General features: G+C 42.9%; 3 protein-coding genes and 1 long non-coding RNA gene across 12 annotated transcripts; 1 reads left to right on the top strand and 3 right to left on the bottom strand.

The window, feature by feature from the left end:
* Window positions 1–3,174: 3,174 nt before the first annotated feature.
* Window positions 3,175–6,932, bottom strand: LOC129848707 (uncharacterized). 4 transcript variants are annotated; one of them, XM_055915805.1, is made up of 14 exons: window positions 6,365–6,932; window positions 5,961–6,100; window positions 5,783–5,854; window positions 5,621–5,704; window positions 5,377–5,523; window positions 5,207–5,287; window positions 4,938–5,087; window positions 4,771–4,820; window positions 4,580–4,649; window positions 4,400–4,486; window positions 4,208–4,306; window positions 4,005–4,085; window positions 3,794–3,898; window positions 3,175–3,351 (listed from the first exon to the last, which is right to left on the bottom strand). In XM_055915805.1, exons 4-14 carry the CDS (start codon window positions 5,636–5,638, stop codon window positions 3,190–3,192), a joined length of 1,050 nt encoding a protein of 349 aa, XP_055771780.1. In that variant the 5' UTR covers window positions 5,639–5,704; window positions 5,783–5,854; window positions 5,961–6,100; window positions 6,365–6,932; the 3' UTR covers window positions 3,175–3,189. The 4 variants fall into 4 exon arrangements, with proteins under 4 accessions (XP_055771780.1, XP_055771783.1, XP_055771782.1 ...); XM_055915806.1 differs by having other exon boundaries at window positions 3,244–3,618; XM_055915808.1 differs by lacking the exon at window positions 4,400–4,486.
* Window positions 6,933–23,136: 16,204 nt separating this feature from the next.
* Window positions 23,137–41,579, top strand: LOC129848706 (uncharacterized). Of its 3 annotated transcripts, XM_055915804.1 has the most exons (27): window positions 23,137–23,223; window positions 23,711–23,819; window positions 24,377–24,458; window positions 24,637–24,706; window positions 26,385–27,694; window positions 28,446–28,663; window positions 28,767–28,823; window positions 28,928–29,027; window positions 29,125–29,296; window positions 30,976–31,056; window positions 31,385–31,528; window positions 31,789–31,887; window positions 31,985–32,146; window positions 32,298–32,397; window positions 32,594–32,814; window positions 33,457–33,613; window positions 33,785–34,008; window positions 34,323–34,443; window positions 34,711–34,907; window positions 35,022–35,136; window positions 35,563–35,732; window positions 35,829–35,926; window positions 36,077–36,207; window positions 36,536–36,725; window positions 41,059–41,200; window positions 41,296–41,392; window positions 41,464–41,579. In XM_055915804.1, exons 10-27 carry the CDS (start codon window positions 31,045–31,047, stop codon window positions 41,535–41,537), a joined length of 2,454 nt encoding a protein of 817 aa, XP_055771779.1. In that variant the 5' UTR covers window positions 23,137–23,223; window positions 23,711–23,819; window positions 24,377–24,458; window positions 24,637–24,706; window positions 26,385–27,694; window positions 28,446–28,663; window positions 28,767–28,823; window positions 28,928–29,027; window positions 29,125–29,296; window positions 30,976–31,044; the 3' UTR covers window positions 41,538–41,579. The 3 variants fall into 3 exon arrangements, with proteins under 3 accessions (XP_055771779.1, XP_055771777.1, XP_055771778.1); XM_055915802.1 differs by lacking the exons at window positions 23,137–23,223; window positions 23,711–23,819; window positions 24,377–24,458; ... (4 more) ...; window positions 28,928–29,027; window positions 29,125–29,296 and adding exons at window positions 29,952–30,728; window positions 30,831–30,889; window positions 31,145–31,269; XM_055915803.1 differs by lacking the exons at window positions 23,137–23,223; window positions 23,711–23,819; window positions 24,377–24,458; ... (4 more) ...; window positions 28,928–29,027; window positions 29,125–29,296 and adding an exon at window positions 30,831–30,889.
* A 5,792-nt stretch (window positions 41,580–47,371) lies between these two features.
* Window positions 47,372–48,165, bottom strand: LOC129848709 (uncharacterized). Of its 2 annotated transcripts, none has more exons than XR_008758534.1 (3): window positions 48,079–48,165; window positions 47,711–47,781; window positions 47,372–47,538 (listed from the first exon to the last, which is right to left on the bottom strand). It is a non-coding gene; the product is annotated as an uncharacterized LOC129848709 (long non-coding RNA). The 2 variants fall into 2 exon arrangements; XR_008758533.1 differs by lacking the exon at window positions 48,079–48,165 and adding an exon at window positions 47,892–48,035.
* A 6,608-nt stretch (window positions 48,166–54,773) lies between these two features.
* LOC129848708 (uncharacterized) lies at window positions 54,774–57,862 on the bottom strand. Of its 3 annotated transcripts, XM_055915810.1 has the most exons (13): window positions 57,574–57,862; window positions 57,398–57,469; window positions 57,235–57,318; window positions 56,971–57,117; window positions 56,801–56,881; window positions 56,530–56,679; window positions 56,363–56,412; window positions 56,172–56,241; window positions 55,993–56,079; window positions 55,821–55,919; window positions 55,618–55,698; window positions 55,403–55,507; window positions 54,774–54,950 (listed from the first exon to the last, which is right to left on the bottom strand). In XM_055915810.1, exons 1-13 carry the CDS (start codon window positions 57,727–57,729, stop codon window positions 54,789–54,791), a joined length of 1,344 nt encoding a protein of 447 aa, XP_055771785.1. In that variant the 5' UTR covers window positions 57,730–57,862; the 3' UTR covers window positions 54,774–54,788. The 3 variants fall into 3 exon arrangements, with proteins under 3 accessions (XP_055771785.1, XP_055771786.1, XP_055771787.1); XM_055915811.1 differs by lacking the exon at window positions 57,398–57,469; XM_055915812.1 differs by having other exon boundaries at window positions 54,843–55,507; window positions 57,574–57,861.
* Window positions 57,863–57,917: the final 55 nt, after the last annotated feature.

Raw genomic sequence — 57,917 nt, 5'->3', positions numbered from 1 at the left:
TTTTACATTGCAGATACCATCACAAATAGCACCAAAGCAGCCAGAATAATTACAGAGAGCAACGTGAAATACATAAATACTCATCATAAAACATTTATGAAAAATACATGGTGTACATCAAATGAAAGATAAACATCTTGTGAATCCAGCCAATATTTCCGATTTTTTAAGTGTTTTACAGCGAAAACACAATATAGAATTATATTAGCTTACCACAATAGCTAAACACACAAATGCATTTATTCACTGCAAAAGGTAGCTATCGCAAAAACCAGCAAAAGATATAAAATTAATCACTAACCTTGAACAACTTCATCAGATGACAGTCTTATGACAGCGAAAACACAATATAGAATTATATTAGCTTACCACAATAGCTAAACACACAAATGCATTTATTCACTGCAAAAGGTAGCTATCGCAAAAACCGTCAAAAGATATAAAATTAATCACTAACCTTGAACAACTTCATCAGATGACAGTCTTATAACATATAACAACATATACAATACACTTATATTTTGTTCGAAAATGTGCTTATTTAGAGCTGCAAACCGTGGTTATACATTGTGAATATGTAGCAACATTTCCCCAGAATGTCCGGAGCTATTTTGGACACTCACCTAATCTGACCAAAGAACTCATCATAAACTTTACATAAAAATACTTGTTGTATGGCAAATGAAAGATACACTGGTTCTTAATGCAACCGGCGTGTTAGATTTAAAAAAATAACTTTACCATAACAAACAGCTTGCGTTATCGCGAGACAGCGCTCGCCAAAACGGTGGAGAATAGGAATCTACATTTTCCACAGAAATACGAAATAACATCAGAAATTGTTCTTACTTTTGCTGAGCTTCCATCAGAATCTTGTACAAGGAGTCCTTGGTCCAGAATAAATCGTTGTTTGGTTTTAGAATGTCCTTTTCTTCTGTCGAATTCGCGCCACAATGCTAGCCAATGTTGATAACGTTCCCATTTTCTCTCGACGCAAAGAACGGAAAACTCCAAAAGTCCCAATAAACGTTGAATAATCTGATAAAACTCGGTTGAAAAAAACAACTTTACGATGTTATTATCACATGTATCAAAAAAAATCAGAGCCGGAGATATTCGCTGTGTAAACCGAACGCTTATCAGAAGACAATATCAAGGTACTTCGCGCGCCTTGGTAGACAAAGGAAATTCCTGATTTGCCACTCCAAAAGCTCTTGTTCGACCTCAGATCAAGCTAGACACCCCATTCCACCTTCCACTGCCTGTTGACATCTAGTGGAAGGCGTATGAAGTGCATGCATATCGATAAATATAAGGCAATTGAATAGGCAGGCCCTGAAACAGAGCCTCGTTTTCAGATTTTTCACTTCCTACATGGAAGTTTGCTGCAAAATGAGTTCTGTTTTACTCACAGACATAATTCAAACAGTTTTAGAAACTTCTGAGTGTTTTCTAACCAATAGTAAAAATAATATGCATATTGTATGATCTAGAAAAAAGTACGAGGCCGTTTCATTTGGGCACGATTTTTTCCAAACAGCGCCCCCCTATTGACAAGAAGTTTAAGGAAGTGCACTTCAAAATTTTACATAAGATATATCCATGTAATTCTATGATGTCCAAATTTGTGGCTATTGATGATATCTGCATTTTCTGTGAAAAAACTAGGTGAGAATCTGTCTCACTTGTTCTTTGAATGTAAATTTGTGTCAGAATTTTGGGAAAACCTTGCAAAGTACTTATTTAACATTATGAACACTGCATATAATTTTAACATAAATATATATATGTTACTATTGCAATGATAACAAAACCACTGAAATGATTGTTAATTTTTTCATTCTTGTTGCCAAATACTTTATACACAAACAAAAAATCCAAAAATCTATACCAAAATTACACATTTTTCTGATTGAATTTAATTATCTTATTAAAACACTAAACCTAGTGAATAACAACAAGAATAACATCTTCATGAATCATTATAATAAGATATTTTCAGAGTGAATATAATTGCACTTAAATTGTTTATTTTTTGTATTTTATTTGTATTTATATTTTTTGTATGTTTGAGCATTGTTAATACCTGTGTTTGGTTTGCTAGACATGTTTGATGTAGCAATGTAAGTTGATTTTTGTATTATGAATAAAATATATTTATTTATAAAATATAAAAAAGGAACAGCAATTTGTTGCAAGTTGGGCTAATAGCTGAACAAGACTATTCAACCTTTACTAAAGAAAAGTCTAATAGCCGAGCTAGGTGTCACCAACTAGTGGTCAGTATGCACTACTACACCCTCTCTCACATGAACGCTAACATTACTGGTTTCAGTGGGAAAGATGGTAAATGGTTCAGACATTAATGGCAAATATAAAAAACTAAGATACCCAAGTTACCGGAGTCTACAATGGCAGACTGTTAATGTAGAGTAGGGATAGGGAGAAGTAACATTCAAGACTGAAGCAATTACCCCCTCTAGTGGTAAACGTTATACTGTACCAGGTTACTACACACACTGATAATACAAAACATTGAGGACACATGCTCTTTCCATGACAGACTGACCAAGTGAAAGCTATGACCCCTTATTGATGTCACTTGTTGAATCCACTTCAATCAGTGTAGATGAAGGGGAGTTAAAGAAAGATTTTAAAACCTTGAGAGAATTGAGACATGGATTGTGTGTGTCATTCAGAGGGTGATTCGACAAGACAAAAGATTTAAGTGCCTTTGAACGGGGTATGGTAGTAGGTGCCAGGCGCACCGGGTTAAGTGTGTCAAGAACTGCAACACTGCTGTTTTTTTCATGCTCAACAGTTTCCCATGTGTATCAAAAATGGTCCACCACGCAAAGGACGTCCAGCCAACTTGACACAACATGGGCCAGCATCCTTGTGGAACGCTTAGTGCAGCTTGTAGAGTCCATGCCCCGATGAATTGAGGCTGTTCTGAGGGAAAAAGGGTGTGCAACTCAATGTTAGGAAGACGTTCCTAATGTTTTGTGCACTCAGTGTATGTAGTCCTACATGTTTTTAAATAGTACAGTATCACAAACCACAGTACAAAACCATATAAAGTGTGGGCCTGTAGTATCTGTAAATCAACTAAACATTGTTTTTTTATTTCCATATGCAGATAATAAAGCATCATTGTTCATGTAATAATCTAATATTAGCATTATACCTCTAGGAAGAGGAAATGGTCATAAAATCAAATAGATGAAAAGACGGAAACAAAAATGTTTTTGAACTACAACTTATTTTATTTAAAAATGTCAAATTCAGTGCAAAGTAATGTAGTGCATTGGTGTCTGGATCCCTCTTGGGTGGCAAAGTGTCACAAGAATCCTGTGGGGAGAGAAAACAAGAGAATACATTAAATTAATGGGTGTTAACTAATCAGGGATCAACAAAGCACTTCAAGTCCTTAATTCCTTCAAAAGAGAGAGAGAAGGAGAAAGGAGTATGGTCCCTGCAGTAGGACTACATGCTGGCCATGAGGTTCTCCAAGTGGTACTCCAGGAGGCTGGAGAGCTCCGTGACCAGAGACTCTGGGTTAAAGTACCAGGCCAGCTGCTGGCCAAACATGTCATCTAGCAGAGCCATCAGCCCGCCCTGAAGAGAACACCACACAACACATAGAAAATGGCTCTGAGTTACTAGCTTATCAAGAGGAGAGAAACAATTAGAAATACTCCCCCTAAAATGACATTGGAACCTGGTTAACCATGAAATAAGGAAGTACACTAAGAATATGGAAGTAAACAGGAAGTAACCTCTTGACTCTTACATTGAGCAGCAGCAGGTATCTGTCAGCCTCTGGCTCCATGTTGGCAGCAGTGGGCAGGAAGGAGTACAGGAGAGCGTACAGACGCTCCACAAACCCACCGGGGTGCTAAAGGAAACAAAGGAGGAGAAAAGAGGAGAGAATAGAAGAGAAGAGGAATTTAAGTGAAACTGCTAATAGATATCAAAACATGTACCAGTGAGATGCTACTTACCACCCTCAGGGACTTCTGAGCTGTCATCATCCCAAACAGCACCAGCTCAAAGACGACATCTATCATGTTCACATGATGGATCTAGGACAAGAAAACACGTTTGGAGAAAATAAGAATGATTTCATATAGATCAGCTACTGTGATGTATAAAAGACATGCATGTGGAAGAACTCAGTGAGACTTGAAAGAGTTAATGAACTCACCTTTGCCTCAGCCAGCTCCCTCTCAATGTCATTCCGCTTGGAGGGGTCACTCAGGTAGTCCACAAAGTCGTTATAAGTACGGATGAACTTGGCCCCGTCCTATGACAAAGAAAAGAGCATCTTAGTGAACAGAACACATTTCCCCTCAGGGACGCTCTCTTTCCCTTGAAAGAGAATGAATTAGTGAGTTACCATGTGGTTGGCCTGAACCAGTGCGCCCAGGAGGACCTTTCCCGCCACAAACAGATGGTTCCTGCTCAGGGTGGAACCAAGCAGGGTCTAGGGAAGAGGGAAGAGTTAGGGTGAGGCATCTTCCTCTAGGAGACAGAACAAGAATGTCACAGAGAGAAAAAGAAAAGTGGGTCCACTCACAGTGAAGGCCTGGCGCAGGGAGACGAGCCTCAGGGCGATGTCCTCCACTCTCTTGGTGGTAAGGTAGAGGCTGTGAAAGGGAGGGAATGGAGCATGTCAACCATTAGAGTCAATGGGGGATAACAGCATTATGACCACTATCCTTCAGCATCTGACAAGCCCAGACTACACAGACATTTAGAGGAACTCACTTTAGCAGAGGAACCTCCCTCTCCTCAGGCAGCAGGTCCTCCTCCCAGCCCTACGACAACAAAACAAGCATTCAAAATCAGTGACCAATGCAATGACATAACAAACAATCGGTCAATGGAAGGATCTTAATGCTCCTAGTCAATAGTATGTGTGTGTAACGTCTGACCTTATAGCAGTTGTGGCCCTCAGGCTCTGGGTCAGTGAACTGCTGAGTGGTGGGCGTAGAGAAGGAGGCAGCCTCCGACCACGCTGAAGAGGAGAGAAGCCCGTCCAGCCCCATGTGGAGAGTGGCGTACACCACTGAGACATCAGTCTGCTGCTCAAAACACACAACACACCTGTTTACCACACACACAATATTAGAAAACACACCAAATCTAATGCAAAAATGCCCAGTAATGTCTAGTCTATATACATAGGAAATCGTTTATTTACCTGGTAGCAGCCAAGCGTCACGTCCACAGACGTCTCGTGGCGGAGGTGAGACACATAGTGGGTCACCCTGCCAGCCACACGCTGACAGAGAGAGAATACATGTTAAGGCCAAATGGAATAAGTGAAGAAAAATCTAATTTAATACTATTTCAGTAGTATTTACGTCTTACCTGGATCCAAGTGATGGACTGCACTTTGGTGGCACAGTAGGGGATGCCCTTTGGACTAAGCCTGGCTGTCTCCTTGGAGATGGCCCACACCAGTTGAGTCTCCAGGCCTCTCACCCTACTAACGTGGTGCATCCTCACCACCACCTGCTGTTGAGATAAACAACAAGACAACATCAACAAAACCACTTCAGCAATCGCTGTGACACACTGACAATATAGATTAGGAAGTTACAAAGACACATACCTGGGATCCCCCACGCATGTAGGTGATGATGGGGCTGATGAACTGGAAAGTTCTCCAAGCTTTAACAACCGGACCGGCATTGTTCTGCACATTACAATACATTCATGTTGGAAACTGTAAACATAGTAACCGTGATGTGACTGCGTGTGGGGGGTCTCTTACCCTGATCACAACAGGCCCACAGTACAGGGGGCTGAACCTAATCGGAATCAACTGCCAATTGCCAGTGGCCTTCTAAAGCAGAAAGCAGACAAGAGATTTGTTTCATGTCAAAGAGACACAACTTGAATATCTGGGATATTTTTCAAACATAAAACCCCAAACTTTCAGAAAATTGTACCTCAAGGATAGTCTGCACATCTGGCACATCCTCAAGGATGATAGCAGCATTCTGGACATCAAGGAGGACTGGCAGCTGTGGAACATCTGGCACATCATCCAATGGCACATCCAACTGGACCTCATCCAGTACAGTTGTTTCTAAAATGAGGAACATTGCAATATAAAATAAACAATTGTTAGGACATAAAACGTAGCAAGATTGCTAATACTAGCTAGCTAGGAAGCAAAAGTCGATCGCTTAGCAACAGTTACTAAAGTTAATGTTAGCTAGCAAGCTAGCTAGATACAACATCTCTAGCACAAGCATTTTTGCCAAGTCTGAATTATAGAAATACACAACATTTCGCAAATTATAATGACATTGTTAAATGTAGTAAAATAAGAGTTTTAAACTCCACATACCCTCTTCGAAGTCGCTGTCCACCTGTCGACAATCACGAACCCTGCAAAACAGAAAAAGACAAGAAAAACAAGCCACAAATTAATTTGAACAACCTGTCGACGCATTAGGCCGCCGACGTCCACGCACTCTCTCCGCCAGTCTTGAAAAGCACCCAGGCATTTTCCAGTCGATTGTTCTATCTCAGGTGTCAAAAATCAAACAAGTTTGTTGTCAGCAGCAAACTGAAGTTGTTTTCGCACAGAAAACGTTCCATAGAACGTCGGTTTGATGTCTCTTGGCAACACACGTTCGAAAATGATTGTTTACAAAATTGACAACTGTGTTTCCATAGAAATGAGTTTGGAATTCTATGATTCCCTTTAGAATCCGTTAAAATTGCTTGTCATTATTCTAGTGACGTCGACGTGCTTCTTCGTAGCTCAGTTGATATTTTTTATTTTTTTATTTCACCTTTAGTTAACCAAGTAGGCAAGTTGAGAACAAGTTCTCATTTACAACTGCGACCTGGCCAAGATAAAGCAAAGCAGTTCGACACATACAACAACACAGAGTTACACATGGAGTAAACAAACAGTCAATAATACAGTAGAAAAACAAGTCTATATACAATGTGAGCAAATTAGGTGAGATAAGGGAGGTAGAAGGGCAATAAATAGGCCATGGTGGCGAAGTAAATACAATATAGCAATTAAAAACACTGGAATGGTAGGTTTGCAGTAGATGAATGTGCAGTAGATGAATGTGCAAAGTAGAAATACTGGGGTGCAAAGGAGCAACATAAATAAAATAAATACAGTAGGGGATGGGGTAGTTGTTTGGGCTATTTATAGACGGGCTATGTACAGGTGCAGTGATCTGTGAGCTGCTCTGACAGCTGGTGCTTAAAGCTAGTGAGGGAGATAAGTGTCTCCAGTTTCAGAGATTTTTGTAGTTCGTTCCAGTCATTGGCAGCAGAGAACTGGAAGGAGAGGCAGCCAAAGAAGGAATTGGCTATGGGGATGACCAGTGAGATATACCTGCTGGAGCTCGTGCTACGGGTGAGTGCTGCTATGGTGACCAGCGAGCTGAAATAAGGCGGGACTTTACCTAGCAGGGTCTTGTAGATGACCTGGAGCCAGTGGGTTTGTCGACGAGTATGAAGTGAGGGCCAGCCAACGAGAGCTTACAGGTCGCAGTGGTGGGTAGTATATGGGGCTTTGGTGACAAAATGGATGGCACAGTGATAGACTGCATCCAATTTGTTGAGTAGGGTGTTGGAGGCTATTTTGTAAATGACATCACCGAAGTCGAGGATCGGTAGGATGGTCAGTTTCACGAGGGTACGTTTGGCAGCATGAGTGAAGGATGCTTTGTTGCGAAATAGGAAGACAATTCTAGATTTAACTTTGGTTTGGAGATGTTTGATGTGAGTCTGGAAAGAGAGTTCACAGTCTTACCAGACACCTAGGTATTTTTAGTTGTCTACATATTCTAAGTCAGAACCGTCCAGAGTAGTGATGCTGGACGGGCGGGCAGGTGCAGGCAGCGATCGGTTGAAGAGCATGCATTTAGTTTTACTTGTATTTAAGAGCAGTTGGAGGCCACGGAAGGAGAGTTGTATGGCATTGAAGCTCGTCTGGAGGGTAGTTGACACAGTGTCCAAAGAAGGGCCAGAAGTATACAGAAATGGTGTCATCTGCGTAGAGGTGGATCAGAGACTCACCAGCAGCAAGAGCGACATCATTGATGAATACAGAGAAGAGATTCAGCCCAAGATTTGAACCCTGTGGCATCCCCAGAGACTGCCAGAGGCCCGGACTACAGGAAGCCGATTTTACACACTGAACTCTTTCTGAGAAGTAGTTGATGAACCAGGCGAGGCAATCATTAGAGAAACCAAGGCTGTTGAGTCTGTCGATAAGGATGTGGTGATTGACAGAGTCGAAAGCCTTGGCCAGGTCAATGAATTCGGCTGCACAGCATTGTTTCTTATCGATGGCGGTTAAGATATCGTTTAGGACCTTGAGCTTGGCTGAGGTGCACCCATGACCATGATAGAGCATGATGCTTGCAACGCCAGTGTAGTGGGTTCGATTCCCGTCACCACCCATACATAAACGACAGCAGGTTTTATTGTAAGTCGCTTTGGATAAAAGTGTCTGATGAATGACATATATTAGTTTTATATATTCACTTACTTGCTATACAATGTAGAGAGAAAAAGGGTCAATTCAAGAGGGAGCTACGAAATTCATGTCCAAACGTTGTTTTCTTTGCCTGATGTCATTAGAAATTACATAGAATTAATCATTAGCTGGTTTGTTACGTTCCCCAGTTTCTGTGTTGTAGTTTGTATTTGAGTGTGTGTGTTTCAGGAGATGGCTTCCTGAATTCTCCCCAAGCAGCTTATTGGTCGACTCCATGGCTAATTGGAGCTGACCCCGCCCCCTCGTCAAGACGCAGCTGTATCAAATTAGCCTCCTGAAGCTATATAAAAGCCAGTGTTCTGTTCAGGAGGAAAAAAAGAGGAATGAATGCAGAGGGAGATTGATTGTGAAAAGAGATTTGTGCTGAGAGAGGATTGCTGAGAGAGGAGGCCAATGGCTGTGGGTAATTAACTGAGTTAGTTGTTGCTGAGGGAGGTTATTGATTATGTCTGTGTGTCAATAGGACGCACTGTTTTGATTATTGAAGTTGTTTGTTATCCTGTTTCATTTGTTCCCAGGGGGGGAAGGGGAAGGCACCTAGGGAGTGCTTAGGCAAGAGGCCCGCGGGCATACATAGTAGTATATTCACTTGGTTGTATGTGTTCCATATTTGGTGTTGAGGTTAAATCGTCGGTAACTTTTCGACCATATATGGTAGAGACATTGGGTTTAGACTATTGTTTTCTGACAATGTTCTATTGATTGGGCATATTTGTAAACCTTGAATTAATTCATAATTTTATGTTTTTGGCTATTTTGTCACCAGATGCTTTCCTGTATGGTTGGCATAATATAAAATACAAATACCAAATATTGTGTTTTATAAATTCACTAACTAGATTGGAAGAATGAGACAAACAAGGTATTTTTTTTTTTTAATTGTGTTGTTTAACTCCTGAAAGTATAGTCTTTACCACGGTGGGCTATAAAGTATTTTGGAGGACATATTGACCAAATTCAGACAAGGGGGGCCACAGGCCACGGAAAATAAACACTGAAGGCTCTACACTACCGGTCAAGTGTTTTAGGACACCTACTCATTCAATGGTTTTTCTTTATTTTAACCATTTCTACATTGAAGAAAAATAATGAAGACATCAAAACAATGAAATAACGCATTTTATTTATTTATTTTTTATTTAACCTTTATTTAACCAGGTAGGCAAATTGAGAACACGTTCTCATTTACAATTGCGACCTGGCCAAGATAAAGCAAAGCAGTTCGACACATACAACAACACATGGTTACACATGGAGTAAAAACAAACATATAGTCAATTATACAGTGAAAAAAATAAAAAAATAAGTCTATATACAATGTGAGCAAGTGAGGTGAGATAAGGGAGGTGAAGGCAAACAGATATATGTATAAATAAATAAATAAAAATATAAAAAGGCCATGGAGGCGAAGTGAGTACAACACAGCAAGTAAAATAAAAACTAAAAAAAAACACTGGAATGGTTGGTTTGCATTGGAAGAAAGTGCAAAGTAGAGACAGAAATAATGGGGTGCAAAGGAGCAAAATAAATTAATAAATAAATACAGTAGGTAAAGAGGTAGTTGTTTGGGCTAAATTGTAGATGGGTTATGTACAGGTGCAGTAATCTATGAGCTGCTCTGACAGCTGGTGCTTAAAGCTAGTGAGGGAGATAGGTGTTTCCAGTTTCAGAGATTTTTGTAGTTCGTTCCAGTCATTGGCAGCAGAGAACTGGAAGGAGAGGCGTCCAAAGGAAGAATTGGTTTTGGGGGTGACTAGAGAGATATACCTGCTGGAGCGCGTGCTATGGGTAGGTGCTGCTATGGTGACCAGCGAGCTGAGATAAGGGGGGACTTTACCTAGCAGGGTCTTGTAGATGACCTGGAACCAATGGGTTTGGCGACGAGTATGAAGCGAGGGCCAGCCAACGAGAGTGTACAGGTCGCAGTGGTGGGTAGTATATGGGGCTTTGGTGACAAAACGGATGGCACTGTGATAGACTGCATCCAATTTATTGAGTAGGGTTTTGGAGGCTATTTTGTAAATGACATCACCGAAGTCGAGGATTGGTAGGATGGTCAGTTTTACAAGGGTATGTTTGGCAGCATGAGTAAAGGATGCTTTGTTGCGGAATAGGAAGCCAATTCTAGATTTGACTTTGGATTGGAGATGTTTGATGTGGGTCTGGAAGGAGAGTTTACAGTCTAACCAGACACCTAGGTATTTGTAGTTGTCCACATATTCTAAGTCAGAGCCGTCCAAAGTAGTGATGTTGGACAGGCGGGCAGGAGCAGGCAGCGATCGGTTGAAGAGCATGCATTTGGTTTTACTTGTATTTAAGAGCAGTTGGAGGCCACGGAAGGAGAGTTGTATGGCATTGAAGCTCGCCTGGAGGGTTGTTAACACAGTGTCAAAAGAAGGGCCAGAAGTATACAGAATAGTGTCGTCTGCGTAGAGGTGGATCAGAGAATCACCAGCAGCAAGAGCGACATCATTGATGTAAACAGAGAAGAGAGTCGGTCCAAGAATTGAACCCTGTGGCACCCCCATAGAGACTGCCAGAGGCCCGGACAACAGACCCTCCGATTTGACACACTGAACTCTATCAGAGAAGTAGTTGGTGAACCAGGCGAGGCAATCATTAGAGAAACCAAGGCTGTCGAGTCTGCCAATGAGGATGTGGTGATTGACAGAGTCAAAAGCCTTGGCCAGGTCAATGAATACGGCTGCACAGTATTGTTTCCTATCGATGGCGGTTACGATATCGTTTATGACCTTGAGCGTGGCTGAGGTGCACCCATGACCAGCTCTGAAACCAGATTGCATAGCGGAGAAGGTGTGGTGTGATTCGAAATGGTCGGTAATCTGTTTGTTGACTTGGCTTTCGAAGACCTTAGAAAGGCAGGGTAGGATAGATATAGGTCTGTAGCAGTTAGGGTCAAGGGTGTCCCCCCCTTTGAAGAGGGGGATAACCGCAGCTGCTTTCCAATCTTTGGGGATCTCAGACGACACGAAAGAGAGGTTGAAGAGGCTAGTAATAGGGGTGGCAACAATTTCAGCAGATAGTTTTAGAAAGAAAGGGTCCAGATTATCTAGCCCGGCTGATATGTAAGGGTCCAGATTTTGCAGCTCATTAAGAACATCAGCTGACTGTATTTGGGAGAAAGAGAAATGGGGAAGGCTTGGGCGAGTAGCAGAGGGGAGGGCAGTGCTGTTGTCCCGGGTAGGGGTAGCCAGGTGGAAAGCATGGCCAGCCGTAGAAAAATGCTTATTGAAATTCTCAATTATAGTGGATTTGTCGGTGGTGACAGTGTTTCCTATCTTCAGGGCGGTTGGAAGCTGGGAGGAGGTGTTCTTATTCTCCATGGACTTTACGGTGTCCCAGAACTTTTTTGAATTTGTGTTGCAGGAAGCAAATTTCTGCTTGAAAAAGCTAGCCTTGGCTGTTCTAACTGCCTGTGTACATTGGTTTCTGGCTTCCCTGAAAAGTTGCATATCACGGGGGCTGTTCGATGCTAATGCAGAACGCCATAGGATGTTTTTCTGTTGGTTAAGGGCAGTCAGGTCAGGAGAGAACCAAGGGCTATATCTGTTCCTGGTTCTAAATTTCTTGAATGGGGCATGCTTATTCAAGATGGTGAGGAAGGCATTTTTAAAAAATGACCAGGCATCCTCTACTGACGGGATGAGATCAATATCCTTCCAGGATACCCCGGCCAGGTCAATTAGGAAGGCCTGCTCGCTGAAGTGTTTCAGGGAGCGTTTGACAGTGATGAGTGGAGGTCGTTTGACCGCTGACCCATTACGGATGCAGGCAATGAGGCAGTGATCGCTGAGATCTTGGTTAAAAACAGCAGAGGTGTATTTGGAGGGCAAGTTTGTTAGGATGATATCTATGAGGGTACCCGTGTTTACGGAATTGGGGTGGTACCTGGTAGGTTCATTAATAATTTGTGTGAGATTGAGGGCATCAAGCTTAGATTGTAGGGTGGCTGGGGTGTTGAGCATGTTCAAATTTAGGTCGCCTAGCAGCACGAGCTCTGAAGATAGATGGGGGGCAATCAGTTCACATATAGTGTCCAGAGCACAGCTGGGGGCAGAGGGTGGTCTATAGCAGGCGGCAACGGTGAGAGACTTGTTTTTAGAGAGGTGGATTTTTAAAAGTAGAAGTTCAAATTGTTTGGGAACAGACCTGGATAGTATAACAGAACTCTGCAGGCAGTCTTTGCAGTAGATTGCAACACCGCCCCCTTTGGCCGTTCTATCTTGTCTGAAAATATTGTAATTGGGGATAAAAATGTCTGAATTTTTGGTGGTCTTTCTAAGCCAGGATTCAGACACGGCTAAAACATCCGGGTTGGTAGAGTGTGCTAAAGCAGTGAACAAAACAAACTTAGGGAGGAGGCTCCTAATGTTAACATGCATGAAGCCAAGGCTATTACGGTTACAGAAGTCATCAAAAGAGAGCGCCTGGGGAATAGGAGTGGAGCCAGGTACTGCAGGGCCTGGATTCACCTCTACATCACCAGAGGAACAGAGGAGAAGTAGGATAATGGTACGGCTAAAAGCTATGAGAATTGGTCGCCTAGAGCTACCAGAGCAGAGAGTAAAAGGAAGTTTCTGGGGGCGATAAAATAGTTTAAAGGAATAATGTACAGACAAAGGTATGGTAGGATGTGAATACAGTGGAGGTAAACCTAGGTATTGAGTGATGATGAGAGAGATCTTGTCTCTAGAAACATCATTGAAACCAGGTGATGTCATCGCATATGTGGGTGGTGGAACTGCAGGGTTGGATATGGTATAGAGAGCAGGGCTAGAATCTCTACAGTGAAATAAGCCAATAAACACTAACCAGAACAGCAATGGACAAGGCATATTTACATTAAGGAGAGGCAAGCTTAATCGAGTGATAAATAAGGGTCCAGTGAGTAGAGGTTGGTTGGGGTCGTGGCGATCCAGACAGCTGGCCGGGTATATGGCTATCGGTAGCAGCATAGGATGGAGGTCTGTTTGTAGATACCTCGTGCGTTTCCGTCGGTAGGTTCCGTGTAGTGGGGTTTTGTTCAGATAGCAGCCGATAAGACAGCTAACGATTAGCGGGCCTCAGATGAGCGTTCAGGTAACGCCGGGACGGAGGTGCCGGTTGGATAAATCCCTCGGGCAGATAACGTCGGCAGTCAGTCGTGAAGGCCCGGTGGGGTTCCGTATCTGCAGCAGCAACAAAGAAGCGGGTCCGGATGGTGATGGAACTCCTCAGCTGGCTAGCTCCAGCATGATTTGAGTTAGCTCCGGGGTCGACGTAAGCCAATAGTCACACGGTATGCAGCTAGCTAGCTGCGAAATCAAGGTGCAAGTGTCCAGAGGCTGCGGTTGGAATCCGGGGAAACTGAGAGAAAAAAAGTCCCGGAATGCTCCGGTCCGAGTCGCGTTGCACAAAAGTGCCGGTAGATTATCGAGCTAGAGGAATAGCTGATGACCGCAAAACGTGGGCAGCTGAAACACCAACGCTAGCCAGCAAACCGGCTAATTTCGGGGCAGCTACAGATTAGCTTCTGGCTAGCTATCGGAGTAGCTTCTGGATTAGCTTTCAGGCTAGCTTCTGAATTAGCCCCTGGCTATCTTCCACGATGGATTTTCAGATTGAGGTAAATAGTACTTATTGTAATTGGTGAAGCGGGTTGCAGGAAAGCTTTTGCAGGAAAGCTTTTGTAGTTGAGTTCTTGGATAATAAAATAAATAAAGATATGTGAAGAAAAGGTGTAAATATATATATATACAGGACACGACACGACAACACGGAAAAATACGTCTGAACTGCTAAGCCACCTTGGTATATATGGAATCATGTAGTAACCAAAAAAGTGTTAAACAAATCCAAATATATTTTAGATTCTTCAAAGTAGCCACCCTTTGCCTTGACAGCTTTGCACACTCTTGGCATTCTCTCAACCAGCTTCACGAGAAAGTCACCTGGAATGCATTTCAATTAACAGGTGTGCCTTCTTAAAAGTGGAATTTCTTTCCTTTTTAATGCGTTTGACACAATCAATTGTGTTTTGACAAGGTGGGGGGGTATACGGAAGATAGCCCTATTTGGTAAAATACCAAGTCCATATTATGGCAAGAACAGCTCATACGCAAAGAGAAACAACAGTCCATCATTACTTTATGACATGAAGGTCAGTCAATACGGAATATTTCAAGTGTAGTTGCAAAAACAATCGAGCGCTATGATGAAACTGGCTCTCATGAGGACCACCCCAGCAATGGAAGACCCAGAGTTACCTCTGCTGCAGAGGATAAGTTCATTAGAGTTACCAGCCTCAGATATTGCTGCCCAAATAAAAGCTTCACAGAGTTCAAGTAACTGACACATCTCAACATCGACTGTTCAGATGACTGTGTGAATCAGGCCTTTATAGTTGAATTGCTGCAAAGAAACCACTATTAAAAGGACACCAATAATAAGAAGAGACTTACTTGGGCCATGAAACACAATCAATTTGTCCTTTGGTCTCTAGCCCAAATTTGAGATATTTGGTTCCAACTGCCATGCCTTTGTGAGATGCGGTGTGGGTGAACAGATGATCTCTGCATGTGTATTTCCTACCATAAAGTATGGAGGAGGAGGAGGTGTTATGGTGTGGGGATGCTTTGCTGTTGTCACTGATTTATTTAGAATTCACACTTAACCAGCATGGCTACAACAGCATTCTGCAGCTATACGTCATCCCATCTGGTTTGTGCTTAGTGGGACTATCATTTGTTTTAATAAATTATTATAAATAAATAAAAACTATTGTGTTACTTTTACACCTTTTTCGTGGTATCCAATTGGTAGTTACAGTCTTGTCTCATTGCTGCAACTCCCGTACGACTCGGGAGAGGCGAAGGTCGAGAGCCGCGCGTCCTCCAAAACACAACCCAGCCAAGCCGCACTGCTTCTTGACACAATGCCTTCTTAACCCGGAAGCCAGGCGCACCAATGGGTCGGAGGAAACACTATACACCTGGCAACCCTGTCAGTGTGCATTGCGCCCGGCTCGCCACAGGAGTCGCTAGAGCTCGATGGGACAAGAACATCCCTGCCGGCCAAACCCTCCCCTAACCCGGATGACGCTGGGCCAATTGTGTGCCGCCCCATGGGTCTCCCGGTCGCGGCCGGCTGCGACGGAGTCTGGACTCCAACCAGGATCTCTAACTGCACAGCTTGCCTTAGACCACTGCGCCACTCAGGATAATTCATTTGTTTTTCAACAGGACAATGACCCAACACACCTCCAGGCGGTGTAAGGGCTAATTTACCAAGAAGGAGAGTGGCGGAGTGCTGCATTAGATAACCTGGCCTCCACAATCCCCCGACCTCAACCAAATTGAGATGTTTTGAGATGAGTAGGACCGCAGAGTAAAGGAAAAACAGCCAACAAGTGCTCAGCATATGTGTGAACTCCTTCAAGACTGTTGGAAAAGCATTCCAGGTGAAGTTGGTTTAGAGAATGCCAAGAGTGTGCAAAGCTGTCATCAAGGCAAAGGGTGGCTATTTGAAGAATCTCAAATATATGATATGTTTTGATATGTTTCACACTTTTTTGGTTACTACATGATTCCATTATTTCATAGTTTTATTCAAAAATGTAGAAAATAGCATTTTCTTCTTTGACGCACCTTATGTCTAAACTTCTTTACAGTGAAATGATCTTGATTGGTGATCTCAACTGGTGTTGGTTAAAGCTGGTGTCTGATGATTTAAAAATGTTTTGTAATTCTATGAATCTTACACAGTTGATTAACTCACACACTCGCCCAAATCTTAAATGCTCAGATAATATCAAATCAATCAGGGTAGATTTAACAAATGTTCCACATAAATATTCTGCGATTGGTGTTTTTGTAATAATTTAAGTGACCATTGTGCTGTTGTTGCTGTTAGAAATACTAAGGTTCCTAAGACAAACCCACGTTTTATTCGTAAGAGAAATTTGAAGTGTTTTAATGAGCAGGCTTTCTTTCATGATTTGTTTTATTTTGACTGGAGCAAGATTGAGCTTATCCCTGATGTGGAAACTGCCTGGATATTCTTTCATGATGGTCTTTTCCAAATAGTAAACAATCATGCCCCATTCCGCAGGTTCAGGGTTAAAAGGCAGGATAATCCATGGTTTTCTTCTGAGCTGTCTTGTATTATTCACGACCGTAATCTAGCCTGGGCTAAAGCAAGGAAATCATGTTCTGATGCTATTTGGCTTATTTTTAGGCAGTTACGAAACAAGTGTTCTTTTCTTCTCAGGAAGGCCAAGTCTGAATATTTTATGTCTGTTACCACTGATAACCTGAATGACCCTAGAAAGTTTTGGAAGGCTATTAAGTCTATGTCTGGTAATGTTAATGAATTACCGTCATGTGTTTTGAAGGACTCTCTTGCTGTATATGACAAAACTGAAATGCTGAATTGTTTCAATGAGCACTTTGTATCATCTGGTAGGCTGTTTGATTCAGTGTCCTCTGTCTCTGTACAACCCAGTGAGAGCTGGTCAAACTTTTAGCCATTCTCAGTGCAGGTGGTACATAAAGCCCTGAAATCCTTAGATCAGAGAAAACCTGCAGGTCCTGATCTTTTGGATCCCTGCTTTTTAAATCTGGCAGCTGATTTCATAACTGAACCACTTACATATCTGTTCAATCTAACCCTGGAATGTAATGAAATTCTGGAAATCAACATTTGTACTACCACTTTTAAAAACTATTTTAAATAATTATAGGCCAATCTCAAAGCTGTCACCCCTGGTGAAAATACTTGAAACCCTTGTGAGTGAACAGCTAAAAGAGTTTTAATTTACTAACTCTATTGTATCAATGTACCAGCAGCCATGAAGGTTTTAAATGATATCACTTAAGCCCTTGACAAAAAACAGCACTGTGTCTCAGTTTTTATTGATCTCTCTAAGGCTTTTGATACAGTTTATCATGCTATACTAAGGCAGAGATTGTCGAGTGTAGCTCTTTCAGAGCATGCAGTTGCATGGTTTGCTAACTATCTGTCTGATAGAACTCAGTGCACTCAATTTAATGGGCTTAAGTCTGTTAAATTGTCTGTCTTTAATGGTGTGCCCCAAGGCTCTGGACTTGGTCCTCTCTTATTCACTATTTATATAAATGATTTAGACAAAAATGTCCAAAATGCGCAACTTCATTTTTATGCTGATGATACTGTTATTTACTGTTGTGCCTCGTCTCTTACAAAAGCTTTCCAGAACTTGCAAATGGCTTTTTATACTGTTCAACATACACACAGTGTCAATTGAAGCTTATCCTCAATACTGACAAAACTAAACTAATGGTGTTTTCTAAAGCAAGAAATAGACCTCTGAACCTTTCACCTATTAATACCTTTCAGGGCAAGGAGATTGAGGTTGTAACCTCATATAAATATCTTGGAATTTTAATTGATGACGGCCTCTCTTTTAAATTGCATATTCAACAACTTACAAAAAAATTGAAGCTGAAATTGGGATTTTATTTTAGGAATAAGGCCTGTTTTTCTTTTGAAGCCAGAAGGAGGCTAGTATCAGCTACATTTATGCCTTTACTAGACTATGGGGATATTTTATATATGAATGCTTCCGCTCAGTGTTTGAGATCAATTGACACCCTTTACCATGGTACTTTGAGATTTATTTTAAACTGCAAAACCCTTACGCACCACTGCACTTTGTATACCAGGGTTGGCTGGCCTTCTTTAGTCACTTGTAGGCTCAGTCACTGGTATACTTTGATTTATAAAGCCATGTTGGGTTTACTACCTTTTTATTTGGGCATTTTTATTGTTCAGAAATGTGGTGGGTACACTTTTCGTTCGCTGGACTTTATCCTGCCAACTGTTCCAAATGTCCGAACTGAATTTGGTAAAAGAGCTTTTATGTACTCTGCGCCATCATCTTGGAACGCCTTACAAAATACTTTTAAACTGGAAGAACTTGTCCCGATTGGTATTTTTAAATCACTGATGAATGATCTTGAGACTGATTCCCTGACCTGTCAATGTTTTTAATTTGCTGTTTTTGATTTTTGTTATACTCTTGTGAATTCAATGGTTTCTACTAGATTACTTGTAGTTTTTCATGTTGTTTGTCTGTGTAACGGTTGTCCTCCTCCTCTTCATCCGAAGAGGAGGAGCAGGGATTGAACCAAAATGCAGCGGGTTGTGAACACATAATTTATTTAAAGACAAGACGGAAAAACACACTATAGCTAACAAAACAACAAACGGAGTAGACAGACCTGGACGACGAACTTACATTAAACACGAAGAACGCACGAACAGGGAAAATAGACTACACAAAATGACGATGTACAAAAACAAACCGAACAGTCCCGTATGGTGCGACAAACACTGACACAGGAGACAACCACCCACCACGAACACAGTGAAACAACCTACCTAAATATGACTCTCAATTAGAGGAACGCCAAACACCTGCCTCTAATTAAGAGCCATACCAGGCAAACCCTAAACCAACATAGAAACAGAAAACATAGAATGCCCACCCAAACTCACGTCCTGACCAACTAACACATACAACAAACTAACAGAAATAGGTCAGGAACGTGACAGTCTGTAATTACTTGGTGCTGCCTATCTTGGCCAGGACGCTCTTGAAAAAGAGATTTTAAATCTCAATGAGCCCCTCCTGGTTAAATAAGTAAAATAAATAGTAAAAATAAAGAAAAACCCTTGAATGAGTAGGTGTTCTAATAGCAATAAGGCGCCTCTGAGGTTTGTGGTATATGGCCAATATACCACCCCTCCTTGGGCCTTATTGCTTAAATAACCCATATCTCTTCTATAACAGGATATTATCATTGACTATATGAAAGTGCATGTATGAATGAGTCTGATTTACCGTTTTCAATAGCAGGTTCACCTTCTGAAGCCAGATGAGGTACCCAAAGCGTGCTGCGCACCCACCAAGCTCAGTCCCATCTCTGTACTCTTCTACGCTGACAACAACAACGTGATCCTAAAGAAGCATCGCAACATGGTGGTCAAGACCTGTGATGCCTGTGACACCAGTGGTAGCCCATCTATCTATTCTACTTAATTTTAATCAACTTAATTGCCATTGTTCCAAAAGATACATACAGGTTAATATATCTTGCAACCAGCAGTTGATAGCAATAATCTGTCAATATGCTGATAAATAGTATGTATCTAATATATTGATTTTGAGTCAGAGAGGTATATGAACAACAACCATTGGACCTATAACCATACTTCACTTTTGATTAACTAAACTATTCAAATCTACACTAAATAAGATAATTACATCACCCATTCATGTCATATTCTGTGACCAATCAAAGCTGTAAAGTACTGTATCATAAGTATATCAATGCTAAAATTCTACCCTTTTGATGACTATAATATCTTGTTGAACCATGAATTTGTCATTGTCTCTTTCAGATGTACTAAACATGGTTTGCAAAACATACACGTTTTTTCTTCTTCTTTAATCATACTTTTAACCAGTACAAGTTAGTAACAATGGAAAATGGCAACAAACAAAAAAATGTTTGGCCATTTTTGTATGTACAGAGTAACAAATACACAGTGATGCATGTCCTTGTCAACAGATATCTGGAGGACTGTATACGGCTATATTTGTAATAAACTATACTGAACAAAAAAACGCAACATGTAAAAGGTTGGTCCCATGTTTCATGAGCTGAAATTAAACATCCCGGAAATGTTCCAAACGCCAAAAACAGAAAATTGTGAGCATTTCTCCATTGCCAAGATAATCTATCCACATTGAAAGGTGCACCATATCAAGAAACTGATTAAACAGCATGATCATTACACAGGTGCACTTTTTGCTGGGGACAAAAGGCCACTAAAATATGCATATTTTTCACAACGCAATGCCACAGACGTCTAAAGTTCTGAGGGATTGTCAATTGGTATGCGGACTGCAGGAATGTCCACCAAAGCTGCTGCCAGAGAATTGAATGTTCATTTCTCTACCATAAGTCGCTTCCAACGTCATTTTAGAGAATTTGGCAGTACATCCAACCGACAATTTTCCTGTCCTGCTAGCCATTCAAAATGTAACGATTACTTTTGGGTGTCAGGGAAAATGTATGTAGTAAAAAGTACATTATTTTCCTTAGAAATGTAGTAAAGTAAAAGTTGTCAAAACTATAAATAGTAAAGTACAGATACCCCCAAAAACTACTTAAGTAGTACTTTAAAGTATTTTTACTTAAGTACTTTACACCACTGTATGTGCTTCAATAGAGTCTGACGTTCAGGGTGGTTGGACATATAAGATGGGGTGCTGATGAGCTTCTGTCCCCATTTTAGGTCGTCACAAATACAAATATTCCCCCACCCATGTCCATTGAATCAAAATAATTACACCTTGCTGTAAGGAAGCATAGCAAGAATGAAAGGAATAAATTTATCGTTGAATGATTTATAAATCTCGCTTATTAAACCATCATTTCCAGGGGACCTATTGTCCTTAAGGCTTTTAATACAGTCTTTTATTTCAATTGCAGATAACTCATCACAAAAATCCCTGAAATCATTATCTTCTTAGCAATGTTTGCTACATTGTCTAAGAAAATATCCATATTGGAAGTTGGCTGGGCTGATGTATACAGATTCTGATAAAAAAACTGGGCAACATGCTGAGAGATTTCTTTTGGATTCATTGGGAGTATTATTAATCATTAATTGACATATGGAAGGAAGTCTTTTCGCCTGCCCTTTTTTCTAAATTAAAGAAATATTTTGTATTTCTCTCTCCTTCTTCCATCCATTTTCATCTTGTTCTTACAAACGCTCCCCGGGGCTTTTCCTCGTAGATACAGTCTAACTGCATTTGCAATGATGATAGCTCCAGTAATTCCTGATTAGTTAGTTCCCTTTTTTTAGTTTAATCCATTATTCCCTTTATGATGTCATATTCTTTCTCTCTCTTGGCACGAGCAATTTCTTTCCCCATTGAAATAGCCAAAAGCCTTAATCAAATTTCATTAGCTCCCAGTAACTAACAAACGTATTCATAACACAGGCACAATTCCTGTATTTATCATTAATTCCCGCTACTTCCTTCTTAAATACTTAATTCTCTAGTAAAGTCTTGTTCATTTTCCAGTAACCTTTAACTTTTTTTGGTTGACAAACCATGCATATTTATCTTTATTGAGATCCCGTTGTGGTCTGTTAAAATCAATGGTTCAATCGAGACTATCAACCTTGTCAGCCATATCTTCAGATATCAGCCAGAAATCAATACGGGATTGTATAGATAAATCTTTGGTACTCCATGTAAACATAATCTTATCTGGGTTCTTATGTCTCCAAATATCTAGAACACCTAACCTTAGACATATATTCCTTATCTCACAAACAGAATTGCTATGCTTAGGAGGCCATCTATCTAGATTATCATGTAATACTGTATTAAAATCTCCACCCCATATTACTTTGGCCAATGGAAATTTAGACATCATTTTACTTATTTTCCTCTCAATGTCTCTAAATAAAATACAGTTACTTAACTTGTTATTGGAAGCATAAGTATTTACAACAATGAATTGAACATGGTTGACATCTACCAATAGTATAATCCATCTCCCTGTATTATCTGCTTCATGACTAAATATATGAGCCTTAAAGTTGCCTTTTAAAATAGGGACACCAGCTGACCGATTAGTACCAAATGCCCTGCAAATGTCCTTCACTCTTGCTTTGATGTTCTCGTCAGATTTTTCTGCTATTCCATAAATTCGAAGACTCCATCTCCGACTATACCGGTCATTCTCGTTTACCTTTGACTCCATTTCACTGAGTTTATTCTCCTGCTTTGCAACCTGAATGTTCATTGTTGCGTTCTGCTGCTTCAGAGTTTTTACTTCGTCAGCACTGAAATCAATCGATTTCTTCAGGTTAACGATATTGATTGTGTTCTTTTACACCAAATTCATGATGTCATCTGCACTCTCTTTGATTTTAGCCGTGAGGATGAGAACGATGTCCTTCCTGTAGCTGGCTCATTGATGGTTCACTATTCTGCTCCTTGGTTGGGGTATTCGGGTATGAATCGCATTCACCCCCCTTTTTTACACCGCAAGCATATGAGTGAGTTTCAACAATGCCTTTTTTCCTCCTTGGAAGTTTCAACATCCATTATTTCAGCAACAGTTTGGTCATGTCCTGATTACATGCTACTCGCTATGAAGACGTTAGCAGGCTAATTTAACTACACACGCTGACACTTTTCGATAGTTTGCTTGTTCGTTGGAAATAGTCAAAAATATATGTCAATGGTTTGATTAATTACAAAATTATTCATTGTATGGTTAGATAACATTTTTTGTGAAAAAAAAAAAAACACATTTCAACTGCAGTCTAAAACTATAAACTTTGTGAGAAAACCCCAAAATTGTTCCTCAGCTAGAAATGTTACACCCTCCTATGTCGCAATCTTGACCATGTCACTGATTTCATGGCGCTCTCCTGCGCATCATTTACTTCACAAAATCCCGCAAAGGTAAAAGTGCCAGAAATAAACATCGCGAGATTGTACATATGTGCGAGTCAGAGATTTGAAAGCAGACGCTTTCATCGAAAACGATGTACAGTAATCCGTACATACATTTTACGTTTGGGTGGCCCAGGGAAATGTGAGTTTTTCGAAGCAATTTTTGTATCTCTTTCTTTGTAATGCTGTATGTAATTCAATCATTTCGAATTGATCACTTCCCACTGGGCACATACATCAATTCAATGTTTATTCCACGTTGGTTCAACGTAATTTAATTGACATTACATGGATATTGTGTCACAGTGAATTTTTTAATCTGCAGTCAATTTAATTATGTTTTCATGTGCCATGATTCTGACATTTCACATATGATCCTCATAGGATTAGACTACATAATTACAGTGGTGCAGTAAATGTAATCGCAATTCAATACGATGTGCATATACTGTACATATAGCCAATATAGCTATTAAACCCATGTTCAGTGACTGTAATCTGTGACGCAAGTGGCCTAATATGTTTGTGACGTTCCATGGAACCCACGGTATTGTTTAAAACTAGATTCTGATTGGCTTGCAGGTCATTCTACAGTGTAAATTATAAATGAAAACGTGCTTTTGTATCAGTGTTACAGATTCACAATGCCGAGCGTGTCTCAACCCGTACCGCGCTTTTATCTGCCTAAAGGTATCTTCACGCACGACTGGATAGGCCTTTTGGATACGCTTGTCCAAGGTAAGGATATGCGTCAAGCTATAGCCTACTTTTTATGTTTTAGGTCCTAACTCAAGTTACTCCAGTCAAGTGATTAATCAGTCCAATGGCCAATAACATGCATTAGGCATTGCACAAATCAGTGTCTAGGTCAGAATATAAAGTTGCTACTTCCGTCAACTCAATTTACTCAATTCAAGTGATTAATTGTAAGATTGACTTGTTTTGACTGTCAAAACAAATAACTTTGATGGAATATTCCAAATTATAATGGCAATTATGCATCACAATATTACTTGTATTTCAATGATTTATCCAGGCCCAATACATAAAGTCTTCTGAAAGCTGTGTAGCAATCATTCTATTGCTGACCCATAGGATGGTAATCACGTACATGATTGGCTTAATCTAGAATCATGGATGCCTTTCATGCGAGTACACACACCATATATATATATATTTTTTTTACATATCTCAGAAGGAAGATACCTCAATATCTGGAAGCACTGTCTCATGTACAATTGTTAATGCTATCTCTGAAATGTCTAACAAAATGTTGACTTGATTGTTTCATCAAGACCTTCTCATCACAAGTTGGAACTAGTGGTCAACATTGGGACAATGCAGCCATAAATAACATGGACCAATATTTTCATGGAGGTAAGCACTACACTTCTGATGGGTTTAAAGATTGTATTACATTATCTAAAAGTGAGAAAGTAAACCCCAGCTGTTATTCTTTTCACATGGAAGGACAATCCCTATTATGCCATGAATGTTTCATTGCTGAACAACCATAGATATGTTTCCTCTAATTTGGCTCCCGTTCCTCCAACAGTGAGCAAGACCTGCCAGCAGAGCTCACTGGAGCAGGGAGACATCTCGTCATCCTTTTGGCGCCTGACAAAGTACACTTTTTTCCTTCTGAATAACCCTATAGTAACATCTTCTGCACAAAGTTACATTCCTAATAATATTGGTGTTAAGTGAGAAAGAATCCTAAAGATGGTCCAATGGGCATGGTCTGAAGCCTCTCGTCATCTCAGTATGTTGAACCGCCTGATTTCTTGCAGGCTTGAGATTCAGATCCTGCTGAACGATGTTAAGCATTCGATTAACCACATGCAGGGGACGCTGAACACCATGCAGGGGCAGTGTATTGAGTTGTAGACTGCCATGACTAAGGTAGTGTCAGATGAGTCTCAGATACAGAAGAATAAGTCTATGATGGTATGGTGATAATGATTGAGATGGCGATTATAATAATGATGACTAGTGGTACCCAACCCTACAGGCAGTAAATCATTGGATCTGATTAATTCAATTCAATGCAATCTTTGAGGACTGCAACCATAGAAATACAATTGATTTACACTAATAATAAGCTATTGTCAACTTCCCGTCTATGCTTATCTTGCTCATTGCTCACTGTCAATTGCTGACTGTTATCCTATGTGTGCATCTATTATTGATTTCTCACAGAAAAATAATTTGGTTTCAAATGTACCTGGGGCCATGTAAATAATTGTTAGGCTACTCATTTTGAATCCACCGTTGGCAACTTGTGTGACCATAAAAGTGTGTGCAACTGGGCACAGTAAAATAATTTGGTTACTCACCTGCACTACATAGAAGGCCCTTCAAGTCGGAACTAGGAAATTTTGACATTTCTGACTCGCGAACTCGTTATGGAATGATGATTTCAAGTTTCCCACTTGGGAAGTATCAGAATCAACCAGTAGGAAGCTCTACACTGATAACTTACATTAATTTTAACTCTGAGGTTCCAGTTTCCGACAGCATGAAAATGCGTCAATAATTGCCATGTTAATTTTGAATGTTCAGTCAGTGAGCATTATGGGTAATTATCCTACATACTTACATCAAATACTTTATGATAGCATCATCTCCTGTAGTAACAGTGTCATTCCAAACACAATAAATGTGAAAATTAACAAAGATACAAAATATTGCTAAGGTGAAGAAAATCAGCTCAAAATTGTAGGAGGAAATGCCTTTGCATAAGGGAGGCTTACGGTATTATAATATATTGTAGATAACATTAATATAATTTGTGTATTTACAGTATCAGTACACATACAAATGAAAGTCTATGCTAGGGATTGATCTACACTGAGTGAACAAAACATTAAGAACACCTTCCTATTGAGTTGCCCTCCCCCTTGGTGGTGGACCATTGTTGATACTCAGGGAAAACTGTTGAGCGGGAAAAACCCAACAGCATGGCAGTTCTTGACACAAACCGGTGCGCCTGGCACCTACTACCATACTCTGTTCAAAGGGACTTAAATCTTTGGTCTTGCCCATTCACCCTCTGAATGACACACATACACAATCCATGTCTCAATTGTCTAAAAATCAATCTTTAACCTGTCTCCTCCCCTTCATCTACACTGAGAAGATTTAACAATTAACATCAATAGCTTTCACCTGATTAGTCTATGTCATGGAAAGAGAAGGTGTTCCTAATGTTTAATACACTCAGTGTATGTGTCAATGATGTTATAGATTCCAAGTGGTTGAGTTTATTAGGGAATGACTATATGCTGTATATTATACCTGCAGATCATCACAGCAGCCGAAGTTGCGGTGCAGAGGGAGGAGATCCTTCAAGCATCAGGCCTCATCTCGTCACAGAGGGAGGGGATCCTCCAAACAGACAGTGTCCCTGTACAGAGGGAGGGGATTCTCTCAGCAGCTAGCATCCTCCGAACATCAGGCCTCATCCCTGTACAGAGGGAGGGTATCCTCCAAACAGCCAGTGTCCCTGTACAGAGGGAGGGGATTCTCTCAGCAGCTAGCATCACTGCACAGAGAGAGGAGATCCTCCGAACATCAGGCCTTATCCCTGTACAGAGGGAGGGCATCCTCCAAACAGCCGGTGTCCCTGCACAGAGGGAGGGGATCCTCCAAACAGCCAGTGTCCCTGCACAGAGGGAGGGGGTTCTCCCAGCAGATATAATCATTGCAAAGAAGACGGAGATCCTCCGTGCATCAGGTCTCATCCCGTCACAGAGGGAGGGGATTCTTTCAGCAGCTAGCATCATTGCGCAAAGGGAGGAGATTTTCCTAGCATTAGGCCTCATCCCGTCACAGAGGGAAGGGATTCTTCCAGCATCTTCTATCACTGCGCAGAAGAAGATCCTCAGAGCATCAGGCCTCATCCCTGCACAAAAGGAGTTGATCCTCCTGATGGCCAGTGTCACTGCGCAGAGGAAGGGAATCGTCCCAATGGCCAGCGTCCCTGCGCACAGGGAGGGGATTGTCCCAAAGGCTAGTGTCTCTGCTGAGAGGAAGGGGATCCTCCAAAACCAGTGTACCTGCACAGAGGAAGGGAATCGTCCCAATGGCCAGCGTCCCTGCGCACAGGGAGGGGATTGTCCCAAAGGCTAGTGTCTCTGCTGAGAGGGAGGGGATCCTCGAAACAGCCAGTGTCCCTGCACAGAGGGAGGGGGTTCTCCCAGCAGCTAGCATCACTGCGCAGAGGGAGGAGATCCTCCGAGCATCAGGCCTCATCCCTGAAGAGAGGGAGGACATCCTCCTCACAGACAGTGTCTCTGCACAGAGGGAGGGGATTCTTCCAACAACTACTGTCACTGTGCGAAAGGAGAAGATCCTCAGAGCATCAGGCCTCATCCCTGCACAGAGGGAGTTGATCCTCCTGAAGGCCATCGTCCCTGCGCACAGGGAGTGGATCGTCCCAAAGGCTTGTGTCCCTGCAGAGAGGGAGGAGATCTTCCTCACAACCAGTGTCCCTGTGAAGAATGGACACAATCATCCACAACCACCTCCCATCATCCCCATAGTAGCACCACTGTGTAAATGGGATGGTGGAGCGTGTACTCCACCTGTGGATTTCTATTCCAAGAGAAGAGGTCACTTAAACTTACCTAATTAGTACAGAAATTACCATTGTGATAGCGTGAGAATTAGCTGTGATAGGTTAAATGTATGGCTCATGTGAGTGTGTATATCTGTAATACTTTCATGCATTTTCTACATAAAACAGGTTTAGCTCCATTTTACTTTGACATTTTAGTCATTTAGCAGATGCTCTTATTCAGAGCGACTTGAGTGTATACATTTTCATACTCCAGTGAATCTCTCCAGGATTTCGCATGGATATTTTGGATATTTGCGGATAAATATGCTAGATTTTGCAGCAACAATTATGACATTTTGCATAGCAATATGCATTTTTGTCCAATTTGTTGCAAAAATGTGCTGACAAGGGAAAAAACTGTGTTGACGTGTGGCTTGATTGAACCATATTATGCAGTTAATGTGCGGTGATTGGTTGGAATTGCGAACCCTCTTTTTGTACTGTGGTAATGGGTCAGTTCTATGCGATAATATTGTGATGATGTGACTATTTTATGCAGAAATAGTTTGGTGATTGGTCAAATTTGTAAGACCTCGCATAATATGCAGGGAATTGTTGATTTTGCAACCAAAACAATGTGATCGCAGAGTCCTGGAGTAACCTCCCAGTTATCCCTGTGACTGCGTGTAGGTTAAGATTGGGTTGTAACAGAGTATCAGAGCGAGACGTTTCTACCTGTCAGCTAGTAATTGTTCTGTATGGTGACATAAGCAGAGTGGCCTGACTTCTCCCACTTATTACAGATGTCCGACTTAGATATGTTGAGCATCCTGCTATGATGTCCATCACCAAGCCGGAACACTCCGAGGCCAACCCTCAGTGCCAGACTGGCAGCCGGCCGGTGGCTGAGCCCGAGACCCCTGCTGTTCACAATAACAGAGGAGGCTGGCTCAGCTGGGTCTTTGGGAGTGGAAGAGTTAATAAGAAGGAGGTTCATCTGCCTGAGGACAAAGACAGATCTGTAAGGAACTGGATATTAACACTATATTCTATGTAGAGACAATTGAGTGGATTTAAAAAAACTATTGTGGCTTGCTTCACATTGCTAATATCTTCTTCCTCAGATTGTCCGGGATCCAACTCTGCACAGATGGGTTAACAAAACTGAGCCCAAGGCTGAGGTACACACTTAAATTCAATGAAATTAAAAACAGTGAACAACCATTGTATTTTAACTGTGATAATATTACTAACAATTTGGAAAATGTGTTGATGTTTTTTACAGAACAAGTGTGTACCACCACCTCCACCGATGGGGACATATGGATATCAGGGGAACACTGGCAGTGTCCCCGAAGGAGTGAATCCTTACTCTATGAAAGCAGGTGAATATTGCTTTAGAATACATGTGGTTCAACCAAGACTGTCAGCCGATCATAGATGTCCCTGGTGGTCTCCTGCTAACACCTTTCCCACTACCAGCAGTTCTATGGGGCAGCATATACCCTACAATGCATTACAATGATGGGACCAACTCAAAGCCTCCAAGCCATGGGCCTGGACTCCTTCCTAGACAGCTCTGGCTTGCTCCCTCCTTCACACTTTGACCTCATGGCACCAATGGTTGTGCCACCTGACACTCTACCCTACTGAGGTATGACTCTGGAAAATCCTTCCAAATTGTATCCATTCATCATTAACTGAGATTTTTCTTTAACATAGCAAGTGGCTGAAATAGCAAGGATGTTAACTATTTTTTATTTTTGTTCAAGAGGCCATTTGCCCAGAGTGGATTTGCCATACATAGATTTTTTCAGCTTTCAAAATCTTCAGCATAAAAAAGTATTAAAAGATGATATTTTAATTAAATCTCTCCTTTGTGTCATGTTCACATTAATTTGATGTGTTCTATCATCATTTACAATGCTTATTTCTTCTGCATTTCTTTACAGAGAAGTGTATAATATACACATATTTTATTTTAGACATTACAAAAACATATTTTTGTGCATTTTGGATTTCCTACATTTACCTGTACAGACAAGTATATTTTATACATATCCATTTTTTTAACGACATTTTTGTATGTATTCCATAGACAGAACTACATATATTGGAATCGAACGTTCGCAGAGATTGTTTTGACTGGAGTGATGCTTAGGACTTCATTAAAAAATCTATCACGTTTTATTTTACCACTACAGTCTGTTCGTCGGACAAAACTGGAGAAAAATAACTAGTGTCGAAAGTAAACATCGGCACCTCGATGGTGTCAACTCTGCTTATGTCTGCGTAATGAAAAGGTAGAGGGAAAAATAAAAAAACATCTGGTCTAGCGATCGATGACAAATTAAATGGTGCCCGTGTAACAGTTTTACTTCTGTCCCGAACCAGTGACCCTTTGCACACATATACAACAGTTACCCATCGCTCCACAAAAGCCGCGGCCCTTGCAGAGTAAGGGGAACAACTACTTCAAGGTCTCAGAGCGAGTGACGTCACCGATTGAAACGCTATCAGTGCACTACCCCCCAAACTAGCTAGCCATTTCACACCGGTTACATCCAGCATAACCCCTCATTCAATTACGCCAGTGGCAAACAGTGAAATGTGAGGAGCAGGAACAGCTATAGCCCTCAAACTCACCTCTGGGTCTCAAAGCCAGTTCCACTGCATTTCTCCATTGTTCTCCTCTCATCGGGGACTGATCTAGACCTGGGACACCAGGTGGGTGCAAGTCATTATCAGTTAGAACAGAAAACCAGCAGGCTCGTAGGGCAGGGGAGCGTTTCCCAAACTTGGTGTGCATTTTGGTTTTTGTCCTAACACTACACAGCTGATTCACATTAACAAAGCTTGATGATTAGTTGATTATTTGAATCAGCTTTGTAGGGCTAGGGGAATAAAAAGAAAATGTGCAGCCCTTTGGGGTTCAGGTGACTGAGTGTGGGAAGCCTTTGTCATAGGGTAAAAGTTGAATACCCCTGGACTGTAGGCTGCACACCTTGGGTCAAATATTAGATTCTGTAGCTGTGTATTTTATCAAAACAATTCTGTTCTACAATGGTTCCTTTCCTTAGCTCAGGGTAAGTAGTCGCAGGCCTAGAAGAGTCTTATGCGACGCAAACATTTGAATTGTGTTCTTCCTCCTTTTAATCAATCATAATAATTTGTCAAATGCCTTACAGGTTGTTTTGCCTATTGTTAGCAGCTGTGGGCATACAAGCACAACAGAAACCTTCTATAAGTATGCAATTTTCACCCTACAAGTTCAAGCACTAAGCGTTTGACAATATATATTTTTTGGTTTTTAACTAACCTTTCCCATTCCAGATGACCTCAACGCTGAATGCCTTGGTAACGTTATTCGTTTGAGTGTCGCTCCTCTTTTTAAAGAGGTTGATGCTGTCTTCAGTGAGTTTGTCTCTTATGATTCTCCTTTCATGATTCATGGATTGTTGTTTGTCAACTATTGTGTTCACACCATCTCCATCCCTTCCAGATGACACACAAATCATAAACCTGACGCCTGGCCTTGCTACTCAGTGTGGATTCAGCTTTAAATTTGACCCCATGGGGAATGCCATGTTTTTTGCTTCTCTTCAAAACTGCTTTTCCCAAAACATGGTAACCCTTAGCACTGTAGTGTTTGCCTTTCAGTGTCACTGCATTTGCAACCCATAATGTAGCAACATAATGTAGCGGCTTTAATTATTTTTTTTTCCTTCCCCCTTCATTTTAGGATGATAAGATGTTCAGCTTGGTCATGCAGTTCAGGCTGCCAGGAAACCACATGAATGAAGACCCTGTGTATAGAGTGGGCAAAACCTGTAGCTACACCCCCTGGACCTCCCGAGAGATTCTGTGCGACCGCAACTACATGGAGGCAAGTGAGCAGAGCATGCCCCAAAGGACATGTTTACAGTCGAGCTTGTTGTACTGCCTGTATAAATGATCTGTCTAGAGCTACAACTGTCCGGTGTTTCATTTCTTCTGCTTCTGTGACACAACGTAGAGTGTCTTGACACTCTTAATTCAATACTCCTTCATTTAAGGAGGCGAGTGGACAGATTGAGAACTGGCCCTTGATTTCATATTGTATGGGAGGGAGAAAATGCATAGGGAATAATGGCCTTTCTTCTCTAGGTGTCTGTCAGAAGGACTCTTCCAGACATCCAAACCGTCCCTGAACAGCCCACTGGAGGCCCGAAAGCAAGGAGCGCCAACTTCCGGAGAGGAGCTGAGGTAGCCATGTTTCTGTAATTTCACTACAGGATGGCGCTAAACAAAATGTGTGTTTGTTGACCATTTGTTTAATTCCTGTTTCCATTTCCTGAGACAGGCTGTTGCTGCAGGATACAAAATGACAGCAGTCGTCTTTAGTCCTAGCAAGAAGGTCATGAGTGTGGATGAGGTCCAAAGAAAGGGCTATGCAATAGCCAACACTCCCACACGGCTGGTGTTAAGAAGCCCTCATAATGCAGAGGAGACATACCTCCAGAATGTAAGCTGACTTTCTCCACTTCCTCCATGAACTGGGTCATGTTCAGTAGAGCAAAAATTTGGAAACGGTGGCCCTACCTGAACTCTGCAACATATTGTTAATACGGTGTGCCCTACTGAACACGGCCCTGGTGTGGTTGCCCCCTGAACAGGTAGCTGGGGTTCCGATGCGGGTGCTCTCAATCTCAACCTTCTTTGAGCAGAAGTGGCTGGTTACTCGAGTAGATTCCACGGCTGTTTGTCCAACACCAGGTTGAGTGTGAAATAATGGACTAACTTGGCAAATTAAGATCCTATGAACCCAGTTCTTAATTGGCTCCAGACCAGACTTTGATTTGTGTTCAGTTGGTAAAATGTTTTGGGATGAACTTTTTCCAAATAATGGCACATTTTGTTTTCAGTTGAAAAATGTTCTGTTATGATGTGCACTTGACTTGTTTCACTGCAGGAGCAGTGGCCTTTACTCCAGAAGTGATCACCTGGTACATGCCCAAGCACATAGACCCACTTTTCTCCTCTGATGCCTTCACCATGTTGGAGGTGTACATGGGAATTGACGCTAAGAGGCTGGACACTGAGGAAATGGCTGCCAGAAACTACTCGGTTTTAGTCACAGAGGCTCATATTATTGTTGAAATTCCGGTGGGGGCGGTTGGCGGCTATTTCAAGGTCAGCATTGGATGAGTAAAATGTTCCTGTTTTAATTTGTAAATCTTATTTGTAGAGCCCTTTGTACTGCAGCAGTTGACAGTGCTTTGCAGTAACCCTTTGCCATCTCTCATGGGTAAACGCCTAGAAACGTTGTCTTGTGTAAAATGTCTGCTTAATCCGGCTAATATACAATGGATTGTTGGGTGTGTATACAGCCTGACACATTGGATTGCAAAATTGTGTGAATGTTGCATAAAATGACACTTAAACATTGTCCTTCAGCCGCTTGAAATTTGAGACCAAATATCCACATTAAAGTATTGTTTACCTGACTTTTTAGGGAGCCGGTAGCTTTGCCACTCAACTGAATGCAAGCAACGTTCGGTTACACTCGGCTACTGTTTACATATTGTGCAAGTGTTTACTTGGCGTGTCGGTTGCTTTGAAAATAAACACCGCCGGAAATGCAAGTTGACAACCATATGCCTACCAGCTCTCTGAAGTCGGGTAAACAGATATTGTCTTAAATTACGAGCGGCTGAAGGACAAACCACACAGATAACCGGTAGAGTAACATTCTGGCTTGTAAGGAACATTTAGCTGTTTTTGCACTCCAATTGTGTATTACAGCCTGAATGCATCACTCGTCTCCCTTTACAGAGCCATATTCAGGATGACCAGTACTTTGTCACTTACACCATTGAGCCCATGCTTGAGTTGCTGTGGATCGAGGAGGTCGCACACGAGGACACACGCTACAAAGTCCTCTTCCCTATCACAACACCTCCGATGGCCAGGCCTCCACAAGTTCGCAACTGTGAGTCTGGTTTAGTTAAGTAGTGCCTATGGTAATTTGGGATGCCTGGGTTGTTCATTAGGCACAAAACAGAAGAAAATGTACTAAAACGGGGAGGCAATAACAAATGTCAATTTTCGACTTCACTTGTAGCCCATTTCAAAATGTTTTCCTTTGTTTGCCAATGAACAGACACGCCCTTAGACACAGTTCCTGAGCAGGCAGTGTTTGTGCTTGAGTTGGGGACCTTCAACCTTGATGTGGAGCTGCTGAACATCACCTTTCCCACCATGGTGCTAACTGTTGCAGAGTGCAACGCCAGAGGCTTCAATGTTCAGGAGCAGAGATCCCTGGACAACACCTTGAAGAGCTTCAGGATGGAGGTGCCCTTCTCAGACCCGGTGGTCTTTAAGGAGGTGTGTTTCTGTTAAATGCAAAGCCACACGCAGTGATGTGTACACGCCCTAATAAGTGGGCCACCAACAAAATATAAATAATGGCACAAGTGTACTTTGTATCCCTCATTTACTCAAGTGTTTCCATTATTTTGGCAGTTGTATGCATTTACTTGCCAATAGTGCTTGATTTAGAGGAATGAAGGCAACATTACTTCAAGTATATAGTTTGTTTTAATAGTCCCCATATGTACTTAGTTGTCACTTGATATTGAATAGAGTTCTGTTACTACAATAATACTATCAATTGACCAATGCTTTTAACTTCACTACAGAGAAGGGCGGAACAAGGTGTCACAACCTTCACTCTTCAGCTGATCTACGGCCTGGTCGTCTTTCCAGAGTACGCTCCTTTCTCTCACTCTGCCGTTGTGGACGCTGTACTGCTGGACATTGGTATGTCTCTGGACTACGCCAAACTACTGTTGAATGGTTTCCTCTCGTTAATGATTGCAGTGAAAGCCCAACTAGCCATACTGTAGGTTTTTCCTATGCGGTCTCTCTACAAAGAAAATGTTAAGCTTTAGAGTATTTGGACCCAGTGTCCTGTTCCTGGTTTGCCAGGATCGTGTTTATTCTGAAAACAAGGTTTTCTCCTTGGACAAGTTCAAGTAGCACCTTGCTGTTTGCGCTTAATGAACACAACCCTGTTTGTCCTTGTAGTGCCACCCTCAGTCACTGGCAACTGTGATCAGGAGAACTTTCACATCACTGTGGACTACAGGAACCAAGATCCCTTTTTCGTGGTCTTGGTTGGCAAGCGCCTGCTTAACCATGAGCTTGCACAACAGTATTTGACAGAGGGCGACGCAGACTTCACCATCACGTTGCCCTTCTCTTCGCCGGACGCAGTGTTTGAGGTACGATGCTCTCCCAAAACATGTTAACCTAAATTGCAGCAGCTAGCCTCTCTTTCCTTACCCTGTATACATGCATACAATATTGGACTAATGAACTCTCCCATTGGTTCCCAGTCGGTTCACCCGTCCTCTGTCAGGAGCAGACTGGATTTGGCTCTGTTGAATCCTTACAACAACATGACCATCAAATACTTTTCCCTGGCTTGCAGCTTCCTCAAAACGCTGACTGGTTGGTTCTCAAACAATTACTTCCGATAAATAGTCGTTTGACATGGTTACTGTAGTAACCTGGTATATTTGTTTACCAATAGATGGCAGTATTGACTCAAGACGGGTTTGCTTCCCGCTATCCGTAGCTATTTCCTATGTCTGCCTATTTAACTATGATTAAGAAAGCTTCAGGTAGTTTAAGCCAGGTGCATAAGATAATGTTAAAATGAAATACTAAACCGTACGTAAGTCTCATGAGTCATAATTATAAGGAAGCCTTTAAGGATACTACCGTTACCAAACCTGGGTTCCTTGCAAATACTGTGAGTCTAATAATAGTGCCAGATGGGCATGGTTTGCACTTTTGGTGCTATTCCATTGGTTCTACTGTGCTCAATGAAGTGTAACAAATACAGAACCTGTCTTTTGCTCCCCCACCCCCAAGAGTGTTTCTCTAACGGAACGATGACTGCGCTGGCGGTCAAGGTGGAGTCTGCTCCCAGTCTGAACCCCGGTCAGCTGACCCTGAGCGACCCCGCCTGTGGTCCCACCTACAGCGACGATCGCTTCGCCTACTTCCACTTCACTGTCAACTCCTGTGGCACCACCAGGAAGGTAAAATGACTATTACCCTGAGGTGATGGGTACTGTGTATTTACGGACTGTTTGCTTCTGCAGGCTGTAATAAGTCAATTCCCCTCTACTACATAGTTTATCAACAATGTCATGCTGTATGAGAACGAAATCTCCTTGCCAGATGAACTTGAGGTGAAGCTGAATGGCACGACGTCTTCAGAGGAGGAATATCAGTAAGTGCATTACGCATCACAATTGTAGCTGTTAGATTTTATAGGTTTTTTCTTCACCAATTGCTCAATACTTTGTATACAGGGAAAATGTGCCTCTACTACCAGTGTGTCCACTCCACTGCTTGAAGTTTCCCCTACTTCCCTCTTTAGGTTAAAGGTTTCCTGCTACTATGTGGTCAACATCACTCGCACATTGGTCTTCCTCACCAGGCCGCGTGACAACGAGCCTTTTGCCGAGACTGGGACGGGTCGACTAATGGTCAGAATGAGACTCGCTCAGGGTAAGCGTGCACAAATTCAGAATTTCAACTTGGCATCTAAATTCTAATCACTCCTGATGATCTGGAATATAGGATCTTGGAAGGTGTCCTTTACAAAACCATTTCCAAAAATGTAAGCCATATGATATATTACTCTTGCGATCTGAGATCTACAGCTGTGGCTACGGAGTAACGGTGAGGAGCTGATTTGGGATTTTGTCAGAAGCCTCTGGTGTGGGGGGCGGGTTCATCGGGGCACATTAGGATATGATAAACGAGTGTTTCTTAATGGGCAAGTTGATGGTACCTTGCTGTTTTGTGCCCGCTGAACACTCGTTCTGTGTTCCAGACGCCTCGTATAACACGTTTCACCAGGAGGAGGACTATCCAGTGTTGAGGTACCTGAGACAGCCTCTGCACTTTGAGGTGGAGCTGACCAGGTCCTCTGACCCCAAGGTAGCGCTGGTGCTTGACCACTGCTGGGCCACCCCCAATGAGGACCGTGACTCCCGACCCCGGTGGAATCTCATCATTAATGGGTAACTTGTTGTTTTTGGGCCTAAACAAGTGTTATTCCACAGGTGTGGTTCCTGAGTATTTATCAACCTATCATGCTTGGCAGGCCATTTACTTTGGCTACCGTGGCTATGCCCCCATCCATAGGTCATGAGTGGTCACAATGGTTTGAGCTTAAAAACGATGTGAGCAGTATGCGGTCTGTCACCAGATCTCCACCCAAATGAACACTTACGGAAGATTCTGGCGCGTAGCATCACATGTTTGTTATCACTGCAGCGTAGCATTGAAACAGAACGTATGACGCAAACAAACGACTCTAAACCGCGTTGTCTGAAAAGCGTCTAAACAATGTTTTGTACTGATGAGAAATAAAGGTCTTCACAACTTTATTCCACCTTTGCTTGTAAAATATATAAATGTTAATGCTATCATCTAGTCTAAATAACAGCTAGACTTGTTTTACAATGTGCTCACCAGTGATGTGGTACAAGGGAGCCATGTTTGTCAAGCAAGAATTCCCTAATTCCATTCAATGCTTCCATTGCCTGAGAACTTAACTTAGTTTGGCCACTTCAGCGTGTGACAAATCTTTGTACTTGTTACGGCGTACACATGACAAGTAGTTTTTACAATTAACAAATCAAAAAGCCAATTGTCACCTCCCCAAATACAAGCCTAGCTTAACCGTAGCACGAAAGTTAAACAGTTGCAAGATATAGATCAATCCATTAAGTCCTCGGGAAGTTATTGTGGAGAGGATGATACAGGAAATATGACTTAGATGGGGGATTTATCAACAGTTTTTCTAAGCTAAATACCCCTGAGGTACCATAGTTTACACTCTGATGCCGTGTTAAAATCAACTAACGGCTTGGAAGTCTTTGTCTTGAATGCACTGAAGTCTATGGGGGTACTCCGAGATCCCAGGTGTCTTAAACACCATACGTCAGTCGAGTCTGACAGACTCTTACGTGATAACCCGACTGCATTGTATGGCGTTAGCTCATATTCAGTACCACCTTCAAAAGTGTTTTACACACGTGTCCATTACAATCTAGGCAAGAATCAGAATGCATGAATAAAACGCTAAGTACATTATACTTATGGTATGCTACAGTAGAAACGTTACACAGAAAATAAGGCATTTTGATAGGAATGCACGCATGTCCAGTTATTTGTAAGGAAGGCAATGTGGGCACCAGGCAATAAATGTGCCGGGGGGAGAGTTTATGAGCGGCTGGCAAGCTTGGCTGGCAAGCTTAGCTTGCCTTTCCGATTTGGTTTCATACAACTGCTCTTAATACTGACTGAATACTTGTTGAATTCAGGCACAAGTGACCTCTTGTGTTTAAAACGGTTATGCGCTTAACATAATGGATGGTTCACACGCCTGTGCAGCATGGAAGTTGATGTTTGAAACTGAATAGGATCAGTTGACAGGATCCCTAGAAGTTGATGCCACTTTCAATGGAATTTCCTGTCCTAGAGGAATGCGCTAATTGGGAGTTGCTAAACATGAACAAATACCACGGTCAAGTGTAGCAGCATCTTGCTAGCCTTATTTAGCTAGCTAATGTTCATATTTAAAAAATGTCACACAGCTGGGTTTGTCATAAGCATTGATTTGGGTGAGCACTTTGCCACAGATGGACACCGCTGGCCTAAGTTTTTACGTTGCCATCTTCTCAAGAATTTAAATTGGGTAACCTATTGAAAGATTACTTATTTTTCCTACATTGTAATGGACACTGCAACCTTTGGTAGATGGGCTACAATGACTTTGCCCGTGATTATGCACGCTGCAAATGACACTTTATTTTGCGGGTGTCTTTTCAGTATCTGGATACATGTTACACCAAGCAGTGGAGTGAAGCAACTTGATTGGTCAAAACCATTTATTTGGGGGATCGGGTTTGCCAAATGCTATCAAAACACGCCATTTTACCATTTTTATGAAATGGTTGCAAAACCCCAAATTTGGCACCCCCTATTTTAATTTGCTCCGGCGGCCATGTGGACACAAGGCTCATCTGTCACGGGTGTAACTTTGCAGCGGTTTATTAAATCAAATGTCATCCTGGTGGGGGTGGTAGCAGTTTGAAAACACAGGCTGATAATGTTTTGTAGATCATAGGAAAAGACACCACATTCACATGGCTGTGCACAAAATGGGCAGTTCAGATTTGTCACTTCAGCTGTAACTATATCATACTTGGCTTAAATCATTGTGCAAGTCCTGAGAAAGCTCTGGCCGTCATCTGTCAGCTCAAGTGGATTTGTACTGGTGTGGGCGTTTGTCTCTTAATGTAATGTCTTCAGATTTCACAAATCCCTTTTTGCTAATATCTGTCAGTTAAACAGTAAATGATAAACCTCCCAAAGATGCAAATGACAAAAGTAGGCCTTAACTGTCAATGCGTAGGTTACTTTGTATAGTAGAGCTGCTCCCTTCACAGAAGTCCTCCACGTGTGAATCTGATGCCATGGGTGTAGAATATATTTTGTGACCAATTTTTCCGACAGCGGAAGAATTGCTCTGGCGCATTGCATGAAATTCTTAATTAAAACGAAGTACTTATTTTGAAAATATGATACCGACTGTCTGTTCGGCAACTTTGGTTAAACCACGGTCAATTGATCAATATTCAGGTCGCCTGTAGTCTGACCATTCTGGATCATTTAGAATTTTAAGAACCATTTAGAGGGACGTCTCACCACATGAGAATGCATTCATGTCAATGTAATTGAATATACATGTTGGACATACGACGTAGACATTTGACATCCGTCATTTAACTAGCTATAAAAGCCTTTGCAGTAGACAAAGTAATATTATTGTTGAGAAATGCTATGGCATTGCTAGTATGACCCTCCCTTGACAAATTAAATGCATTTATTTTCAAATAGGCAGCCCAATTTCTGTTTATAAAAAAATAAAAAATATACTAAATCAGATTTTTCCAGGTCTGATGGGCCAAAAGATCAGAAATTAAAACCAACAAACTACTGTTGTGACCTTGAATTATCTGAGGACTGTTTAATTGTTACCCGACTAAATGAATCGTGTTAGGATTTGGGGTGCCGAGGAAACGGTTTTAAAGATACCGTCTCCCGACTTAAACTCTAGACGGTAGAAATCTATTACATTGCTAAAGTCAACTTATTAACCATTACATCGTATCCTCCTCGCAGCTGCAAGAACCCCAGCCTTATGATTCAGTACTATACAAATTGGTTTAATTTATTTACTAGCTAAACACACAGGTCCCTAGCGAACTGACACAATATGACGGCTTGTTACGATGTCTCCCCCACCCATGGTTCCATAAGGGACACTTATCGTTGTTACATTTTTGCATGAATGTATTTATGTGGGATGCCGCTGTGGTTGGGTCTTCTCTCTGATTGGCTCCCTGAGGTCACAATGTCTATAGTTGTCCGTGGCTCCAATGACTAGTCTTGAACGGAACTTCAGGATGGATTTTCCTTTCACTCATTCTGGAAGATGGGCTAATCAACCCTGTCGCTGATTCCTCAGTGGGTGATGAGAGTAGGATGGTTTGGATATAGTATCAGAATTGTCCCACTGAAGTTAGCTTTTCTAGGTACTTGGCTCACACAGCTAATCGGCTGTACCAGTGACTGTCTGTCTGAGGGGTGTTTATTCTCCCTCGTGTTGGTATTCAGGTTTCGGACCACTTTGGACATGAGCTGCAGCTCGCCGTCCTTTGGAAGGTGCGTTTAGGGAAGTTCCAACCATTTCAAACGTGTAGCTAGCGACTCACAGTTTTCTGGTCTAATGTTAATTTCAGTTACCAATCCTTTTATGCACTCTGGCTGCCGGGGACAGTTCTGTCAGTCTGACCCGCTCTCTGATGTCACTTGTGGCATGGCTACTTACTATGCACATTTTCTAGGAGTTTCTCTAATACGTTCAAAAGTGAATACTGGAACAATATTTCTAACATAAGACTGGTCAGAGATAGAAAAAGAATCATGTTGATTCTTATTTTGTGATAAAAAAAAGGAAATACTGGAACTAGAAAAGTGCTCACACTACAGGTAGGAAGTCTCGAGCCTTTACATTGTATATGAAATATGTTGGGTGTTTTTCAAGACCGAGGTGAATTTAGGAGGGGTAAGAGTTTTGGTGGGAAAAGCCTGTTAACAAAGACATTCCTTTAGTTCATACTGGAGGGGGAGAAGGAACCCACTTCTCCTGTCAATTTACAATGGGTTGAATTGATCTGATCCTCACAGGACAGTCATGACACCACCATAAGACTTCGTACACAAGGCGGTTGGGGTTTAGTGTTCTTGTTCCTAACTTAGTCCCTCTCTCTACACTGGCAGTTGTGAGAACCCGGAGGATCCGTACCGTGTAGTCTTCCACCCGGTGGTAGCTGACGCCAGGGTCCACTTCCCCCCTCACGTCAAACGCTTTGAGGTCTATATGTTTTCCTTCGTCGAGGATGCGGTTGAGCCGAGTGGCCAGGTAACAAATTTCACCCAACAAGCTTTAGGTTAATTTTGTGAGTGGCAATCATCCCTTTTTTAAATTTCTGACACCCTCAAATCTTTAATTCCTAGGTCTTTGTCCATTGTGATGTGGTCATCTGTGACGCCAGTAGTCCCTCTGGCGGCCCCTGTAGTGGACAATGTGTGAATCAGGACAACTTGAAAAGAGGTAGGTCTTGTTTTATGCTTTTCAGACCCTGTCAGACCATAACTGAACTAATAGGTTCTCTCTCTCAACAGGTCAACGACATGTCAAAGACCTCTTTGAGGAGCCTCATTTCTATGTTTCTTCTGGATACATTCTTTGGGTGTAATGTCTTGTTCTAACATGTCAAATAAAGTGTTCTATATAACAATTACGTTTGTTTTACTTGCGTGGCAACAATCCTAACCGTTGGAGCTCCCTTATTTGTATCTGATTTGCGTATAACACCAAGGCGCATGTACTTTAGTGGATGTAGTAGGCTTGTCATCTGACGTGTATCAATCAACCCTTTTGTAAGCATGGAACTCTGAACCATCCACACCAATTTCCCATCTAGGACGAACAATGGGTGTCAAAACAAAAGCTTTCCAATGTCCAGTAGGAAGAACTGACTCAATGTTATAGCAGATGGTGGTTTGTGAGGCCAGCAGGGCTGTGGTTGGCTGCAGGCCCCAGGGAGCACAGCAGTGTTGGGAATTTTCAACAGAAATTACAACTTTACTTGATACCTCTCACTAGCTTGGTTTCCATCCAAATATGGACCTTTCTTTAATGATATGCATGTACATCTCAAATGTGGAGAGCTTGACTTTCTCACTACTTTTTTTTTTGTAAGAAGTGTTGACAAGCTGAATGTACCGAGCGATCTGTTTATAAAACTAAAAGCGCACAGCTCGGACACCCATGCATACCCCACAAGACATGCCACCAGAGGTCTCTTCACAATTGCCAAGTCCGGACTACGGAAGGTACAGAGTCATGAATACGTTGCAATCTATTCCGCATCACGATCAGATTTAAAGAAACACCTTACGGAACAGCGGGAACAGCAGAGATGCAGCAGTAACTCAAAGTTGCGAGCTTGCACCGCTGGATGGCTTCATTGCTCCAGACCACAAGGGGGAGTTGGCGCACTGGAGGATGAATTAGTTGGGTAACATAAATAAATAGGATGTTTAATTTACATAATATGCTTATGTGAGTTGTCATTAGAATGTGTCCCTTTGGACTATACTGTTGACAGTTGCACGTTTCCCTTCTCAGCTAGGGCTCAGTCACTTGGGGCCCAGAGAGGGGTGACGTCAGAATGGAACATTGTCTTCATATGTGAAGGGATGGCGTGATTAAGGGGAAACCAATTATCTCTTGTCTCAACAATGTCTGTGTGCAAGTCACTACCCTCAGTGAGCTTGTCCAGGAGTGGGGAGAAGAGGTTTACTTGGTGGCATCAAATTTATTTATATAGCTCTTACATTAGCTGATATCTTAGTGCTGTACAGAAACCCAGCCTAAAACCCCAGAAGGCAAGCAATGCAGGTGTAGAAGCACGGTGGCTAGGAAAAACTCCCTAGAAAGGCCAAAACCCAAGAGAGGAACCAGGCTGAGGGGTGGCCAGTCCTCTTCTGGCTGTGCTGGGTGGAGATTATAACAGAACATGGCCAAGATGTTCATAAATGATAAGCATGGTCAAAAAATAAAAATCACAGTAGTTATCGAGGGTGCAGCAAGTCATCACCTCAAGAGTAAATGTCAGTTGGCTTTTCATAGCCGATCATTAAGAGTATCTCTACCGCTCCTGCAGTCTCTGAGTTGAAAACGGCAGGTCTGGGACGGGTAGCACATCCGTTGAACAGGTCAGGGTTCCATAGCTGCAGGCAGAATAGTTGAAACTGGAGCAGCAGCACGGCCAGGTGGACTGGGGACAGCAAGGTAATCCTGAGGCATGGTACTAGGGCTCAGGTCCTCAGAGAGAGAAAGAGAATTAGAGAGAGCATACTTAAATTCACACAGGACACCGGCTAAGACAGGAGAAGTACTCCAGATATAACAAACTGACCCTAGCCCCCCGACACATAAACTACTGCAGCATAAATACTGGAGGCTGAGACAGGAGGGGTCAGGAGACACTGTGGCCCCATCCGATGATACCCCCGGACAGGGCCAAACAGGAAGGATATAACCCCACCCACTTTGCCAAAGCACAGCCCCCACACCACTAGAGGGATATCTTCAAACATCAACTTACCATCCTGAGACAAGGCCGAGTATAGCCCACAAAGATCTCCGCCACGGCACAACCCAAGGGGGGGGCGCCAACCCAGACAGGAAGATCACGTCAGTGACTCACCCCTCCTAGGGACGGCATGAAAGAGCACCAGTAAGCCAGTGACTCAGCCCCTGTAATAGGGTTAGAGGCAGAGAATCCCAGTGGAGAGAGGGGAACCTGCCAGGCAGAGACGGCAAGGGCGGTTCGTTGCTCCAGAGCCTTTCCGTTCACCTTCACACTCCTGGGCCAGACTACACTCAATCATATGACCCACTGAAGAGATGAGTCCTCAGTAAAGACTTAAAAGTTGAGACCGAGTCTGCGTCTCTCATATGGGTAGGCAGACCATTCCATAAAAATTTGAGCTCTATAGGAGAAAGCCCTGCCTCCAGCTGTTTGCTTAGAAATTCTAGGGACAATAAGGAGGCCTGCGTCTTGTGACCGTAGCGTATGTGTAGGTATGTACGGCAGGACCAAATCGGAAAGAGGGGTAGGAGCAAGCTCATGTAATGTTTTATAGGTTAGCAGTAAAACCTTGAAATTAGCCCTTGCCTTAACAGGAAGCCAGTGTAGGGAGGCTAGCACTGTAGTAATATGATAACAATTTTGGGTTCTAGTCAGGATTCTAGCAGCCGTATTTAGCACTAACTGAAGTTTATTTTGTGCTTTATCCAGGTAGCCGGAAAGAAGAGCATTGCAGTAGTATAACCTAGAAGTAACAAAAGCATGGATTACTTTTTCTGCATCATTTTTGGACAGAACGTTTCTGATTTTTGCAATGTTACGTAGATGGAAAAAAGCTGTCCTTGAAACAGTCTTGATATGTTTGTCAAAAGAGAGATCAAGGTCCAGAGTAACGCCGAGGTCCTTCACAGTTTTATTTGAGACGACTTTACAACCATCAAGATTAATTGTCAGATTCAACAGAAGATCTCTTTGTTTCTTGGGACCTAGAACAAGCATCTCTGTTTTGTCCGAGTTTAAAAGTAGAAAGTTTGCAGCCATCCACTTCCTTATGTCTGAAACATAGGCTTCTAGTGAGGGCAATTTTGGGGCTTCACCATGTTTCATTGAAATGTACAGCTGTGTGTCATCCGCATAGCAGTGAAAGTTAACATTATGCTTTCGAATGACATCCCCAAGAGGTAAAATATATAGTGAAAACAATAGTGGTCCCAAAACGGAACATTGAGGAACACCGAAATGTACAGTTGATTTGTCAGAGGACAAACCATTCACAGAGACAAACTGATATCTTTCCGACAGATAAGATCTAAACCAGGCCAGAACTTGTCCGTGTAGACCAATTTGGGTTTCCAATCTCTCCAAAAGAACGTGGTGATCGATGGTATCAAAGGCAGCACTAAGGTCTAGGAGCACGAGGACAGATGCAGAGCCTCGGTCTGTGCCATTTAAAGGTCATTTACCACCTTCACAAGTGCAGTCTTAGTGCTATGATGGGGTCTAAAACCAGACAAAAGCATTTCGTATACATTGTTTGTCATGTCAACAGCTTTCTAAAATTGAGAGGAATGGAAGATTCGATATAGGCCGATAGTTTTTTATATTTTCTGGGTCAAAGTTTGGCTTTTTCAAGAGAGGCTTTATTGGAGGAATACGCAGATTTAAAGAGGAGTCCGTAATTTGCTTTCTAATGATCATGATCTTTTCTTCAAAGAAGTTCATGAATTTATTACTGCTGAAGTGAAAGCCATCCTCACTTGGGGAATGCTGCTTTTTAGTTAGCTTTGCGACAGTATCAAAAAGACATTTCGGATTGTTCTTATTTTCCTCAATTAAGTTGGAAAAATAGAATGATCGAGCAGCAGTGAGGGCTCTTCGTTACTGCACGTTACTACTGTCTTTCCAAGCTAGTCGGAAGACTTCCAGTTTGGTGTGGCGCCAGTTCCGTTCCAGTTTTCTGGAAGCTTGCTTCAGAGTTCGGGTATTTTCTGTATACCAGGGAGCTAGTTTCTTATGACAAACGTTTGAAGTTTTTAGGGGTGCGACTGCATCTAGGGTATTGCGCAAGGTTAAATTGAGTGCCTCAGTTAGGTGGTTAATAGATTTTTGTCCTCTGACGTCCTTGGGTAGGCAGAGGGAGTCTGGAAGGGCATCAAGGAATCTTTGTGTTGTCTGAGAATTTATAGTACGACTTTTGATGCTCCTTAGTATATTGAGTTATTGTCACAGTGGCGTGTATAAGTGGCAGAGGAAGTCAGGCGCAGGAGAGTCAAAATAGAGTGTAGCATGGAGTACTTTAATTAAAGTCCCAGTAATCTGCTCCATAACACTCACGGAAAAATATAATACAAATCTGGGTACGAAGACCCATCGCACACCTATACACAAACAACACAACACTTGACAACGAACAATCTCTGACAAACACATGAAGGGAAACAGAGGGTTAAATACACAACAGGTAATGAATAGGATTGACAACAGGTGTGTGGGAAGACAAGACAAAACCAATGGAAAATGAAAAATGGATCGATGATGGCTAGAAGACCGGTGAAGTCGACCGCCGAACACCGCCCGGACAAGGAGAGGCAACGACTTCGGCAGAAGTCGTGACAGTTATGCCTTGGATGAGGTAATGTTTTGGTACTATGAAGTACCAGGAACGAGATTACAACCTCGTTTTAGAGACCAAACTGAGCGATAATTTATAGCAAATGCAATCTGCCTAAGGGATACTCCTTTCTCAAGTAAAAGGCCCTTTGTGAAGTTTTCCTAAGATCTGTGGTTCGTCATGTAAGATGAGAGGGGTATATCTTTGCTATAAAAGATCTCAGTTGCCAATATGTTGGAACTCTCAACATTTCATAGATAGTGAATTGTTGAATGTCACAGGGCTTTGGTAAAGCTCACATTATTAAAGATGAAGTTTAAGTATAACTCTGACTGGTGTGTGGTTTGTAACTCTCCTCATTTGGTAATACAGGAAATTGCCACGACAGCACTCATAATGCATTTGGGTCCCAAGGCTTTGTGATGACGAATTTTGACGCGAGCCACCGTTGCCTTGTGGCGCTCAACGAAGATGGCTGACGTCTTAACGAGTCAAGCAAATGTACAATTTGAGAGGAATGTGTTAATGTAGAGACAAACGCATTGACTGCACAATTGTGTAAGCTTACCTTGCAATGCAGCTGAAGTAACATAGCTAGCTAACTATTTACTTGCTTATTGTGTCGGGTTAAAAATAACTATGTAGCCGATCTGGGTATGGACCCTAAAACGTAAAGTTCTGAACTAATATTCATACCAATCTATGAACCTCAAGGCTGAATGGCATTAATGAAGCCTAGAGTAGAATATAACTTTAATGTGCCATGGATGCAAGTCCTATATACACATGTACTGTAGTCTGTACATTGAATATATTCACCGGTCATGTACTCTTCCTTGGCAAATAAAGGTGCGGTTCAGGTATGACTGAGACAGTATTTTTCAGTCATATCAAATGCCATTATTTAAATGATGCGGTGTCTGCATGTATTACAATTATACACTTCAACAGTGTTTACTGCTCCTGGGATATCAATGATTACACATTGTAACTATACAATAGACTAAACATGATTGATCTGTAATTCATATATACAGAGAGAAAAAAACCTATGCACATTTAACTCCATTAATCTGAGGACGGACACAGGATAGTATTTCAACCAGTGGAGAATGTGAAACGCTTTATTGAAAGAAGTGCATTTTAATTGTAATATTATAAATACAAGTTCAATCTTGGGCGGGTAGGTGGACTAGTAACCGGAAGGTTGCAAGATCGAATCCCCGAGCCGACAAGGTCTGTCCTTCTGTCCCTGAACAAGGCAGTTCTTAGGCCGTCATTCTTATCTGACTTGCCTAGTTAAAAAAAGAAGGTAGGCAAATCTGTACTTCAATGCACATATGGTGTGCATTAGAAGATGAGGTGGGTAGAGAGGAAAGAACAGCGGCAGATAGCATATGATTCATGAATGACAGTGCTACCCTAATATTCTCTCAGTTCATCACAATTGCGCTGTCGGGACTGGATTCCTCTCACATCAAAACATACCTGCAGACGAGAGAGCATGATTAAGCCTTGTTTTTTTAATGTCTAACACGGTCAGTCATCTCAAATCAGGAGGTGAAATGCAAAACTGACCTTGGATCATTAACTCTGGGGTTTCAATGTAAAGCATCTCTTTAATAATACTTCCTGTTGACTCAACCAAGTGACATCTCACCTATGATCAGGCTGTGCCCTCTGTCAGCCAGTTCAGATGCGGGAGAGGTTCAACAAAACAGCTGATATAACCTAGAGGATTTAGGGGGAGAGGGATGACGTGAGTGGCTACAGAGTACTTTAAGCTGAAAAACATACCCATGAGGACAAACAATAGAAGATAATGCCAATAGGTGTCTCACCACTTGGTTATTGCAAGGCTAACCCATGACTTAGCAGCAACAGATAGTCCAGTGAAAATGGCTGTAAATCTGAAAATTAGCAGCTGACATCGTAAGTTTTTTTTTTAAATTCATGCATGTGAGACAGATTCCATGTACAACAAGACAGGCAGAGATGGAGAAAAATAACACAGAACAGTTTAATTACCTCTGGTTAGGGACACTTTGCCAGCAATAAAGCTTCCACGGCCTGGTCCTCACACAGTGAACATCTGGCAATATCTACATTTTCGACGCCCTTGGTCAGCTCGCTCTCTGAAAGTAAAGAAAACAATAACTGAGATATGACCGTTCAATCTAAAGCAGCACATGTCATTGTTTGAGGATACGTCAATACAGCCCAGTGCTGCTTACCTGAGATGCCATCTTCGTAGGTGTCCGCTTTGACTTCCTTTTCTGTCGGAGAAAAAATTGCTGTCAGAACAATTATTTTGACAAAAAGTAACAAATGCACCTCCATAGCATATAACAAATTGCCTGTAAATAACCACACCTTCATACAAGCGTGCTACTGGATATGGATAATTATTTGTCAACCATAAAACACCTAATGTGGTACATACAATGAATAATATAAAAATAACTGATTCTCTTAAAATGGAAAAATTGTCACATATATGGTTCTTCGTCTGTAGGATTCATTTACTTACTGTACAGACAAGTATATTTTATACATATATATTTTTTTTTACTAATTTTTTTAATGTATTCCAAAGACAGAACGAAATATATTTAGATGCATTTTGAATTTCTAATTGTCAATATTTTATTTTCTGTGTCATGTGTTCATGCCCATTTATGTACATCCTGTGTATGTTACCCTTCCAATGAGCTTATCGTATAAACTACAACACGAAAACTACGGTTTACCTCACTTTGAATCATGTTAGCACAGGTAACGGCCGTTTACAGTCTTTCTTTAGTTTTTCATTCGTACTCTTCCCAATTTACTTAAACTATATTTCTTTATTTCCCATGGGCTTCCCCAGAGTACCCCCTAGTGGCTGGAATACAACTGTATTAAGCCCCTTACAACACAACTGGAATGTTCACGTATCGCCAACCAGCATCAAACTGACCATGACCTAACCATTTGGGTGGTCTTAACCAATCATAGAACAGTATGATATGGCGGAAAAATGCATCCAATTATAATTCAGTATGTTTACACATATGAATATTACAGTATCCAAACTGATATGCCATTTTTAGTTGGCTGGATAACCTGCTGGCTACCCACAGACGTCCAGAGCGGAGTCTGTCGGTTCCATCTCCCAGCACCAGCGCTCCGATGCCCATGGAGCTGGGAGGTGCTGCGCTCAGGGAGACCGGAGGAGGTTCCTTCACGTGCACCATCTGTGGCCGCAGAGGTCACACTGCCGGTCGATGCCGGGTTGGGTCCTCTGGGGGTCGAGGCAGCAAGCAGGGCACTCTGGCGTCACCCCAGGTTAGCTGGCACCATTCTTACCCAGAGCCCTCTGTTGCACACATGTTTTTGTATGTTACTTTTCCTGAGTTTTCCCCGCATTCCCAGCATAAAGCGTTCATCGATTCAGGCGCGACTGGGAATTTTATAGACAGATCATTTGCCTATAGTTTAGGGATCCCCATTGTTCCAGTGGCTATGCCCTTCCCAGTTCACGCCTTAGTCAACCAATATGGTCAGGGTTGATTAGAGAGGCCACCGTTTCCGCTCAGTCTCTTCCTCCTTGACTCTCCTGCATTACCCGTGGTGCTAGACCTACCCTGGTTAGCCTGTCATGACCCCACTGTTTCATGGCAACGAAGGGCTCTCACGGGATTGTCGCGGGGAGGTGTCTAGGGGTTTCCGTTGGTGCTACTACGGTGGAAACTCCAGACCAGGTCTCCACCGTGCGCAATCTCCCCGAATATTCCGATTTGGCTCTCACCTTCTCCAAAAAGAAGGCAACTCAATTACCACCCCATCGTTGCAGGGATTGTGCGATACATCTCCTGGTAGACGCTGCACTTCCCAGGTGTCACGTGTATCCCCTGTCACAGGCGGCGGCTATGGAAACATTTGTCTCCGAATATCTGCATAAGGGGTACATTCGGTCCTCCACTTCACCCGCCTCCTCAAGTTTATTTTTTTGTGAAGAAGAAGGAGGGAGGTCTGCGCCCGTGTATTGCCTATTGAGCCCTAAACCAGATCACTGTGAAGTACAGTTACCCGCTACCTCTCATAGCCACAGCGATTGAGTCAATGCACGGGGTGCGCTTCTTCACCAAACTAGATCTCAGGAGCGCTTACAACCTGTTGCGTTTCCGGGAGGGAGACGAGTGGAGACGAGTGTACGTCAAGGCTGAGAAATGCCTGTTCTTCCAGCAGTCTGTCTCCTTCCTAGGGTACCACATTTCCACCTCAGGGGTGGAGATGGAGAGTGACCACATTTCATCCGTGCGTAATTGGCCGACTCCCACCATGGTAAAGGAGGTGCAGCGGTTTCTAGGGTTTGACAATTACTACCGGAGGTTTATCCGGGGTTTTGGTCAGGTAGCGGCTCCCATTACCTCACTGCTGAATGGGGGCCCGGTACGTCTGCAGTGGTCGGCTGAGGCGGACAGGGCTTTTGGTCACCTAAGGGCTCTGTTTACCTCGGATCCCGTGCTGGGCCATCCGGATCCCTTTTTGGCGTTCACAGTGGAGGTGGACCAAGGCTGGGATAGGAGCCGTGCTCTCTCAGCGCTCGGGTACGCCACCGAAGCTCCACCCTTGTGCCTTCTTCTCGAGGAAGCTCAGCCCGGCGGAGCGAAACTATGACGTGGGGGACCGGGAGCTGCTGGCTGTCATCAAGGCTTTGAAGGCGTGGAGACATTGGCTTGAGGGGGAAAACACCCTTTTCTCATCTGGACTGACCACTGCAATCTGGAGTACATCCGGGCAGCGAGGAGAATCCTCGCCAGGCAAGGTGGGCCATGTTTTTCACCCGTTTTGTTTTCACCCTTTTGTACAGACCAGGTTCCCAGAATGTCAAGGCAGACGCACTGTCCTGGCTGTATGACACAGAGGAGCGGCCCATGGAACCCACCACCATACTCCCGGCCTCCTGCCTGGTGGCACTGGTAGTTTGGGAGCTGGACGCGGACATTGAATAGGCGTTATGGGCAGGGCCCACTCCTCTCCAGTGTCCCGCTGGGCGTCTGTACGTTCCGTCTGCTGTCCGTGACCGGCTGACCTATTGGGCTCACACGTCACCCTCCTCTGGTCATCCAGGTATCGGTCAGACAGTGCGCTGTTTGATTGGGAAGTACTGGTGGCCCACCTTGGCTAAGGACGTGAGGGTTTATGTTTCCTCCTGCTCGGTGTGCGCCCAGTGTAAGGCTCCTAGGCACCTGCCTAGAGGTACGTTACACCCCTTACCCGTTCCACAACGGCCATGGTCTCACCTGTCGATAGATTTTCTCACAGATCTCCCCCCTCACAGGGTAACACCACGATCCTGGTCAGGGTGGACCGTTTCTCCAAGTCCTGCCGTCTCCTTCCTCTGCCCGTTCTCCCTACGGCCCTACAGACTGCTGAGGCCTTGTTCACTCATGTCTTCCGGCACTACGGGGTGGCTGAGGATACAGTGTCTGACCGAGGTCCCCAGTTCATGTCGAGGGTCTGGAGAGCGTTCATGGAGCGTCTGGCGGTCTCGATCAGGCCTTACCTCAGGTTTTCACCCCGAGAGTAACGGGCAGGTGGAGAGAGTTAACCAGGATGTGGGTAGGTTTCTGTGGTCTTGTTGCCAGGACCGGCCGGGGGAGCAGGCGGCGTTCGTGCCCTGGGCAGAGATGGCCCAGAACTCGCTTCGCCACTCCTCCACTAACCTCTCCCCCTTCCAGTGCATACTGGGGTATCAGCCGGTTCTGGCTCCTTGGCATCAGAGTCAGACCGAGGCTCCTGCGGTGGACGACTGGTTCCGGCACGCGGAGGTGACATGGGACGCCTCCCATGTTCACCTTCAGCGCCGTGCTGCGCCAGAAAGCCAGCGCAGACCGTCTCCGCAGTGAGGTCCCGGTGCCAGGTCTGGCTCTCGACCCGAAACCTGCCCCTCCGCCTGCCCTGCCGGAAGCTGGGTCCGCGGTTTGTGGGGCTGTTTAAAGTCCTGGGGAGACTGAACGAGGTGTGTTACAGGTTACAGCTCCCACTCGATTACCGTATTAACCCTCAATCCATGTATGTCTCCTCAGGCCGGTGGTGGCTGGTCCGCTCCAGGGGTCTGAGGTGCGGGTGGTTCCTCTGCCCCCTCTGGACATCGAGGGGGACCCGGCGTATGCCTTTCGCTCCATACTGGATTCGAGGAATCGGGCGAGGGGCCTTCAGTAACTCGTGGAGTGGGAGGGGTACGGTCCGGAGGAGAGATGCTGGGTTCTGGTGGAGGTTGTGTTGGACAATTCAATCATGCAGGATTTCCCCCGTCTCCGTCCGGATCGCCCTGCACCTCGCCTTCCTGGTCGTCCCCGAGGCCGGTGTTGGCGTGCTGCTGGAGCCCCGCGTCAAGGGAGGGGGGTAATGTCACGACTTCCGACGAAGTCGGTTCCTCTCCTTGTTCGGGCGGCGTTCAACGTCACCGGTCTTCTAGCAATCGCCAATCCACCTATCATTTTCCATTTGTTTTGTCTTGTTTTCCCACACACCTGGTTTACATTCCCTCATTACTTGACGTGTAAATAACCCTCTGTTCCCCCCATGTCTGTGTGTGGAATTGTTTGTTGTAAAGTGTATGTGCACTTCAGACTGGTTTGCGATGGATTATTTCAACCCATATTTTGTTGTTCTGGGAGCCGTTGTTTTTTTCCTCATTAAACTGCTTCGGTTATTACCCAGTTCTGCTCTCCTGTGCCTGACTTCCCTGCAGCCCGTTACGCACCTCTTACAAGATCAATATCTTAGGTTTTGTACCATTGATTTTTCCAAGCGCTGGGTTGCGCAGAACTTAGAACGCGCAGAACTTAGAACGCGGAGGTAATGAAATGCCCAGGAAATGGCACAGAAAATTTGGGCTGGTCTCTCCATAAAAGTCAACCTAACCCTAACCCTATCCAATACATGGATTTGACAGTCAAACTATTAGTTAAATAGCAGTCAACTGTTGTTATTCTATAGAGGGTCGTGATTCGTTTAGGTTAACCAACAAAAAAAGTGGTCTGGTCCCTTTTCCATGATGGAAGCCTCCCAAAATCAACATCCAACATTCCAAAACATAGATATAAGCCTTCAAGTACTCATCTAACCAACTACTTCAGGGTCAGCCAGGACCCTTGTCGCCCCCCAGGCGCCCTGAAACCCAACCCCCTTAAGAAGAAGCCCAAATACGACCTGCCCTTGCCCAGTATACATACAAGGTCAGGGGGACAACACTGGTTTTTCGTCTTGTAGTTAAACTTGTTTTATACACAATTTAAAGGGATAGGTCATCCCAATTACAAAATTACTTAAGTTGAGTGTACATTTCATCCAATGCATCCAAAGTGTACATTAGTCTTTCCTGGTTCATAACATATTTTTTGGTCCCTTTCAGATCTCAGCCATGTGTGGGCGTCAGGCTTGTAAGAGACATGAATTATATGTGAGATTCAGTGAACAAGGCTGGAAGGTGAGATTCTATCTCTCTTAACTACTCATTGTACTGAATAGATAATCATGAACTAACATTTTACCATCTTATTTGCTGTAACACACAGTATTTTTAGGGAAGCAAGGCATTTGTGTAGGATGTGCATTGTAGAGTATGTTCTTTGGATTCTTTATCATGTATTTCTCATTGAAAGAGTCTGTTCTAGTCATTCATCTAATCTTGTCATTCTATTTCTATGGTATTTCTCTCCGTTAGGACTGGGTATTGGCTCCTACCTGTTAGTCTGCCTTCTACTGTGATGGAGAATGCCTCTACCCTCTGTGTTCCTGCATGAACTCCACCACCCACACTATGATCCAACTAGTGGTCAGTATGCACTACTACACCCTCTCTCACATGAACGCTAACATTACTGGTTTCAGTGGGAAAGATGGTAAATGGTTCAGACATTAATGGCAAATATAAAAAACTCAGATTCCCGAGTTACCGGAGTCTACAATGGCAGACTGTTAATGTAGAGTAAGTATAGGGAGAAGTAACATTCAAGACTGAAGCAATTACCCCCTCTAGTGGTAAACGTTATACTGTACCAGGTTACTAAACACACTGATAATATAAAACATTGAGGACACATGCTCTTTCCATGACAGACTGACCAAGTGAAAGCTATGACCCCTTATTGATGTCACTTGTTGAATCCACTTCAATCAGTGTAGATGAAGGGGAGTTAAAGAAAGATTTTAAAACCTTGAGAGAATTGAGACATGGATTGTGTGTGTCATTCAGAGGGTGATTCGACAAGACAAAAGATTTAAGTGCCTTTGAACGGGGTATGGTAGTAGGTGCCAGGCGCACCGGGTTAAGTGTGTCAAGAACTGCAACACTGCTGTTTTTTTCATGCTCAACAGTTTCCCATGTGTATCAAAAATGGTCCACCACGCAAAGGACGTCCAGCCAACTTGACACAACATGGGCCAGCATCCTTGTGGAACGCTTAGTGCAGCTTGTAGAGTCCATGCCCCGATGAATTGAGGCTGTTCTGAGGGAAAAAGGGTGTGCTACTCAATATTAGGAAGACGTTCCTAATGTTTTGTGCACTCAGTGTATGTAGTCCTACATGTTTTTAAATAGTACAGTATCACAAACCACAGTACAAAACCATAAAAAGTGTGGGCCTGTAGTATCTGTAAATCAACTAAACATTGTTTTTTTATTTCCATATGCAGATAATAAAGCATCATTGTTCATGTAATAATCTAATATTAGCATTATACCTCTAGGAAGAGGAAATGGTCATAAAATCAAATAGATGAAAAGACGGAAACAAAAATGTTTTTGAACTACAACTTATTTTATTTAAAAATGTCAAATTCAATGCAAAGTAATGTAGTGCATTGGTGTCTGGATCCCTCTTGGGTGGCAAAGTGTCACAAGAATCCTGTGGGGAGAGAAAACAAGAGAATACATTAAATTAATGGGTGTTAACTAATCAGGGATCAACAAAGCACTTCAAGTCCTTAATTCCTTCAAAAGAGAGAGAGAAGGAGAAAGGAGTATGGTCCCTGCAGTAGGACTACATGCTGGCCATGAGGTTCTCCAAGTGGTACTCCAGGAGGCTGGAGAGCTCCGTGACCAGAGACTCTGGGTTAAAGTACCAGGCCAGCTGCTGGCCAAACATGTCCTCTAGCAGAGCCATCAGCCCGCCCTGAAGAGAACACCACACAACACATAGAAAATGGCTCTGAGTTACTAGCTTATCAAGAGGAGAGAGACAATTAGAAATACTCCCCCTAAAATTACATTGGAACCTGGTTAACCATGAATAAGGAAGTAAAAAGGAAGTACACTAAGAATATGGAAGTAAACAGGAAGTAACCTCTTGACTCTTACATTGAGCAGCAGCAGGTATCTGTCAGCCTCTGGCTCCATGTTGGCAGCAGTGGGCAGGAAGGAGTACAGGAGAGCGTACAGATGCTCCACAAACCCACCGGGGTGCTAAAGGAAACAAAGGAGGAGAAAAGAGGAGAGAATAGAAGAGAAGAGGAATTTAAGTGAAACTGCTAATAGAGAGATATCAAAACATGTACCAGTGAGATGCTACTTACCACCATCAGGGACTTCTTAGCTGTCATCATCCCAAACAGCAACAGCTCAAAGAGGACATCTATCATGTTCACATGATGGATCTAGGACAAGAAAACACGTTTGGAGAAAATAGGAATGATTTCATATAGATCAGCTACTGTGATGTATAAAAGACATGCATGTGGAAGAACTCAGTGAGACTTGAAAGAGTTAATGAACTCACCTTTGCCTCAGCCAGCTCCCTCTCAATGTCATTCCGCTTGGAGGGGTCACTCAGGTAGTCCACAAAGTCGTTATAGGTACGGATGAACTTGGCCTCGTCCTATGACAAAGAAAAGAGCATCTTAGTGAACAGAACACATTTCCCCTCAGGGACGCTCTCTTTAGTGAGTTACCATGTGGTTGGCCTGAACCAGTGCGCCCAGTAGGACCTTTCCCGCCACAAACAGATGGTTCCTGCTCAGGGTGGAACCAAGCAGGGTCTAGGGGAGAGGGAAGAGTTAGGGTGAGGCATCTTCCTCTAGGAGACAGAACAAGAAGTCACAGAGAGAAAAAGAAAAGTGGGTCCACTCACAGTGAAGGCCTGGCGCAGGGAGACGAGCCTCAGGGCGATGTCCTCCACTCTCTTGGTGGTAAGGTAGAGGCTGTGAAAGGGAGGGAATGGAGCATGTCAACCATCAGAGTCAATGGGGGATAACAGCATTATGACCACTATCCTTCAGCATCTGACAAGCCCAGACTACACAGACATTTAGAGGAACTCACTTTAGCAGAGGAACCTCCCTCTCCTCAGGCAGCAGGTCCTCCTCCCAACCCTACGACAACAAAACAAGCATTCAAAATCAGTGACCAATGCAATGACATAACAAACAATCGGTCAATGGAAGGATCTTAATGCTCTTAGTCAATAGTATGTGTGTGTAACGTCTGACCTTATAGCAGTTGTGGCCCTCAGGCTCTGGGTCAGTGAACTGCTGAGTGGTGGGCGTAGAGAAGGATGCAGCCTCCGACCACGCTGAAGAGGAGAGAAGCCCGTCCAGCCCCATGTGGAGAGTGGCGTACACCACTGAGACATCAGTCTGCTGCTCAAAACACACAGAACACACCTGTTTACCACACACACAATATTAGAAAACACACCAAATCTAATGCAAAAATGCCCAGTAATGTCTTGTCTATATACATAGGAAATCGTTTATTTACCTGGTAGAAGCCAAGCGTCACGTCCACAGACATCTCGTGGCGGAGGTGAGACACATAGTGGGTCACCCTGCCAGCCACACGCTGACAGAGAGAGAATACATGTTAAGGCCAAATGGAATAAGTGAAGAAAAGCCTAATCTAATACTATTTCAGTAGTATTTACGTCTTACCTGGATCCAAGTGATGGACTGCACATTGGTGGCACAGTAGGGGATGCCCTCTGGACTAAGCCTGGCTGTCTCCTTGGAGATGGCCCACACCAGTTGAGTCTCCAGGCCTCTCACCCTACTAACGTGGTATATCCCCACCACCACCTGCTGTTGAGATAAACAACAAGACAACATCAACAAAACCACTTCAGCAATCGCTGTGACACATTTCCATCAAGATCAAATGACTGACAATGTAGATTAGGAAGTTGCAAAGACACATACCTGGGATCCCCCACGCATGTAGGTGATGATGGGGCTGATGAACTGGAAAGTTCTCCAAGCTTTAACCACCGGACTGGCATTGTTCTGCACATTACAATACATTCATGTTGGAAACTGTAAACATAGTAACCGTGATGTGACTGTGTGTGGGGGGGTCTCTGACCCTGATCACAACAGGCCCACAGTACAGGGGGCTGAAGCTAATCGGAATCAACTGCCAATTGCCAGTGGCCTCCTAAAGCAGAAAGCAGACAAGAGATTTGTTTCATGTCAAAGAGACAACTTGAATATCTGGGATATTTTTCAAACATAAAACTCCAAACTTTCAGAAAATTGTACCTCAAGGATTGTCTGCACATCTGGCACATCCTCAAGGATGATAGCAGCATTCTGGACATCAAGGAGGACTGGCAGCTGTGGAACATCTGGCACATCATCCAATGGCACATCCAACTGGACCTCATCCAGGACAGTTGTTTCTAAATTGAGGAACATTGGAATATAAAATAAACAATTGTTAGGACATAAAACGTAGCAAGACTGCTAATACTAGCTAGCTAGGAAGCAAAAGTCGATCGCTTAGCAACAGTTACTAAAGTTAATGTTAGCTAGCAAGCTAGGTAGCTACAACATCTCTAGCACAAGCATTTTTGCCAAGTCTGAATTATAGAAATACACAACAT

The sequence above is a fragment of the Salvelinus fontinalis genome, unplaced genomic scaffold, assembly GCF_029448725.1.
Source record: "Salvelinus fontinalis isolate EN_2023a unplaced genomic scaffold, ASM2944872v1 scaffold_1125, whole genome shotgun sequence".
Lineage (NCBI taxonomy): Eukaryota > Metazoa > Chordata > Actinopteri > Salmoniformes > Salmonidae > Salvelinus > Salvelinus fontinalis.
This window is presented reverse-complemented; position numbering and strand designations above follow the sequence as displayed.

Excerpts from the sequence above, each read along its gene's own strand:
- LOC129848707 (XM_055915805.1), bottom strand. Across the intron at positions 5,088-5,206 it reads TGACGCTTGGCTGCTACCAG|CAGACTGATGTCTCAGTGGT; the intron begins GTAAATAAACGA and ends TGTTTTGAGCAG. Across the intron at positions 4,307-4,399 it reads TGGTTCAGGCCAACCACATG|GACGGGGCCAAGTTCATCCG; the intron begins GTAACTCACTAA and ends TCTTTGTCATAG.
- LOC129848706 (XM_055915802.1), top strand. The coding sequence starts at position 30,706 with ATGGTTCCTTTCCTTAGCTCAGG. Across the intron at positions 32,398-32,593 it reads GGCTGTTTGTCCAACACCAG|GAGCAGTGGCCTTTACTCCA; the intron begins GTTGAGTGTGAA and ends GTTTCACTGCAG. Across the intron at positions 36,208-36,535 it reads CAGAATGAGACTCGCTCAGG|ACGCCTCGTATAACACGTTT; the intron begins GTAAGCGTGCAC and ends TCTGTGTTCCAG.
- LOC129848708 (XM_055915810.1), bottom strand. The coding sequence starts at position 57,729 with ATGTTCCTCAATTTAGAAACAACTGTCCTGGATGAGGTCCAGTTGGAT. Across the intron at positions 56,680-56,800 it reads TGACGCTTGGCTTCTACCAG|CAGACTGATGTCTCAGTGGT; the intron begins GTAAATAAACGA and ends TGTTTTGAGCAG. Across the intron at positions 55,508-55,617 it reads CTAAGAAGTCCCTGATGGTG|CACCCCGGTGGGTTTGTGGA; the intron begins GTAAGTAGCATC and ends TGTTTCCTTTAG.